General features: G+C 39.8%; 1 protein-coding gene and 1 pseudogene across 1 annotated transcript; both read right to left on the reverse strand.

Annotated features, from left to right (window-relative positions):
• Positions 1-13,153: 13,153 nt before the first annotated feature.
• On the reverse strand, positions 13,154-50,109 carry LOC113886113 (solute carrier family 22 member 10-like). Its single transcript, XM_027532048.1, has 10 exons — positions 49,211-50,109; positions 48,420-48,523; positions 35,439-35,593; positions 35,184-35,352; positions 21,888-22,011; positions 21,286-21,401; positions 17,179-17,393; positions 15,564-15,672; positions 14,908-15,111; positions 13,154-13,394 (listed from the first exon to the last, which is right to left on the reverse strand). Exons 1-10 carry the CDS (start codon positions 49,610-49,612, stop codon positions 13,334-13,336), a joined length of 1,659 nt encoding a protein of 552 aa, XP_027387849.1. The 5' UTR covers positions 49,613-50,109; the 3' UTR covers positions 13,154-13,333.
• A 9,910-nt stretch (positions 50,110-60,019) lies between these two features.
• Positions 60,020-61,637, reverse strand: part of LOC113886437 — a 3,168-nt pseudogene continuing 1,550 nt past the window's right edge.

Below are 61,637 nucleotides of genomic sequence, written 5' to 3' on the forward strand. Positions count from 1 at the left end.
AGTTGCTTTACAGAATTTTGTTGTTTTCTGTCAAACCTCAACATTAATTAGTCATAGGTATACTTATGTCCCCTCCCTCTTGAACCTCCTTCCCATCTCCTTCCCCATGCCACCCCTCTAGGTTGATACAGAGCTGCTGTTTGAATTCTCTGAGACATACAGCAAATTCCCATTGGCTATCTACTTTACATATGGTAACATAAGTTTCCATGTTACTCTCTCCATACATCTCACCCTCTCCTCCCCTCTCCCCATGTCCATAAATCTATTCTCTATGTCTGTTTCTCCATTGCTTCCCTGCAAATAAATTCTTCAGTGCCATCTTATTCCATACATATGCGTTAGAATATGGTATTTATCTTTCTCTTTCTGACTCACTTCACTCTGTATAATAGGCTCTATGTTCGTCCACCCTTTTGCAACTGACTCAAATGTGTTCCTTTTTATGGCTGAGTAATATTCCTTTGTGTGTACGTACCACAACTTCTTTATCCATTCATCTGTCTATGGACATCTAGGTTGCTTCCATGTTCTAGCTATTGTAAATAGTGCTGCAATGAGCACTGGGATACATGTGTCTGCTTCAATTTTGGTTTCCTCAGGGTGTATGCCTAGGAGTAGGATTGCTAGGTCATACGGTGGTTTTGTTCCTAGTTTTTTAAGGAATCTCCATACCATCTTCCATTGTGGCTGTATCAATTTACATTTCCACCAACAGAGCAAGAGGGTTCCCTTTCTCCACACCCTCTACAGCATTTGCTGTTTGTAGACTTTTTGATGATGACCATTCTGACTGGTGTGAGGCGATGTCTCATTGTAGTTTTGATTTGCATTTCTCTAATAATGAGCGATATTGAGTATTTTGTCATGAGTTTGTTAGCCATCTGTATGTCTTCTTTGGAGAAATGTCTGTTTAGGTCTTTTTCCCACTTTTTGATTGGGTTGTTTGCTTTTCTGGCATTGAGTTGTATGAGCTGCTTGCATATTTTGAAAATTATTCCTTTGTCAGTTGATTCATTGGCTATTATTTCCTCCCATTCTGAGGGTTGTCTTTTCACCTTGCTTATAGTTTCCTTTGCTGTGCAAGAGCTTTTATGTTTAATCAGGTCCCACTTGTTTACTTTTGTTTTTATTTCCATTACTCTAGGAGGTGGGTCATAGAAGATCTTGCTTTGATTTATGTCATGGAGTGTTCTGCCTATGTTTTCCTCTAAGAGTTTTATAGTTTCTGGTCTTACATTTAGGTCTTTAATCAATCTGAGTTTATCTTTGTGTATGATATTGGGAAGTGTTCTAATTTCATTATTTCACATGTGGCTAGCTGTCCAGTTTTCCCAGCACCATTTATTGAAGAGGCTGTCTCTTCCCCATTGTATATTCTTGCCTTCTTTAAAAAAAATAAGGTACCCAAAGGTGCATGGGTTTATTTCTGGGCTTTCTATCTTGTTCCATTGGTGTAGATTTCTGTATTTGTGCCAGGGACAAGACAAGCATGTCTGCTCTCACCACTATTATTCAACATAGTTTTGAAAGTCCTAGCTATAGCAATCAGAGAAAAAAAGAGAAAGAAAAGGAATTCAGATTGGAAAAGAAGAAGTAAAGCTCTCACTACTTGAAGATGACATGATACTTTACATAGAAAACCCTACAGATACTATCAGAAAATTACTAGAGCTAATCAGTGAGTTTAGCAAAGTCGCAGGATACAAAAATCAATACCCAGAAATCACTTGCATTCCTATATACTAACAATGAAAAATCAAAAAGAGAAATTAAAGAATCAATCCCATTCACCATTGCAACAAAAAGAATAAAATATCTAGGAATAATAATAATCTGAGACAAAAGAACTGTATACAGAAAATTATAAGACACTGATGAAAGAAATCAAAGATGACATAAACAGATGGAGAGATATTCCATGTTCCCGGGAAGGAAGAATCAATATTGTGAAAATGACTGTACTACCAAATGCAATCTACAGGTTCAATGTGATCCCTATCAAATTACCAATGTCATTTTTCACAGAACTAGAACAAAAAATGTCACAATTCATATGGAAATGGAGAAGACACCAAACCACCAAAGCAGTCTTGAGAAAGAAGGATGGAGCTGGAAGACTCAACCTTCTTGACTTCAGATTATACTACAAAGCTACAGTCATCAAGACAGTATGGTAGTGGCACAATTACTACATTTTGGTAACTGACATTCTGCATCAATTTAAATCGCACCAAGACCTCACAATAAGTTTAAATTCTTCCAAATAAAGATACAGGAGAAAAGTAGTGATAGGTAAGCTCACATAAGGGTTTATTTTCTCAGGTCTATTTATTTATTTAACAGAATATATTAAGGATCTTTTATGTGGTGATGCTAAGAATCCTGATGAATTGATCATTTTCTCATTATGAACTTGGCCTCTTTATCTCTAGTAATACTCCTCAATTTCAACTGTTTATTTTCTTATATTAATATAACCATTCCAGATTTCTTATAATTTACATGCTATAACACTCATAAACATTTTTAATTGGTGTGTTATAGGAGATTATTATAGATTCACACGCAACTGTAGGAAATAATATGATAAACTGCATGCACTTCACCCAGCTTCCCCCAATTATAATATTTGTAAAATTATAGTATAATGTTACTATTAGTTTTTTGAGAGTGATACAATATACTGGTCTTATCCAGATTTCTCAATCAGTTTTACCTGTATTTGTGTGTGTGTGTGTGTGATACTTAGTACCATATAGGTTAATCATCTGTGTAGCTTCCTGTGCCCATCTCCACAGTCCAGATACTAAAGAATTCCTAACTAAAGTATTCTTCTTGTTGTACTGATATAAATATACCATCTGGCCTTGCTCCTATTATTCCCTTTCCAATTTTGGCAACTATTAGTGAGTTTTCCATTTTTTAAACTCTGTCACTTACAGCTGTTTTAGAGGGGAGGGATCAAGATGATGGTGTAAGAGGACATGAAGCTTACCTACCTTCATAATAATATCAAATTCAACAATACTAAGCCTAAACTAAATGAAATGCTGAAGGGTCTTCTCTAAATAGAGAATAAGCAAGAATATAAAGAAAAGAGAGAATCACAGTAGGAAAGGCAAATATATAGGGTTCAGGATGGGGAACACATGTATACCTGTGGTGGATTCATTTTGATATTTGGCAAAAATAATACAATTATGTAAAGTTTAAAAATAAAATAAAATTAAAAAAAAGAAATGATTGAAGATTAGTAAAATAAGCCAGTATGTAGATTAAAAGAGATATAAACTTATAAAGACAATTATAAATACAATACACAGTAAAAAGGATAAGCGTGAAGATATAAATAAGACATCAAAAAATGTAGGGGGAAGTACAAAAATGTAGATCTTTTAGAATGTTGTTGAACTTAAATGAATATAGGTTACAGAAAGAAAACATAGTGGTGAACTTCATGAACTTCATGGTAACCACAAATCAAAAATAAACAACAGATTCACAAAAACTAAAAAGAAAGAAAGCATACTAAAAAGGAAAATCATCAAACTATAAAAGGAAAAACAAAAAGAAGAAGAAATGAAAAGGAAGAACTACAAAAACAATCAGAAAACAAAAATTAAGATGGTCATAAGTACATGCTATCAATAATTACTTTAAATGTCAACATACTAAATAGCCAGATCAAAAGTCAGAGTGGCAAAGCTGGTGCACTGGGACAACCCAGAGGGATGGGATGGGGAGGGAGGTGTGAGGGGGGTTCTGAATGGGGGGACACATGCACACTCGTGGCTGATTCATATCAATGTATGGCAAAAACCTCCACAATATTGTAAAGTAATTAGCCTCCAATTAAAATAAATAAATTAATCTTTTAAAAAAAAGTCAGAGTGGTTAATTGGATTAAAAAAATAAGAACCTGTAGTATGCTGTCCACCAGAGATTCACATCAAGACAAAAGACACAGGCTGAATGTGTGGGAAAAGATATTTTATTCAAATGGAAATAAGAGATCAGGAGTAGCAATCATGTCAGACAAAACAGACTTTAAAACAAAGACATAAAGAAAGACAAAGAAGGGCATAAATAATGATAAAGAGATCAATACAAGAAGAGGCCATTACATTCATTAAAATACACACACCCAATATAGGAGCACTTATATATATATAAATACTAATAGACATAAAGGGAGAAAATGACAATAATACAGAAATTGTAGATACTGTAAACCCCTCTGACATCAGTGGAGAGAATATCCAGAAAGAAAAACAATAAAGCAAAAGAGGTCCTAAATGAAACAATGTTGGACTTAATTGATATCTAATGGATGCTACATTCAAACCAAAAACAAACAAATAAAACAAAATACACATTCTTTTTTTTTTCTTTTTTCTTTATTTTTTTAAATTTTATTTTATTTTTAAACTTTACATAATTGTATTAGTTTTGTCAAATATCAAAATGAATCCGCCACAGGTATACATGTGTTCCCCATCCTGAACCCTCCTCCCTCCTCCCTCCCCATACCATCCCTCTGGGTCGTCCCAGTGCACTAGCCCCAAGCACCCAGTATCGTGCATCGAACCTGGACTGGAGAACATTCTATGCACAATTTAAAGAATGTGTATTTTACGAGACAGCAAAATACACATTCTTTAAATTGTGCATAGAATGTTCTCCAGAACAGACTACATACTAGGTAACCAAACGAGTCTCAACAAATTTAAGAAGATAGAAAATTATATCAAGCATATTTTCTGACCACAATGTTATGAAGCTAGAAATCAATTTCAGGAAAAAAAAATCAGAAAAGAATAAATATATGAGGACTATACAGTTCAGTTCAGTTGCTCAGTCGTGTCCAACTCTTTGCGACCCCATGAATCGCAGCACACCAAGCCTCCCTGTCCATCACCAACCCCCAGAGTTCACTCAGACTCACGTCCATCAACATACTACTAAAAACCCAATAAGTTAATGATCAAATCAAAGAGGAAACCCAATGAGCTAATGACTCAAAAAAGCCAATTCTAAGATGGAAATTTAGAGCTGTACACACCTTCACCAAGGAACAAGAAAAATCTTAGATAAAAGACCTAACGTACTATCTAAAATAATCAGAAAAAAGAAGCCCAAAGTCAGCAGAAGAAGGAAATAATAAAGATCAGTGAGGAGATCAATAAACGAGAGCTTTTAAAAATCAGAGGTAAAGATCAAAGGAACCAAGAGCTAATATTTTGAAAAGATAAACAAAATTGATAAACCTCTAGACTCAGAGGTTTGACAAACTTCCAGACTCACCAAAAGTAAATGATAGAGGACTCAAATAAACAAAATTAGAAAGGAAAGAAGAGAAATAATAACAACTGATGCCATAGAAATACAGAAAAAAAAAAAAACTAGAATTGAATACTATGAACAAATATACACCAACAAATTGGACAACTTAGAAGAAATAAACAAATTTCTAGAAACATACTGCCTGCCAAAAATAAGTCAAGATGAAACAGACAGTTTGAACAGACCAATCACTATGTGTGAAGTAGAGTCTGTATTTTTTTTAAATCCGTGCCAAAAAAAAAGTCCAGGACTGGACAGCTTCACTGAGGAATTCTACCAAACATATAAAGAAGAAATGAAACCTGTTCTTCTCAAAAATTTACCAGAAAATGAAGATGAGGTAACACTCCCAACTTCATTCTACAATGCTGCACTTATTACCCTGATACCAAAATCAGACAACACAAGAAATAAAAGAAAATCACATGCCCGTATCTTTGATGAATATAGATGCAAAAATCCTCAACAAAAAATATTACCAAGCTAAATCCAACAGTATATAAAAAGGATCATTTACCATGATCAAATTGGATTTATTCCAGGGTCACAAGAAAGACCAAAAAATCACATAATTACCTCAATGGACAAAGAAGACACATTTGACAAAATTCAACATCCATTCATTATAAAAACTTTCATCAAAGTGGTTATAGCAGGAACATAACTCAACATAATAAAGGCCTCTTAACAAAACCACCTATGGCCAATGTAATACTCAAAGGCAAAATGTTGAAAGACTTCTGGTAAATTCAGGAACAAAATAAGGATGCCTACTTTCACCACTTCTATTTAACAAAGTACTGAAAGTCCTGTGCACAGCAATCAGACAAGGAAAAGAACTAAAATGTATCCAAATGGTAAGGCTATCACTATTTGTAGATGTCATGATACTCTCTACAGAAAACCCTAAAGTAACGGCCAACAAACTGTTAGAGGTAATGAATGCAGTTAGCAAGGCTATAGGACACAAGATTAATACAGAGACCTATTGCATTTCTATGCACTTATAATGGAATATCTGAAAGAAAAGATTAAAAAAAAAAAAAAACATCGTGTTGAAAATTGTATCAAGATGCAAATAAAATGAAAAGTGAAAGTGTTAGTCACTCAGTCACATCCGATCCTTTGCCACTCCATGGACTGTAGCCTGCCAGGCTCCTCTGTCCATGAAAGTCTCTTGGCAAGAATACTGGAGTGGGTTGCCATGCCCTCCTCCAGGGGATCCTCCCAAACCAGGGATCGAATCCAGGTCTCACACATGGCAGGCGGATTCTTTACCCAGTGAGTCACCTGGACAGCCTATCCTATTGTAAAAGTCAGTCAATCCTGTCCAACTCTTTGCCATCCCATGGAATAGTCTATGGAATTCTCCAGGCCAGAATATTGGAGTGGGTAGCCATTCCCTTCTATAGGGGATCTTCCCAGCCCAGGGACTGAACCCAGGTTTCCTCATTGCAGGTGGATTCTCTACCTGCTGAGCTACCAGGGAAGCCCCATTCTATGTGTTTCTATAGCTTATTTCTTTTCACTGTTGAATACATGAAATGTATATACATTGTTAATTTAACTGGCAAAGCCCAACAGGATTGTTTCAAGTTTTTATTTGTCCATTTGTTCTTTATTGAGATATAATGGACATAAAAAATTGTACAAGGTTAAGATAAGGGGCTTCCCAGGTGGTGCTAGTGGTAAAGAACCCCCCTGCCACTGCAGGAAATGGAGAATATGCAGGTTCGGTCCCTAGGATGGAAAGCTCCCCTAGAGAAGGGCAAGGCAACCCACTCCAGTATTCTTGGTTAGGAAATCCCATGGACAGAGAAGCCTGGTGGGCTATATTCCATGGGGTCGCAAAAAATCAGACATGACTGAAGTGACTTAGCTCATATGCAAAAGATATACAGTGGGGGCTTCCCTGGTGGCTTAGTGGTCAAGAATCTGCTGCCAATGCAAGAAACTGGTGGGTATGATCCCTGGGTAGGGAAGATCCTCTGGAGAAGAAAATGGCAACCAACTCCAGTATTCTTGCCTGGGAAATCCATGACAGAGTGGCCTGGTGGGCTATAGTCCATGGGGTTGCAAAGAGTTGGACATGACTTAGCAACTAAACAACAAGATATACAGCAGTGCTGATTTGATACATTTATATATTTCAATATGATTATTATCATAGTGTTAGCTACAAGCTAACACTCTAATCATGCCACAAAATTATCATTTCTTTTTCGTGTGGAGAATAATTAAGATCCAGACTAACAACATTTGAAATTTGCAATGTAGTATTGTTGACTATGGGCTTTCCTGGTAGCTCAGATGGGAAAGAATTTGCCTGCAATGCAGGAGACCCAAGATTGACCCCTGGTTTGGGAAGATCGCCTGGAGAAGGAAATGGCAACCCACTCCAGCATTCTTGCCAAGAGACTTTCATGGACAGAGGAGCCTGGCAAGCTGTAGTCCATGGGATTGCAAAGTGCCAGATACGACTGAGCAACTAACACACACATACATACACAAACACACACACACACGTACACACACCTACATTGTTGACTATAATCACAAATTATGCATTACACCTTATCTACTAGTTGCAAGTTTGTACCATTAAACTTTTCCCCAATTCCCCGATCTCTCAGCTCCTGATAACCACCATCCTACTTATACCATTTTGCACAAGTTTGACTTTTTTTACATTTGACGTCTAAATTATATACAGTATCTGTTATTCTCTGTCTGATTTATCTTACTTAGCACAGTGCTGTCAAGGTATATTCATGTTTTCACAAATAACACTTCTATTTTTCTCATGACTGATTAATATCCTATTATTTAAACTTACACTATGTTTTTAACCACTCACTTTCAGATGAGCACTTATGTTGCTTCTTTGTTATTGTAAAAAATAATCATGGGAATGCAAATATCTTTTCATTGTCCTGTTTTCATTCCTTTTGCACATAAAACAAGAAACAGGATTGCTGGATTATATGCTATTTTAAAAAAAATTTTTTTGTGGAATCTTTATGCTGTTTTCCATAATGACTGCACTGATTCATATTAGCACCAAGTATAGCCTCTACTCCACATATTAACGTCCCTGGTGGCTCAGTGGTAAAGAATCCGCCTGCAATGCAGGAGAGGGAGGCTTGATCCTTAGGTCAAGAAGATCCCATGGAGAAGGAAATGGCAACCCACTCCAGTATTCTTGCCTGGAAAATTCCAAGGACAGAGGATCCTGGCAAGATATAGCCCATGGCATCGCAGAAGTGTTGGACAAGACTCAGCAACTAAATAACAACCATAACCACATACTCACCAACACTTATTATCTCTTGTCTTCTTGATGCTAGCTGTGAATCAAAAATTAACCAATAGTCAATCCAAAGGAGAAATAGAGAATTTTATTTGAACCAGGCTGAGGATTGTAATCCAGGAGACAGCCTTTCAGAAAACTCTGAGGACTGTTCTATTTGTTAGAAGTTGAAGGCACAGTCATATATATATATTTTGAGACACAGAAATTTATGTCACAAATGACACACTGACATTTTGCATCAAGTTCACCAAAGATACATAGTCCAGTTCTGCACACACCAAGCAAGCAGCAGGTCACCATTACCTGTTACAGTTGAGCAGTCTCATCCTTTAGGAGCTCTGATTAATGTATAACGCAGATACACATTGCATATGAAGGAGGGATCAGTATGGGCAGGGAGTATGTCATGCTTAAAGTTTCTTGTCCTGCTTTAAAGTATAAATTTTATTCCATCACAGCCATTCTAAGAGGTGTGAGGATTTTCTCCATTGTAGTTTTGATTTTCCTTTCCATGATGATCAGTAATGTTGAGCAACTGTCCAAAAACTGATGGCCATTTGTATATCTTCTTTAGGAAAATGTCTATTAGGGTTCTTTGTCTATTTTTAAATTGGGTTACTTGGTATTTTGTTATTGAATTGTAGGAGTTACTTATGAATTTTGGATATTAACCCTTTTTCAGATATCTAACTTGGCAGTATTTTCAAATCCATACTATGTAATACTTCATGGCAATAAAAAGGAATAAAATACTGATACAAACAACAACAGGCATGAATTTCAAGTACAATATACCAAGCAAATGTCAATACAAAAAAAGTATAAATCTGTAATAAACTTACGTGATGTTCTAGGAGAAACAAAGTTAACACCTAGTGAAATACACAGTGGAAGAGGATTGAAGGCTAAGGGACAATTCTGACTGAGGAATGAGCACAAAAGTAATTTCTGGAATGGAAATTAATCTCCCTGTTGATTGGGTTGCATTTGCCCCTGGTATATGAATTTATGCAAATACACTGAATTTTGACCTTGGGATTTGTACTTTTTACCATGTGTAAATTATACCAAAAATAAGGGAACCATAGACAACAACAAGATGAGACAGCACCAGGCAGAGCTCACATGGGGTGGCAGTCAGACATGACTTAGCGACCAAATAACAATAACAACAAGGCCCTCTCAGCCCCTTGCCCTCTGGGCTTTTGAATGGAGTGGCAGCTCTCTGAATTGCCTTCACGGTCATTCTTCCATGACCTTGAACAATAGCTTTGCTTCTGTTGAGATGGCTGATCCATAACAATTTCCTTATTAAGCAGTTACTTGGTCATCCCCTTATAATATTTTAATTTTGTATGCTTACTTTTTAAAAACATGAACATAAAAAATTGCAAAGAAACAGTAATCACTTAAAATTTGACCACTTAAAGTTCACCACTGTTACCATTTCAATGAATGTATTTCCAAAAAAAAACATAATTTTCTAATTGCCAGTGATTTATGACATCAAAAGTATCATGCACTAAGTTTACAGATATATTGATATTTGCTTCTGGATTTCTTTCGATGTCCAGTTGCATATACTATACAGTTCTGACTTTTGCAAATTTGTTTGTTTATTTATTTTAGAATATAAATTTATTTATTTTAATTGGAGGCTAATTACTTTACAATATTGTATTGGTTTTGCCATACATCAACATGAATCCACCACGGGTGTACACATGTTCCCCATCCTGAACCCCCCTCCCACCTCCCTCCCTGTACCATCCCTCTGGGTCATCCCAGTGCACCAGCCCTGAGCATCCTGTATCATGCATCGACCCTGGTCTGGTGACTCGTTTCACATATGATATTATACATGTTTCAATGCCATTCTCCCAAATCATCTCACCCTCGCCCTCTCCCACAGAGTCCAAAAGACTGTTCTATACATCTGTGTCTCTTTTGCTGTCTCACATACAGGGTTATCGTTACCATCTTTCTAAATTCCGTATATATGAGTTAGTATACTGTATTGGTGTTTTTCTTTCTGGCTTACTTCACTCTGTATAATAGGCTCCAGTTTCATCCACCTCATTAGAACTGATTCAAATGTATTCTTTTTAATGGCTGAGTAATACTCCATTGTGTATATGTACCACTGCTTTCTTATCCATTCATCTGCTGATGGACATCTAGGTTGCTTCCATGTCCTGGCTATTATGAACAGTGCTGTGATGAACATTGGGGTACACGTGTCTCTTTCAATTCTGGTTTCCTCAGTGTGTATGCCCAGCAGTGGGATTGCTGGGTCATTTGGCAGTTCTATTCCAGTTTTTTAAGGAATCTCCACACTGTTCTCCATAGTGACTGTACTAGTTTGCATTCCCACGAACAATGTAAGAGAGTTCCCTTTTCTCCACACTGTTTCCAGCATTTATTGTTTGTAGACTTTGGATAGCAGCCATTCTGACTGGCGTGTGATGGTACCTCATGGTGGTTTTGATTTGCATTTTCCTGATAATGAGTGATGTTGAGGATCTTTTCATGTGTTTGTTAGCCATCTATATGTCTTCTTTGGAGAAATGTCTGTTTAGTTCTTTGGCCAATTTTTTGATTGGGTCATTTATTTTTCTGGAATGAGGTGCAGGAGCTGCTTGTATATTTTTGAGATTCATTCTTTGTCAGTTACTTCATTTGCTATTATTTTCTCCCATTCTGAAGGCTCTCTCTTCACCATCCTTATAGTTTCCTTCGTTGTGCAAAAGCCTTTAAGTTTAATTAGGTCCCATTTGTTTATTTTTGCTTTTATTTCCAATATTCTGGGAGGTGGGTCATAGACGATCCTGCTGTGATTTATGCTGGAGAGTGTTTTGCCTATGTTCTCCTCTAGGAGTTTTATAGTTTCTGGTCTTATGCTTAGATTTTTAATCCATTTTGAGTTTATTTTTGTGTACAGAGAAGGCAATGGCACCCCACTCCAGTACTCTTGCCTGGAAAATCCCATGGATGGAGGAGCCTGGAAGGCTGCAGTCCATAGGGTCGATGAGGGTCAGACATGACTGAGCGACTTCACTTTCACTTTTCACTTTCATGCATTGGAGAAGGAAATGGCAACCCACTCCAGTGTTATTGCCTGGAGAATCCCGGGGACGGGGGAGCCTGGTGGGCTGCCGTCTATAGGGTCACACAGAGTCGGACATGACTGAAGTGACTTAGCAGTAGCAGTACATGGTGTTAGAAAGTGTTCTAGTTTCATTCTTTTACAAGTGGTTGACCAGTTTTCCCAGCACCACTTGTTAAAGAGATTGTCTTTTCTCCATTGTATATTCTTGCTTCCTTTGTCAAAGATAAGGTGTCCATAGGTGTGTGGATTTATCTCTGGGCTTTCTATTTTGTTCCATTGATCTATATTTCTGTCTTTGTGCCAGTACCATACTGTCTTGATGACTGTGGCTTTGTAGTAGAGCCTAAAGTCAGGCAGGTTGATTCCTCCAGTTCCATTCTTCTTTCTCAAGATTGCTTTGGCTATTCGAGGTTTTTTGTATTTCCATACAAATTGTGAAATTATTTGTTCTAGCTCTGTGAAAAATACCATTGGGAGCTTGATAGGGATTGCATTGAATCTATAGATTGCTTTGGGTAGCATACTCATTTTCACTATATTGATTCTTCTGATCCATGAACATGGTATATTTCTCCATCTATTAGTGTCCTCTTTGATTTCTTTCACCAATGTTTTATAGTTTTTTATATACAGGTCTTTAGTTTCTTTAGGTAGATATATTCCTAAGTATTTTATTCTTTTCATTGCAATGGTGAATGGAATTGTTTCCTTAATTTCTCTATTTTCTCACTATTAGTGTATAGGAATGCAAGGGATTTCTGTGTGTTGATTTTATATCCTGCAACTTTATTATATTCATTGATTAGCTCTAGTAATTTTCTAGTGGCGTCTTTAGAGTTTTCTATGTAAAGGATCATGTCATCTGCAAACAGAGTTTTACTTCTTCTTTTCCAATTTGGATTCCTTTTATTTCTTTTTCTGCTCTGATTGCTGTAGCCAAAACTTCCAAAACTATGTTGAATAGTAGTGGTGATAGTGGGCACCCTTGCCTTGTTCCTGACTTTAGGGGAAATGCTTTGAATTTTTCACCATTGAGGGTAATATTTGCTGTGGGTTTGTCATATATAGCTTTTATTATGTTGAGGAATGTTCCTTCTATTCCTGCTTTCTGGAGAGTTTTTATCATAAATGGATGTTGAATTTTGTCAAAGGCTTTCTCTGCATCTATTGAGATAATCATATGGCTTTTTATTTTTCAATTTGTTAATGTGGTGTATTACATTGATTGATTTGACTTTTGCAAATTTATTTAGAGTTCATCATATGGTCCTCCTTACATGAACCTGCCATGGTATTCCTCTGTTTCTGAATCACATTGTCTATTAATAATTTATTGACAAATTTGAAACTTTTTTGACTCCTTCCCCCCAAAATGGGACTGTTCATGGAATTACATATTCTCATTTATTACATGTTTAATTGCCAATTAATGCAATAATTATAGATGAGATGTATTTTTCAAGTGTATTTTCTTGCCATTTTGTAGATATAAAGGAGATATCTACTCCTGGAGATATTTTTTCTTCATAATTTTTTCTTCCTCACCAGCAAGACCATGAAGAGCCTTAAAATTTTGTCACTTTTATGTAAGAATCTTTTTCATTTATTTTTCTTGAGAATTTTTGGCTGAAAAACCAAAGGAGAAACAACAAATTAACCAACCAATCAGAAAATAAGAATAGACATTATGAAAGAGAAAAAATAAAAGTAAGTTTGGATGCCCTCCTTGTACAAGTACAAACTGATCCCTAACCATCAGCTTTTTTCATTGTTGCTATTGAGTCACTAAGTCACAGATTCCTTACCACTGAATCAGGATGACTCAATGGTAAAGAACTCTCCTGCCAATGTAAGAGACAGATTTGATCCCTGGGTCAGAAAGATCCCCTGGAGAAGGGCATGGCAGTCCACTCCAATATTCTTGCCTGGTAAATTCCATGGACAAAGGAGCCTCATGGGCTACAGTCCATGGGGTCCCAAAAGAATCAGATGTGACTTAGCGACTAAATGACACCAACTGTGCAGGCACATGAATGCACTTAAAAGTGCTACTCACACTTGGTCTTTTTGGATTCTCACTTTGTCATTTGGATCTCTGGCCAATGACACCTTTGATAAGTCAGGAGGTGGGTTAAAAATCTAAAGGAGTTCCCAACTTGTTATAGGTTCAGTTGTGTACCTTCCAAAGTATATATATTGAAGTCTTAACCATCTACCTCAGAATATGCAATTATCATATTTGAAAACGGGATTGTTGCTGATTAATTAAGATGAGATCAAACTGGAGTAGAAAGAGCCCCTGATCCAATATGATGATGTTCTTATTAAAAGAGGGGAACTTGAGACATAAAGTGATGCCAGGGGGATGCGATGTGAAGACTGGAGCTATTTTCCACTAGCCAAGGAACTACCAGAATCCAGGAGAGACCTGGAACAGACCCTTCTCTAGAGCCTTCAGAAGATGTAGAGTCCTGCCAACAACTTGAGCTCAGACTTTCAGCCTCCTGAAACTTGACACAGTAAATTTATTTTGTTTAAGTCACTCAGTTTATCAGATTCTACTGTAGAAGCCCTATGAAACTAAGATACAATGTTATAGTTTTAAAATGCCTTTTCCAGTTTCTTATTATCCTCAATCTTTGCATAACTTGTGGCAGCAAAACTGAATCTTACAGCCACATGCAAATAAATAACTTTTTTACTGCCTTTCCACAGAAAGTCCTTAAATTGTGGGAAAGTCCTTAAAATGTGATTTTTCTAACAATGCTCCTTCACCAGTCATCCCATTTCTTTCCCCTCTATCCCAAGCTCTTATGGATCTGAGGATCATGATCCCAATATGAATGTGTGTTTCTCATGAGGACAGGTAGGATGTAAAATCATAACAGAGCTAATTACCATCACTTCAGCACTAAAACTACCAATGAGAACAGGGCAGAGGGGATCTCTGCAGTCTAGACTAGAATTCACAATGGATGGAAATGACCTTGCCTCTCATGAAGATAATGGCCCAAGATGGGAGTATCCGAGGCAAGGCTCAGCCTCCCCAGTGATCTGAGGGACTCATGAGGTGTGTTGCCTTTCTCACCCACAGATCCAAAGCACACAGTCCCTCCCAGGGGATGGTAGGTTTACTCACTTATTTTCCACATCCTGGATGGTGTCAGGAATGGGCAGATTTTTGGTTTCAGGTAGGAGAAGAATGAGAAGACCAGCAATGATTGGAAAGACTCCATAGATGATCCAGGGCAGGATGGGTAGATACACTACTAGGGTCATCAAGAGGGGAGCCAGGGTTGCCCCACATCTACTAGCTAGCATATCTAATCCTAAAAAGTTTGCCCTGAAGGAATAAATGACATGATATAGTAATTCAGTAAATATCTGCACACAAAATTCATGAGATATTATTCTGCAATGAAACACAATTACTATATTCATGAGCTTGATGATAAACCCTTGTTATTGAGATTTGCTCCCTGGTTTTCTAGCTGTCTTTGTCAAGTGTATTGATATATTTTCATTATTTTATATGGAATGTTACACATTGGACCTATAGTAATAAGAGATTCAAAAGATTAATGAGAAGATAATTGAATTACTGCTCAGAACAATACACAGAACAAAGTTGGGTTTTTCAATTAACTTTGGCTATAGTTGCTATTGATATAGTATTACCATTACAAATGATTAATTTATAACTTAAAGATCTTATTGTGTTCACTCCTGAAATAAGCATCAGTTAGATGGGAAAGTCATACTTTAGATCCTGGCAGAGCATCCATAAACTCTTACCTGAGGAGAGTGGGGATGAGTTCATTAGAGTGGACAGAAAGAGCAGACACAGAGGCAGCAACACAGCCAATTCCCACACTTGCCAAAGCCACACGCAGGGTCTGCATTTCTGGAGACAGGAAGACCAGCAACACTAAGAAATCTGGGCTGGAGGAAGTGGCATCCACCAAATTTACTCAGGAAAAAAAGAAAACTATGGTTTATTGATAGATTTGAAATATACCATAGAATATATATATATGTTGATAAACTGAGAAATGTAAAATCATCAATATATGTGGTAAAATTACATAAAACTATCTGGAATAATTGCAACAAATCCATCTGCATATCTGAGATTTGCAAGAAAAGAAAAAGGAAACAGTGTGGCAGAAATTTGCTTTCACTAATTTTGTCTGGTATTTGCAATATCCTTATTGCTGAAGTTAAGACATGGACAATTACTGAGTCTAATGTTCAGCTCCAATCTTGAGACGTTTGTAATTAAAGTGCAGGTTTTAAAGTGACCAGTCATCCTGGGAATTTGAAGGTTTTGATAATGTGAGATTTTCATTGATAAAATCAGAAAAGTCCCAGGTAAACCCAAATAAGTCAACCAACCTAGCGTAGATACAGCATTGCCATGGGGTAAGTATGACACCAGAGAGTAACAGGACAGTACTGCTCTATTAGTGAACAGGCTGTGGAGAAGCTAGATCTACATCAATGTTAGACATGAAGAACCTAAAATTGAAGCCTCTAGTTGGGAAAAATTGTCAAAATTAAGGAACAATTGAGAAAATTGAGGGGAATCAGTTTTCTACACAGTATAAAAAGAAATGTAATTATAACTGGATAATATTGGAAAGAACTCCATGGTAAAGAAGTATTATTAATGCATTATTGATGATATTCTGAGAAGCAATAAAAATACCTATCTGTAATGCTGTGTCACATTCCTGCACTGGAGATGCAAATTGCCCACCAAGTTTCTCCTAATTATTACATATCATCATTCTATTAACTTATAAAGTAATCTGATAGGGAATGGACAAGGATTTTTCTCAGCTTCAGTTCTTGTTTCTACTACACCCTCCTTCCCCACTTGAAAAAGAGGATTTTTTTTTTCATTTCCTGGGAGACTTTCTTAAGCAAGAACTATAGTCATAGTGACTTAAGCTCACAGTCATATGTAGATACATAGAAATGGGGAAGTAGACCAGTCATCAAAGCTGGTAATGAAGAGCCCAAATAGAAGGAGTGGCCATAGTATGCTCTCACATGGGATATAATTGCAAGGCCTCATCCCTCTTTACTGGCTATTTAATGTGTGAATGGGAAAACCACAAGTGAATGATTGCTGTCCTAGAGAGACTACCTGGAATAAATGGGACCATTTTCCAGACGTTTCCACTATGTGATGAAAGATAAATATATGTTTGCGCTGCCCCTTACTGACCTTTAGTTCTTTCCTCAAAAACTTATTAGCAGAATTTCTCATCAGTTTGGTTTGGGGGAATACTTAACCTTTCATTAGGACCTCTTTTTACTCCTGGCTTCAGACAAGTATGACCAAACAAACCTTGAAGAATGAGAAAAAGACCCTTCGTTTCCCCAAAGTCCAGTCTTCTCTCACCTTGGGGCACAAATGTGTTGACCAAAATGGATATTCCCACCAGGAACATGAGAAACATCTGGGTTGGTCGACGGCCCATGTGATTCAGTGGTAAAACTGCAAGACTTCGGACTGAGACAGTGAGGGCTCCAAAGATTACCTGGAACAGGAAAATATTGCTCCCAAAGTGCTGTAGATTCATAAAGATGCCAAAATAGGGTATTGTGGTTGCAAATCTGTAGTGGGGGAAAAAAAAGAAGAAAAAAGACATAAGCCATAAGACTTAGAGCAAAGGTACTATAATTGATGATTATATTCACCCAGGCAGCCAGAGATCAATATTAAACAATAAAGGCCCTATCTGACTTGTGTAATTCTTCATTTTAAAGTGAAAAGTTGTCGTAAAAATTACATGGCTGTATATGAAAACAACACTTTTTCTGACATTCTTTTGTCTGATTTATTAAACACAAATATGACAGTAAGAGGAAACATAACGTGACTCAGTCTCCAAACAGGATAGTATATAATACTTGACAACAGAAGCATTAATAGTAAAACTTAGAAATTAGGGAAATAATTTCTTTTTGAGGGTTGTCTATATGCTGTGAGTCCTCCCCCTCCTCGCCCAATCCCAATACTGCAAAGAATTTCTATTTTCTCAACTAGTGGTTGAAGCTGGAAAATACTGTCTGTGTCCCCTTGACTTGACAGCATAGTGCCCTGGGGATTAACACAGTTCTAGGAAATTTAAAGTTCATTCCTGATTTTTTAAGGCTAAGAAACAGTGTAAGAATACAGGAAAGCAAACATATACCAACAGTAACATCAGAAATGGAATCAAAGGATCTCACTTCAGATTTTACCCAGAAAACATTTAAAGAAGCCCACTTTAATGATCTACTATACCTATAGAGAGCTAGACTTAGTACAACTAGACTTAGACATTAAAATAGAAGAAACATCACAGATCACAGTATTCCAAAAAAGGTGTCTGATGACTGTCATCTTTACTTTTTCCTTCCACTCTGATTGTCTAGGATTCAGAAACACAAGTCTATGTCCTAGTGAATATGGAAAAGTTGAAAATGCATGTGCTGTGAACTTAGTCACTTAGTCGTGTCAGATTCTGTGCAACCCAATGGACTGTAGCCCACCAGGCTCCTCTGTCCTGGGGATTCTCCAGGCAAGAACACTGGAGAGGGTTGCCATGCCCTCCTCCAGGGGATCTTCCCAACCCAGGTCTCCCACACTGCAGATGGATTCTTTACTGTCTGAGCCACCAGGGAAGCCCCTCAAAAGAAGGAGGCACTAATTTCCATGTAAGTATTATTAGGTGTCTTTTCCTCATCTTCTATCTCCCAATCAGTGCCTCCCCCTCATTCTTCATTATGAAAAAGCATAATAAAGTTAAATGCATAAATGGTCTACTAGGCTATGCCTGGGAAGAGATCAATTATGCAATGCAATAGTCACTTACTTAAGCTTGTCAGTGGGTCTATGTTGTCCTGTATGTTTCTCGTGCATGAGCATTCAGTATTCAAAAATTAAGAATTATATTTAAAATTTCTCCTCTTGACTCTACCAAAGTGAGTACTTATATCCCCTCAAGAGACAATGACCAAGATTTCCTTACAGAAGCCCTTGTGCTAACACACAAATAAAATGTATCCAAATTGGAAACCAATAAAAGTCCACCAACATTGAAGTACATAATGGGGAGGGAGGAGGGAGGGGGGTTCAGGATGGGGAACACGTGTATACCTGTAGCAGATTCATGTTGATGTATGGCAAAACCAATACAATAGTGTAAAGTAATTAACCTCCAATCAAAATAAATAAATTTATATTAAAAAATAATAAAAAGGTATAATTTGAAAAAAAAAAAAAAGAAATTGTAGTGTATTCATCTAATGAAAACTGAAGCACTAGGGAGGAAAACCACCTAATGTTACGCGCAGCAGAATGGGTGAATCTTCAGGAACGAGCATGAGAAAAGGGGGCCTGTCACAGAATCCTCTTATCATTTACATTAGGTGAAGGTCAGGATCAGGCAAGACTCTTCTGCAGTGAAAGAGATGAGAGCAGCTGGACAGGCGAGGGCAGTGAGGAGAGAACAAGAATGAGGCAGTGGTGGAGGTATTATTATTTATTATTATTATTTATTATTGTACAGGATATGTGAGGGGAATCCTGGGGTATCAGGATTTTCCTGCTTTGATCTGGAGGTTGCTACATTTTTACATGTTGAAATATTCATTAATCTGTATATATTCATAATATCTTCATGTATCAATTGGCAAAAATTGCTTCCATTAAAATTTAAAGAAAAAATAAACCCCCAAATCCACACTGTGACAGAAATTCTCAACATAAACCTTCACTGAAGAGACTGACACAGTGATATACCAACTCTACTTCATATACTAATTTCTGTGGCAGTATTATTTGGTGTGTTTCCCTCATCTTTTATCTTCAAATCAGTGCCTCCCTCTCACAACACTGTTGTAATTAATGAAATAGTTTCATGTCCACTCTTTTATTTTTATTTTATTTTATTTATTTATTTTTTAATTATTATTTTTTTTACTTTACAATATTGTATTGGTTTTGCCATACATCAACATGCATCCGCCATGGGTGTACACGTGTTCCCCATCCTGAACCCCCCTCCCACCTCCCTCCCCATACCATCCCTCCGGGTCATCCCAGTGCACCAGCCCCAAGCTTCCTGTACCCTGCATCGAACCTGGACTGGCGATTCGTTTCTTATATGATATTATACATGTTTTAATGCCATTATTCCAAATCATCCCCCCCCCCACAGAGTCCAAAAGACTGTTCTATACATCTTTGTCTCTTTTGCTGTCTCGCATACAGGGTTGTCGTTACCATTTTTCTAAATTCCATATATATGTGTTAGTATACTGTATTGGTGTTTTTCTTTCTGTCTTGCTTCACTCTGTATAATAGGTTCCAGTTTCATCCACCACATTAGAACTATTCAAATGTATTCTTTTTAATGCCTGAGTAATACTCCATTGTGTATATGTACCACAGCTTTCTTATCCATTCATCTGCTGATGGACATCTAGGTTGCTTCCATGTCCTGGCTATTATAAACAGTGCTGCAATAAACATTGGGATACACGTGTCTCTTTCAATTCTGGTTTCCTCGGTGTGTATGCCCAGCAGTGGGATTGCTGGGTCATATGGCAGTTCTATTTCCAGTTTTTTTTTAAGGAGTCTCCACACTGTTGTCCATAGTGGCTATACTAGTTTGCATTCCCACCAAGAGTGTAAGAGGGTTTCCTTTTCTCCACATCCTCTCCAGCATTTATTGCTTGTAGACTTCTGGATCGCAGCCATTCTGACTGGCGTGAAATGGTACCTCATTGTGGTTTTGATTTGCATTTCTCTGATAATGAGTGATGTTGAGCATCTTTTCATGTGTTTGTTAGCCATCTGTATGTCTTTTTTGGAGAAATGTCTATTTAGTTCTTTGGCCCATTTTTTTGATTGGGTCGTTTATTTTTCTGGAATTGAGCTGCAGGGGTTGCTTGTATATTTTTGAGATTAGTTGTTTGTCAGTTGCTTCATTTGCTATTATTTTCTCCCATTCTGAAGGCTGTCTTTTAACCTTGCTTATAGTTTCTGTTTTCTCCAGTAGTCCTGTATGGATGTGAGAGATGGATCATAAAGAAGACTGAGTGCCAAAGAATTGACGCTTTCAAACTGTGGTGCTGGAGAAGACTTTTGAGAGTTCCTTGTACAGCAAGGAGATCAAATCAGTCTATAATAAAGGAAATCAGTCCCAAATATTCATTGGAAGGATTACTGCTGAAGCTGAAGCTGAAGCTCCAATATTTTGGCCAGCTGATGTGAAGAGCCAGCTTGTTTGAAAAGACTCCAATGTTGGAAAAGATTGAAAGCAAAAGGACAAGGGGCTTCAGAGGATGAGATGGTTAGATAACATCACCAACTCAGTGAACATGAGTTTAAGCAAACTCCAGGAGATAGTGGAGGACAGAAGAAGCTGGCATGCTATAGTCCCTGGGGTCACAAAGAGTTGGACATGACTTAGCAACTGAACAATAGCAACAACTACATGCATTCTGTAAAGCCCACCTCAAAAAGGAGAGAAGACAGATGCTTTTACGCAGATTGGGTGTGCGGAACAAGTCAAACACAGTAGGTTTGGTCTGTGCTGCCTCCAGCTCCTCCTGCATGGTCGCTTTCAATCCCTTCAACAACAACAAACACATATCACTTGCTGACACAGTGCCAGGTATTGTGATGAACACTGGCACCCAATAGGATAGGAGAAATACCTTCCCTTTCTTTGTAGTACAACAGATTACACATGCAATCACATGTGTGAACATGATATGAAGGAGGATGTAGGGAGTTAAGGGAGACTCCAGGAAATTACACAGCAACAATGATTTTTTTTTTTTAATGAGGCCATGGCAGAGGGAAGTGGGCAGGGCATCCATGAGAGCACATAGGCTGCAGGTTCAAATCAGCAGATGAACTAAAGGAAGAAGTCCTTGTATAGTGTTCAAAGCTCCTTTTATAAGAAATGGGCATGAAAGACCAGGAAACTGAGCTTGCATTCTCAACTAGATGGCCTTGTTAGAAAAGCAGTTTGTCTCTCTCAATAAGGAGGAGGCAGGTACTAGTTCATGACTTCCCTCCAACCCAATAACCACCTTCCCTTTCCGGCTTACCTCCATACTCAAGATTTCTTCAGTATTCTTTATTCCATTTCTGTGTGCAACTTTTTTAAGTTCCTTTAAGCCCTCATCTGGTTTATTGGTGACAATCAGCCACCGTGAAGATTCCACCTGCCACCTGATGAAAGAAGAGCAGACGGGTATAGTCAACCCTTCTTTGCTTATTTGCTATTTGATTATTGACAACATGTTTTATGTCTTCCACCTACTATCCACTACATCAACTAGACATTCATGTTGTGCTAGACTAATTCTAGGAAAATATGAGAGTGATAACTCCATGCTGGGATGACAGACTTGGAGACAAATTGCCTTTATGCTTATTCAGCAGGAGTTTTTCCCAGAAGTTTATGAAGGTTAAACTGGAGAGTGCCTCACATACATAATTCCCTCTCGAAGCTTGATATGAAATCTAGCAATTTTGTGCACATAATATATATTCTTTTCAAAAAGTGCCCCAGGCTTCCCTGGTATCTCAGTGGTAAACAATCCACCTGCCAACGCAGGAGACCTAGGTTTAATCCCTGTTCTGGGAAGATCCTATATGCCGGGGAGCAACTAAGCCCATGCACCAAAACTATTGAGCCTGTGCTCTAGACCCCAGAAACCACAGCTATTAAGCCCATGCGCCACAATACTGAAGTCTGTGTGCTTCAGGTCTCCTGCTCCACAACAAGAGAAACCACCCCAGTGAGAACCCATGCCCTACAATGAAGAGTAGCCACTGCTGGCTGAAACTAGAGAAAAGCCCATGTAGCAACGAAGACCCAGAATAGCAAAAATAAACAAATGAATAAAAACTTTTTAGAAAAAAGAAGCCCCAGTTATGTATGGTTCAGTTCAGTTCAGTCGCTCAGTCGTGTCCGACTCTTTGCGACCCCGTGAATCACAACACGCCAGGCCTCCCTGTCCATCACCAACTCCCAGAGTTCACCCAGACTGACGTCCATCGAGTCAGTGATGCCATCCAGCCATCTCATCCTCTGTTGTCCCCTTCTTCTCCTGCCCCCAATCCCTCCCAGCATCAGAGTCTTTTCCAATGAGTCAACTCTTCGAATCAGGTGGCCAAAGTACTGGACTTTCAGCCTTAGCATCATTCCTTCCAAAGAAATCCCAGGGCTGATCTCCTTCAGAATGGGCTGATTGGATCTCCTTGCAGTCCAAGAATCTATTCTTCGGCACTCAGCCTTCTTCACAGTCCAACTCTCACATCCATACATGACCACTGGAAAAACCATAGCCTTGACTAGATGGACCTTTGTTGGCAAAGTAATGTCTCTGCTTTTCAATATGCTATCTAGGTTGGTCATAACTTTCCTTCCAAGGAGTAAGCGTCTTTTAATTTCATGGCTGCAGTCACCATCTGCAGTGATTTTGGAGCCCAAAAAAATAAAGTCTGAACTGTTTCCCCATCTATTTCCCATGAGGTGATGGGACCGGATGCCATGATCTTCGTTTTCTGAATGTTGAGCTTTAAGCCAAATTTTTCACTCTCCACTTTCACTTTCATCAAGAGGCTTTTGAGTTCCTCTTCACTTTCTGCCATAAGGGTGGTGTCATCTGCATATCTGAGGTTATTGATATTTCTCCCGGCAATCTTGATTCCAGCTTGTGCTTCTTCCAGTCCAGCGTTTCTCATGATGTACTCTGCATATAAGTTAAATAAGCAGGGTGACAATATACAGCCTTGATGTACTCCTTTTCCTATTTGGAACCAGTCTGTTGTCCCATGTCCAGTTCTAACTGTTGCTTCCTGACCTGCATACAAATTTCTCAAGAGGCAGATCAGGTGGTCTGGTAGAGGTCAACAAATATTTTAAACACATGTACACCCATGGCTGATTCATGTGAATGTATGGCAAAAACCATGACAATATTGTAAAGTAATTAGCCTCCAATTAAAATAAATAAATAAAATAACTAACCCCCCCAAAAAAACAAATAAATACTCCTGCCACTACCAACAATGTTGATATCTAACTACACATGTGAGTCACGTATTACATGTGCCTCAATTTTCTCATCAGTAAAATGGGAACAAGAGGCCTAGCTTCCTTTTATGGTTTTTAAGAGGACAGAATGACTGAGCATGTGATTCGGACATGGATTACACTGTCCCCTCTCTCTGAACTCATCTCACTGTTAAATATATAGTCATCTTTCTGTGGTCTATTAAATCTGATTCTTCCTAGAATGGTTTTAAGTGTAGGAATGAATTTATTTATTTAAAAACTGTTTGTTGGGGCTTTCCAAGATGGTAGGGGAGTGGGTGGACATGGAGTGCATCTCTGTCCAAGGATGCATCAGGAATACCTCTGCAGATGCAAAAGTTCTCACAGAACACTGGCTGAACACTACTAGCAGGAGAACTCAATCACCAGAAAGGACCATATGGAGCCACACTTAACTGGCTAAGATGAAAGAAAGAAGGGAGAAGAAGGACGAGAGCAAGTAGGACCAGACCTACACCACAGGGTGGGGTAGCTGAAGGAAAGGAGAGATTCCCACATCCAGGGAAATCAATTGAGACAGAAGGGAAGAATTTGGGGCTGTCAGTTATGAACCAGCTGGTCTGTGACAGTCTGGATAGAGTTAGAACCATACGGACAATCTGTGCCACAGTCCTACATACCCTAGACTGGAAGCCACATCCACGGGTATGCAGGGGGTCTGGGAGCTGGAGCCTGGGGATTGGAGAGCAAACCCAGGCGAGGACTGCCGTTGGCTGGGGGGAGACGTCTTAAGGGAATAGGAGGAGAAAATCCACAACAGGGAATGCCTTTGGAGGAAAATTGGACTGCCGTGGAAGCAGGGCACTACTGCTGAGTCACATGCAGGGAGTAGAGTCACCACTGTAGCTTCTCTCTCCCCACACACCAGCCTGGGCTACCTAGCAATAGAGAAGAACCAGCCATGGCTGCCCCTTGCCTGCCTGCCTCTGGAGGTTAGGAAAAGCAATCAATAGAGCCTTATCTCTTGCATCCATGGCCACTGGCTTCCCTGTATGCTGGGCACCACCAGCCTTCCTCAACTCAAGCAGCTATGCTACCTCCATGCCTGGTCCCCACTGCAGCAGACCCAAGTCCTCCAGGGCAGCCTTAGGAGCAGACTCCTGTGAGTGGCCCACATGCAGAGTTGGTGATAAAACCACAAGTGAGCAACAGGGGCCTGGCAATTAAGTAAGAGGATCAAAAACCTTTTCATCAGCTGTTCAAGCTGCAGATTAAATACTCAACATCAACTAAAGACTCTGCATCTATGGAATATACGAGAGTATAACTAGTGCTCCCACAAAAGAAAATGCTCTAGCTCTGGCAGCTGTGGATATTGATGGCAAACACACATGGGAGAAAAGCCAAATTAGAGTCTCAGCTGTCCTCACAGGGTCCACAGCAGGTCTAGAGATTAGCCCTCCCCAGCATTTGTGGGTCTCTTGGGAAAGCAGTGGAGGGAAATGATTCAAGGTAGGGCAAAGGACACCAATGGCTGAGATCCTAGGAAAACTTTTATTATTGTTTTTGTGTTTTGATTTGTGCCATTATCACTGGGTTGGGAAGATCCCCTGGAGAAGGAAATGGCAACCCACTCCAGTATTCTTGCCTGGAAAATCCCATGGACAGAGGAGCCTGATAGGCTACAGTCCATGGGGTCACAAAGAGTCGGACACGACTGAGTGATTTCACTTTCACTTTGGCTATTTTTGAAATTTCTTTATTCTCTGCTGTTGTGATTGCTGTTTTTTTTTTAATTTAAATTTATTGATTTTAATTGGAGGCTAATTATTTTATAATATCGTATTGGTTTTGTCATACATCAACATGAATCCTATTATTATTATTATTTCTATTTAGTTTTGCTGGATTCTTTTTTAACCATACTTTTAATTTTTTAAATCTATCTCTACTTTTACTTTGGTTTTCTGTTCTGTTTTGGGGGGGAGGGGTTGGTTCCTTTTTGTTTTGTGGGGATTTCTTTTATTAAAAAAAAAAAATATATATATATATATCTTTTATATACTTCTGTATTAACTTTGCTTTTCTGTTGTTCTTTTTTTTATCATTTTTCCATTTGTTTTGTTTTCTTTGCTTTATTCCTCAGTTGGCACTCTGCTTTGGTTTTATTTTCTGTTTTGTATTTTTGTTAGTTTTGTTTTTAATTGGTTGATTTCATTTTGGGTTTCCTTTGCTTGTCTGGTTGCTGTCTTTTACTTTGCTCTCTTGGTTTTGTTTTGGTTTCTTGTGTGTGTGTGTGTGTGTGTGTGTGTATGTGTGTGTGTGTGTGCACACACACATGCATACACATGCTTATATTTCCTTTGCTCTTCTGTTTTTTTAGATTTTGCTTTAACATTTGTCTGGGTTTCTTTTTTATCCCTTTTATTACCATGATGAATGGCTTGTGGGGTATTGATTCCCTGACTGGAAGTCTGGCCTGAGCCTCTAGGGTGGAAGCACTGAGTCCAGGATACTGAACAGAGGATTCCTGGCCCCAGGGACTATTAATAAGTGAGCGCTCCCATAAAGGCCTCCATCCAAATCCAAGACCTAGTTCCACCCAACTGCCTGTAGCACCTAGCACTGCATACCTCATGCCAAACAATAAGCAAGATAGGAACACAAACCAAATCATCAGCAGACAAGCTACCTAAAGTCATACTAAGCCCACAGACACCCCAAAACACATCACTTTACACAACCCTCCCATCAGAGTGAAAAGATTCAGCTCCACCCATCAGAATGCAGACACTTGCCCTCTCTACACAAGCCACTAGACCAGCCTCACCCACTTGGGGGAAAGACCAAAAGCAAAAATTATAACCCTGCAGCTTGGGGAAAGGAAAACTTAAACACATAAAGTTAGACAAAATAAAAAAGACAGAGAAATATTGTGCAGATTAAGGAGAAGGTAAAAACCCACAAGACCAAATAAATAAACAGAAAATAGAAAATTTACAAGAAAAAGAATTCAGAGTAAGCCTAAGGATACTGCAGTGGGTAGCCTGTCCCTTCTCCAGGGGAACTTCCCAACCCAGGAATTGAACCAGGGTCTCCTGCATTGCAGGCAGATTCTTTACCAGCTAAGCTACCAGGGAAGCCCAATGATAGTAAAGATGATACAAAATCTCAGAAATGGAATGGAGCAAATGCAAGAAACACTTAGTAAGAACCCAGAAGAAATAAAGAATAATAATATAAAAAATGATGAACAACACAAAAACTGAATTTAAAATACTCTAGAAGGAATCAACAGCAGAATAACTGAATCAGAAGAATGAATAAATGAGATGGAAGATAGATTGCTGGAAATAACTGAAGCACACTAGAATAAAAAAGAGAGCTAAAATAATTGAGGACAGTCTCAGACACCTCTGAGACAATATTAAATGCACACATTCAAATTATAGGGATCCCAGGGGAGAAAAGAGAGCACGCGCGTGAGAGAGAAAGGGGTAAGAAAATATTTGAAGAGATTATAGTTGAAAACTACTCTAACAGGAGAAAGGAAATAGCCAATCAAGTCCAAGAAGCACAGAGAGTTTGATACAGCATACACTCAGTGGAGAAACATGACAGACACATATTAATCAAATTTTTTAAAAAATTAAACACAAAGAAAAATATTAAAAGCAACAAGGGTAAAGCAACAAATACTATACAAAGGAATCCCCATAAGTTTAAATCTGATCTTTCTGCAGAAACTCTGCAGGCCAGAAGATAGTGGCAGAATATAATTAAAGTAATGAAAGGAAGAAAACTACAACCAAAAATACTCTACCCAGCAAAGATCTCATTCAAATTCAATGGAGAAATAAACAATTTTACAGACAAGCGAAGGTTAAGAGAATTCAGCAACATCAAACCAGCTTTACAACATATGATAAAGGAAATCCTCTAGGCAGGAAATATAAGAGAAGGAAAAGACCTACAAAAACATACCCAAAACAATTAAGAAAATGGTAATAAGAACATAAATATTAATAATTACCTTAAATGTACATAGATTAAAAGCTCCAACCAAAAAATACAGATTGACTGAATGAATAAAAAAATAAGACCCATATATAAGCTGTCTACAAGAGACCCACTTTAGACCTAGGGACATGTATAGACTGAAAGTAAGGGGATCAAAATAGACTTTAGAATAAGAACTGTTATACGAGGCAAGGAAGGACAGTACATAATGACCAAGGGATAAATCCAAGAAGATACAAGAATTGTGAATATTTATGCATCCTACGAAGGAGCACCTCAATATATAAAGTAAATGCTAACAGCCATAAAAGGGGAAATCAACAGTAACACAATAACAGTGGGGATTTTGACACCCTACTTACACCAATGAACAAATTATACAGAAAGAAAATTTATAAGGAAATGCAAGCCTTAGGTGACACATGAGAACAGATGGACTTAATTGATATTTACATGACATTCCATCCCAAATCAGCAGAATACACTTTCTTCTCAACTGCACATGACTCTCCAGGATAGATCAGATCTTGGGTCACAAATCAAACCTCCATAAACTTAAGAATATTAAAATCATATTGAGCACCTTTTCTGACCGCAATGCTGAGATTAGATATCAATTACAGGGAAAAACTGTAAAAAACACAATCACACGGAGACTAAGCAATACACTTCTAACCAATGAAAAGATCACTAAAGGAACCAAAAAGAAAATAAAAAATACCTAGAAACAAATGACAACAAAAACACACTGACCCAAAACCTATTGGGTGGTTTTGTTCAGTTGCTCAGTCATGTCTGACTCTCTGCGACCCCATGGACTGTAGCTTGCCAGGCTTCCCTGTCCTTCACTGTCTCCCAGATCTTGCTCAAACTCATGTCCATTGAGTCAGTGATGCCATCCAACCATCTCATCCTCTGTCCTCTGCTTTCAATCTTTCTCAGCATCAGGGCCTTTTCTAATGAGTCAGCCCTTTGCACCAAGTTGCCAAAGTATTAGAGCTTCAGCTTCAGCATCAGTCCTTCAATGAATATTCAGCACTGATTTCCTTTAGGATTGACTGACTTGATCTCCTTGCAGTCCAAGGGACCCTCAAGAGTCTTCTCCAGCACCACAATGTAAAGGCATCAATTCCTTGGTGCTCAGCCTTTTATGGTCCAACTCTCACACCCATAAGTTACTGCTGGAAAAACCATAGCTTTGACTAGATGGACCTTTGTTGGCAAAGTGCTGTCTCTGCTTTTTAATACACTCTCCATCACCTATCCATCACCATCTCCTGGAGTTCACTCAAACTCACGTCCATTGAGTCGGTGATGCCGTCCAGCCACCTCATCCTCTGTCGTCCCCTTTTCCTCCTGCCCCCAATCCCTCCAAGCATCAGAGTCTTTTCCAGTGAGTCAACTCTTCGCATGAGGTGGCCAAAGTATTGGAGCTTCAGCTTTAGCATCATTCCTTCCAAAGAAATCCCAGGGCTGATCTCCTTCAGAATGGACTGGTGGGATCTCCTTGCAGTCCAAGGCACTCTCAAGAGTCTTCTCCAACACCACAGTTCAAAAGCATCAATCCTTCGGCACTCAGCTTCCTTGACAGTCCAACTCTCACATCCATACATGACCACTGGAAAAACCATAGCCTTGACTAGATGGACCTTTATTGGCAAAGTAATGTCTCTGCTTTTCAATATGCTGTCTAGGTTGGTCATAACTTTTCTTCCAAGGAGTAAGCATCTTTTAATTTCATGACTGCAGTCACCATCTGCAGTGATTTTGGAGCCCCCAAAAATGAAGTCTGACACTGTTTCCACTGTTTCCCCATCTATTTCCCATGAAGTGATGGGACCGCATGCCATGATCTTAGTTTTCTGAATGTTGAGCTTTAAGCCAACTTTTTCACTCGCCTCTGTCTAGTAATTCTCAAATTATAGTGAGCAGACATTTCATAAGGCAAGCTTGTTAAAAACGCAGATTTCTAGGCTCATCACTCTTAATCTAACTTGTCAGCTATAGTGTAGGCCCTAAGAATGTTGAGTTTTAAACCAGCTTTTATCTCTCCTCTTTCAAGAGGTTCTTTAGTACCTCTTCACTTTCTGCCATTAGAGTGGTGTCTTCTGAATATCTGAGGTACTTGATATTTCTCCTGGCAATCTTGATTCTAGCTTGAGCTTCATCCAACCCAGCACTTTGGATGATGTCCTCTGCATAGAAGTAAAATAAGCAGGGTGACAATACATAGTCTTGATGTACTTCACAATTTGGAACCAGTCTGGTCTGGTTCTAACTGTTGCTTCTTGACCTGCAAACAGGTTTCTCAGGCGGTAGATAAGGTGGTCTGGTATTCCCATTTCTTTAAGTATTTTCCACAGTATATTATGATCCACACAGTCAAAGGGTTTAGCCTTTGAAGTCAATGAAGCAGAAGTAGACGCTTTTCTGGAATTATATTGCTTTTTCTATGATCCAATGGATGTTGGCAATTTAATCTCTGGTTCCTCTGCCTTTTCTAAATCCAACTTGGACATCTGGAAGTTCTTGGTTCATGTACTGCTGCAGCCTAACTTGGAGAATTTTGAGCATTACTTTGCTACCATGTGAGATGAGTGCAATTGTGCAGTAGTTTGAACATTCTTTAGCATTGCCTTTCTTTGGGATTGGAATGAAAACTGACCTTTTCCAGTCCTGTGGCCACTGCAGAGTTTTCAAAATTTGCTGGCATGCTGAGTGCAGCACTTTCACAGCATCATCTTTTAGGATTTGAAACAGCTCAACTGGAATTCCATCACCTCCACTAACTTTGTTTATAGTCATGTGTTGTAAGGCCTGCTTGACTTTGGACTCCAGGATGTCTGGCTGGAGAGACACTCATTCCAGGATGTGAGCAATCACATCATGGTTATCTGGGTCAATAAGATCTTTTTTGTACAGTTCTTCTATGTATTCTTGTCATCTCTTTTTAATATCTTCTTCTTTTTTTAGGTCCATACTCTTTCTGTCCTTTTCTGTGCTCATCTTTGCATGAAATGGTCCCCTGATGTCTCTAATTTTCTTGAAGTGTCTCTAGTTTTTCCCATTCTATTATTTTCCTCTATTTCTTTGCACTGATCATTTAGAAAGGCTTTCTTACCTCTCCTTGCTATTCTTTGGTACTCTGCATTCAGATGGATATATCTTTCCTTTTCTCCTTTGCTTTTGCATCTCTTCTTTTCTCAGCTATTTGTAAGGCCTCCTCAGATAACCATTTTGCACTATTGCATTTCTTTTTCTTGGGGATGGTTTTGATCGGTGCCTCCCTACAATGTTACGAACCTCTGTCCATAGATCTTCTGGAACTCTGTCTATCAGATCTAATCCCTGTAATCTATTTGTCACTTCCACTGTATAATTGTAAGCGATTTGATTTAGGTCATACCTAAATGGCCTAGGAGTTTTCCCTACTTTCTTCTATTTAAATCTGAATTTTGCAATAAGGAGTTCATGATCTGAGCCACAGTCAGCTCCCAGTCTTGTTTTTGCTGACGTTATAGAGCTTCTCCATCTTTGCCTACAAAGAATATAATCAATCTGATTTTGGTATTAACCATTGTGATGTCCATGTGTAGAGTCATCTCTTGTGTTGTTGGAAGAGGGTGTTTGCTGTGACCAGTTCATTCTCTTGGTCAAACTCTGTTAGCCTTTGCTCTGCTTCATTATGTACTCCAAGGCCAAACTTGCATGTTATTCCAGGTATATCTTGACTTCCTATTTTTGCATTCTAGTCCCATATGATGAAAAGGACATCTTTTTTGGTGTTAGTTCTAGAAGGTCTTGTAGATCTTCATAGAATTATTCAACCTCAACTTCTTCAGCCTTAGTGGTTGAGACATAGACTTGGATTACTGTGATATTAAACGGTTTGCCTTGGAAATGAACAGAGATCATTCTGTCATTTTTGAAATTGCACCCAAGTACTGCATTTTGGACTCTTGTTGACTATGAGGGTTACTCCATTTTTTCTAAGAGATTCTTGCCCTCATTCTGGTCCATTTTGGTTCACTGATTCCTATAATTTTGATGTTCACCCTTGCCATCTCTTGTTTGACCACTTCCAATTTACCTTGATTCATGGACCTAACATTCCAGGTTCCTATGCAATATTGTACTTTATAGCATTGGACTTTACTTTCACCACCAGACACATCCACAGCTAGGCGTTGTTTCCACTTTGGCTCAATCTCTTCATTCTTTCTGGAGCTATTTCTCCACTCTTCTCCAGCAGCATATTGTTCACCTACTGAGTTGTGGAGTTCAACTTTCAATGTCATATCTTTTTGCCTTTTCATACTGTTCATGGGGTTCTCAAGGCAAGAATGCTGAAGTACTTTGCCATTCCCTTCTCAGTGGACCACATTTTGTCAGAACTCTCCACCATGACTTGCCCATCTTATGTGACCCTACATGGCATGACTCATAGTTTCATTGAGTTAGACAAGGCTGTGATCCATGTGATCAGTTTTGGTTAGTTTTCTGACACTGTGGTTTTCATTCTGTCTGCGCTCTGATGGATGAGGATAAGAGGCTTGTGGAAGCTTCCTGATGGGAGGGACTGACTGTGGGGAAATCTGGGTCTTGCATTCAAAACCAATAGAATGCAGCAAAAGCAGTTGTGAGAGTAAAGTTTATAGCAGTACAATTCTACTTCAAGAAACAAGAAAAATCTCAAATAAAGAACCTAAACTTACACCTAAAGCAATTAGAAAAACAAGAATAAAAAGGGGCCAAAGTTAGTAGAAGGAAAGAAATCATAAAAATCAGAGCATAAATAAATGAAGAAAATAATAGTGATGATCAATAAAACTAAAAGCTGCATTAGTATACTGTATTGGTGTTTTTCTTTCTGGTTCACTTCACTCTGTATAATAGGCTCGTTTCATGTTGATGTATGGCAAAACCAATACAATATTGTACAGTAATTAACCTCCAATTAAAATAAATAAATTTATATATTTTTTAAAAAGCTGCTTTTTGAGAAAAATGGATAAACAATTATCCAGACTCATCAAGAAAACAGGAAGAAGACTAAAATCAATAAAACTAGAAATGAAAAAGGAGAAGTTACAAGAGATACCACAAATATACAAAGGATCAAAAGAGACTACTATGAGCAACTATATGCCAATAAAACAGACAATGTGGAAGATGTGGAAAAACTCTTAGAAAAGTACAACTTTCCAAGACTGAACCACAAAGAAATAGAAAATATGAACAGATAAATCACAAGCACTGAAATTGAAACTGTGATCAAAAACCTTCCAACAAACCAAAGTCCAGAGCCAGATGGTTTCACTAGTGATTTCTATTATATCATATGTCTAGAGAAAAGCTAATGTCTATCCTTCTCAAACACTTTCAAAAAAATTGCAGAGAGAGGAACACTCCCAAACTCATTCTACAAGGCCATCATCACCCAGATACCAAAACCAGACAAAGACATCACACAAAAAAAGAAAATTACAGGGCAATATCATTGGTGAACATAGATGCAAAAATCCTCAACAGAATACTAGCAAAATGAATCTAACAGCACATTAAAAGGATCATACACTATGATCAAGTGGGGTTTATCCCAGGGATACAAGAATGCTTACACAAAAATCAATCAATGTGATACACCATAGTCACAAATTAAAAGATAAAAGCCATAAGACAATTTCCATAGAAGCAGAAAAGTTTTTGACAAAATTCAACACCCGTTTATGATTAACTTCCCAGAAAGTGAGCATAGAAGGAACCTACCTCAATATAATAAAAGCCATATAGGAAAAATACACAGCACACTTTATTTTCAATGGTGAAAAACTGAAAGCCTTTCCTCTAAGACCAGGAACAAAATATGGACGTTCACTCTAGACACTGTTCAACATAGTTTTGGAAGTCCTAGCCACAGCAAGGACATCATGTGAAAAGCCTGGCTAGATGAATCACAAGCTGGAATCAAGATTGCCAGGAGAAATATCAATACCTCAGATATGCAGATGACACCACCCTAATGGCAAAAAGTGAAGAGGAACTAAACAGCCTCTTGATGAAGGTGAAAGAAGAGAGTGAAAAAGCTGGCTTAAAACTCAACATTTAAAAAACAAAGATCATAGCATCTGGTCCCATCACCAGTCCCATTCTAAGGGAATAGAAAAAAAATATTGTAAATAGGTCAGGTAGTTAATTAAATTAAAAAATGTTTTGCTTAGGCCTCACATGATGCCTGCCTTACTTTAAAGCTATTTACCACAGTTCGGTTAAATAGTGTGGAAGTCCTTTTGCAGTCTGATGCGCATGTCTTATGATCAGGATAGTTTTTCCATCCTATCTCGTTACCTATAAGCAGGTAGGAAATACAGTGAATTTACCCTAAAATGTCCAATCTGTATTGACATATCTTGTCAGTGTTTTGACGTTGGTTTTCTAAAACAATCCAATCAATAAATCTTATCTAGGTCTTTAAACAACACTAAAATCATGGCATCTTGTCCCATCACTTCATGACAAATAGAAAGGGAAAAAGTGGAAGCAGTGACAGATTTTATTTTCTTGGGGTCCAAAATCACTGTGGACCTTTGACTGCAACCATGAAATTAAAAGATACTAGCTACTTGAAAGGAAAGCTATGACAAGCCTAGACAGCTTATTAAAAAGCAGAAACATCACTTTGCTGATAGAGGTCCATATAGTCAAAGTTATAGGTTTTCCAGTAATCACGGGCGCATGTGAGAATTGGACCATAAAGAAGGCTGAGCACCAAAGGAATTGATGCTTTTGAACTGTGGTGCTGGCGAAGACTCTTGAGAGACCCTTGGACAGCAAGATCAAACCAGTCAATCCTAAAGGAAATCAACCCAAAATATTCACTGAAAGGACTGATGCTGAAGCTGAAGCTCCAATACTTTGGTTACCTGATGTGGAGAAATGATTCATTGGAAAAGACTTGGTACTCAGAAAGATTGAAGGCAAAAGGAGAAGGAGGAGGCAGAGGATAAGATGGTTAGATAGCACCACTGACTCAATAGACATGAATTGGAGGAAACCCCAGAAGACAGTGGAAGGCAAAGGAGCCTAGCATGCTACAGTCTTTGAGGTTGCAAAGAGTCAGAGATGACTTAGCAAATGAATGACAACAACAAATCTGCTCCTGGAATCTCAAATTGTATAGAATGAACAGATGAGAAATATGAGTTTTATATCCTAACAATAAGAAAGGGCCCAGGGAATAAGGCAGTCAATATATTCCAATTCAATATGTATTTTCACCCCAGTTCCCTTAAGTCAGAGTGAGAGAGAAGACTTTTACCTTGAGAAGAGAAAGAAGGCAAAGAAAGGTACAGACACCACCAGCTGCAGGGTGCGCCACTCTCGAAAGACAAAAGCCAGTCCTCCCAGCATCATCTGTCCAATACTAAGGGCACAGGATAACAGTGTTATTACCATGGCTTTTGACTGGGATCTGGTCCACTCTGTAACTGAAAGAAACAAAATTGAGGTAGTAATGTTAGATGAAGAAATTTCAAGGTTTGGAAAATGGAGGAGATCAAAATTGTCAACTTACCGAGCATACCGCTATTTGATAAGATGACCACAGCAGAACAACCTGACCAGAAGCGTAGGGAGCAGTAAATGAGGAAGGTGGGAGCAAAGGCTGCACAGGTCCCAGAGATGGCCAGCTGGAGCAAACAGCACCTGAGAATCAACTTCCGCCCAAACCTAAGAAACAGAAGGCAGTTAGAATATGAAAGCAATGATAATTTGGGGCAAAACATTAAGAAAGCGAAAGCATACACTGAAATGTAAAGAATGCTTTAACAAATGATTCTTTGTACCTGAATGCTTGAAAAATCAAGAGCTAAATCAGCAATGGAAATCTCCTCAAATAACATTCCTTGCTACAAATGTACACTAGCAATACCATAATTTCATCCTCCAATCACCAATGGACTCTGTCATCTAGCATATAAAGAGAACTACAGTGTTGGAAATTGTAACATACTGTAAGCACATATTGTACTAACTTACATATTTAACAAACTAGATAGACTATCCAGTGTGTAGACCACAGGAGAGCTAAAGGTGTACTTGGGTCTCTAGGATCAGCCAGATTAAGGCTAACTGATACAAAAGACTGGTGGGAAATGCAACAAAGTTGTAAGAGGTTTATGTAAGGACCACTCTTTGTTGAATTTGGATTTATTAGTCTCAAGCAATATTTTTTTTTCTAGAACAGAATGTAAAAGCACTACAACACAGATAGAGGATATTATATAAATCTCTCAGAGAAAAGAACTATGTAAGATGGAGAATGAACAGGAAAAGATAAAGAACAAAGAAGGGAAAATAAATTTTCTGTTTCATTGAGAGTCATGAAAACAGAGTCCTAGTGGAGACATCTAGGACTAAATAGGATATGCAAATCTATATATCCAGTAATAAAAACAGATAAACACATTTGGGATCAGGAATTCCTCTGCAATATTTAAATGGAATTCTTAAGTTATTCAAACAGCCCCTCCAAAAACAGAAAATGTACAACATAGGAACAAACACATCAAATAATCATATATGTAATCATTATCATAAAGAAAATAATTTAGAAAACACAAAATGACTTGATAGACAAAAATTGTAGCAATCATATCAAACTAATTTCAACTGATAGAAATTACCAGAATGCATTCTTTGAAAACTTAATTTTTTGCTTTTCCTGCATCATAGGCATATTCTTTACCATCTGAGCCACCAGGGAAGTCCATGCTTCCCACAATAGTACTTAAATTATTATAGATTAAAACTAAATTGACAAAAAATATATACAACACAAATAGTAATAATAATAAGCTGGAATATTTATACTAACATCAAATAAATTTCAAAGCAAAATACATTTCCAGAAATAATAATGCTAAAGATGTCAAATGTATCTCTTTTTTTAATTTAAATCTATTTATTTTAATTAGAGGCTAATTACTTTACAATATTGTGTTGATTTTGCCATACATCAACATGAATCCGCCACGGGTGTACATGTGTTCCCAATCCTGAACCCCCCTCCCACCTTCCTCCCCATATTTTCTTTGATATGGACCATCTTTTAAAGTCTTTTATTAAATATTGCTTCTGTTTTATGTTTTGGTTTTTAGTCCTCAAAGCATATGGGATCTTAATTTCCTGACCAGGGATCAAACTGACAGTCCTTGCACTGGAAGGTAAAGTCTTAACCACTGGGCTGCCAGGGAAGTCCTTATGCTACTTTCCCAATAGCGCTTGCTGAGGATCGTTCCATACATGGATGTGGTTTTTTATGTGTTCAGGTGGGAGGGTGAATTACATATCCTCTTGAACTACCATCTCACTCTTATTTCTGATTTTTACTGTTTGTTATTCTAGTCATCCTAGTGTGTTTGAACTGGTTTCAATTTAGATTTTTTAAATATAAATTTATTTATTTTAATTGGAGGCTAATTATTTTACAACATTGTATTGGTTTTGCCATACAATTTAGATTTTTTAAGTTGGAGTATAGTTGACTTACAATGTTGTGCTAGTTTCTGCTGTACAGCAATGTGAGTCAGTTATACATAAACATGTTGTTGTTCAGTTACTAAGTCGAATTCAACTCTTTGTGACCCCAAGGACTGCAACAAAACAGGCTTTCCTGTCCTTTGTTATCCCCCAGAATTTGCTCAGACTCATGTCCATTGAGTCACTGATGCCATCCAACCATCTCATCCTCTGTTACTCCCTTCTCCTGCCTTCAATCTTTTCCAGTATGAAGGTCTTTTCCAAAGAATCAGCTCTTTGCATCAGGTGGCCAGTGTTGGAGCTTCAGCCTCAGCATCAGTCCTTCCAATGAATATTCAGGGTTGATTTCCTTTAGGGTTGACTGGTTTGATCTCCTTGCTGTCCAAGGTACTCTACTCTTTTCTAGATTCTTTTCCCATATAGGTTATTACAGAGGGCGGAGTAGAGTTCCCTCTGCTGTGTGTGTACATGTGTGTTAGTCACTCAGTTGTGTCCAACTCTTTGCAACCCAATGGATTGTAGCCCACCAAGCTCCTCTGTCCATCGGATTCTCCAGGCAAAAATCCTGGAGTGGGTTGCCATTCCCTTCTCCAACTCCCTCTGCTATACAGTAGGTCTTTCAGCTCAGTTCAGTTCAGTTACTCAGTCGTGTCCGACTCCCCTGGCCCAGAGCACGCCAGGCTTCCCTGTCCATCACCAACTCCCAGAGTTTACTCAAACTCATGTCCATTGAGTCAGTGATGCCATCCAACCATCTCATCCTCTGTCGTCCCCTTCTCCTCCTACCTTCAATCTTTTCCAGCATCAGGGTCTTTTCAAATGAGTCAACTCTTCGCATCACATGGCCAAAGTATTGGAGTTTCAGCTTCAACATCAGTCCTTCCAATGAACCCTCAGGACTGATCTCCTTTAGGATGGACTGGTTGGATCTCTTTGCAGACCAAGGGATCCTCAAGAGTCTTCTCCAACACCACAGTTCCAAAGCATCAATTCTTTGGCGCTCAGCTTTCTTTATAGTCCAACTCTCACATCCATACATGACTACTGGAAAAGCGATAGCCTTGACGAGACAGACCTTTGTTGACAAGGTAATGTCTCTGCTTTTTAATATGCTGTCTAGGTTGGTCACAGCTTACCTTCCAAGGAGTAAGCATCTTTTAATTTCATGGCTGCAGTCACCATCTGCAGTGATTTTGGAGCCCAGAAAAATAAAGTCAGCCACTGTTTCCCCATCTATTTGCCATGAAGTGGTGGGACCGGATGCCATGATGTCAGTTTTCTGAATGTTGAGCTTTAAGCCAACTTTTTCACTCTCCTTTTTCACTTTCATCAAGAGGCTTTTTAATTCTTCTTCACTTTCTGCCATAACGGTAGTGTCACCTGCATATCTGAGGTTACTGATATTTCTCCCGGAAATCTTGATTCCATCTTGTGCTTCACCCAGCCCAGCATTTCTCACAATGTACTCTGTATATAAGCTAAATAAGCAGGGTGACAATATACAGCCTTGACGAACTCCTTTTCTTATTTGGAGCCAATTTGTTGTTCCATGTCAAGTTCTAACTGTTGCTTCCTGACCTGCATACAGATTTCTTTTTTTTTTTTTAATTTTATTTTATTTTTAAACTTTACATAATTGTATTAGTTTTGCCAAATATCAAAATGAATCCATCACAGGTATACATGTGCTCCCCATCCTGAACCCTCCTCCCTCCTCCCTCCCCATACCATCCCTCTGGGTCATCCCAGTGCACTAGCCCCATGCATCAAGTATCGTGTATCAAACCTGGACTGGCATCTCGTTTCATACATGATATTTTACATGTTTCAATGCCATTCTCCCAAATCTTCCCACCCTCTCCCTCTCCCACAGAGTCCATAAGACTGTTCCATACAGATTTCTCAAGAGGCAGGTCAAGTAGTCTAGTATTCCCATCTCTTTCAGAACTTTCCACAGTTTATTGTGATCCACACAGTCAAAGGCTTTGGCATAGTCAATAAAGAAGAAATAGATGTTTTTCTGGAACTCTCTTGCTTTTTTTATGAGTAGGTTTTTATTAGTTACCTATATTATATGTTGGGGTTTCAATAGTTTTTATTGGTATGGCTTAATAAGTGATGCTGTTGTGCTTCTTTTCATGTGCTTCTTACAAGTTGTATATCTTCTTTGTAAAGAAATGTATCTATTCAAATCCATTGGTAATTTGTCCACTTAATTGAGGTATAATTGACAAAAGCAAATAAAATTGCATATATGTACCTCATGCGAAGAGTTAACTCATTGGAAAAGACTCTGATGCTGGGAGGGATTGGGGGCAGGAGGAGAAGGGGACAACAGAGGATGAGATGGCTGGATGGCATCACCAACTCGATGGACATGAGGTTGGGTGAACTCCGGGAGTTGGTGATGGACAGGGAGGCCTGGCGTGCTGCAATTCATGGGGTCACAAAGAGTCGGACATGACTGAGTGACTGAACTGAACTGAACTGAACTGAAGATGTTCAGTGTGATGATTTGATATATGTATATTGTGAAGCAATCACTTCAGCCAAGCTTATTAACACACCCATCATGTCAGATACAATTTTTGTGTGTGAGAGAGCACTTATGACCTAGTCTCTTGCAAGTTTTGAGTATACAGTAAATTATTAACTATACCTACTCATGAAAAATACCTGTGGCGGATTCATGTTGATGTATGGCAAAACCAATACAATATTGTAAAGTAATTAACCTCCAATTAAAATAAATAAATTTACATTTAAAAAGAAAAAGACCCTGATGCTGAGAAAGATTGAAGGCAAAAGGAAAGAGAGAGGCAAAGGATGAGATGGTTAGATAGCATCATCTACTCAGTAGACATGAATCTGAGCAAACTCCGGGAGACAGGGAAGGACATGGGAGCCAGGCATGGTGTAGTCCATGAGGTCACAAAGAGTTGGACACAACTTAGCGACTGGAAAACAACTGTGCCATACATGACCAGGATATATTCATCTTGCAAGACTGAAACTTTATACCCTTTGACCAACATCTCCCCATTTCTCTCACCTCCAAAATCTTGACAATCACTTCTCTACATTATCTTCCTCTGATTCAAGTATTTCATAATCGACATATAAGTTAGTCATGCAGTATGTGTCTTGTGTCATGTTTATTCATGTAGTGTGATAATACATTCATAGTATAATTATTTATTCGTATTACTGCAATTGATAAGATTTCCGATGAATCACAGCCTTGTTATGGTGAAGGTGTTTGTGTAACTCATTGAAACTAGGAGCCATGTCATGCAGGGCCACCAAAGGCTGATGAGTCATAGTAAAGAGTTCTGGCAAAACATGGTCCACTGGAGGAGGAAATGGCAAACCACTCCAGTATTCTTGCCACAAGAACCCCACGAGCATTATGAAAACATAAAAAGATATGACACCAGAAGATGAGCCCCCAGGTCAGAAGATGTCCAATATGCTACTAGGAAAGAACGAAGGGTAATAACAAAGAACTCCAGAAAGAATTAAACAACTGGGCCAAAGCTCAAACGAAACTCAGTTGTGGATGTGTCTGGTGCTAAAAACAAAGTCTGATGCTCTAAAGAACAACAAAATATAAGAACCTGGAATTTTAGGTCCATGAATCAAGGTAAATTGGACATGGTAAAACAGGAGATGGCATCAGTGAACTAAAATGGATGGAAGTGGGAGAATTGAATTCAGATGGCAATTATATCTACTACTGTGGACAAGAATCCCTTAGAAGGTACAGAGGAGCCCTCATAGTTAAATAGTCCAAAATGCAGTACATGTGTGCAATTTCAAAAGCGATGAAATGACCTCAGTTGTTGCCAAGGCAAACCATTCAACATCACAGTAATCCAAGTCTATGCCCCAACTGCTGATGCTGAAGAAACTGAAGTTGACTGGTTCTATGAAAACTTACAGCATCTTCTAGAACAAACACAGAAAAAGATGTCCTTTCCATCATAGGGGATCGGAATGCAAGGAAGTCAAGAGATACCTGGAGTAACAGGCAAGTTTGGTCTTGGAGTACAAAACGAAGCAAGTAAAAGGCTAACAGAGTTTTGTCAAGAGAATACACTGGTCATAGCAAATATCTCATCATGCAAGATGCTGAATATTTTCAATTTTTTAACCATCCATTAATATGACCCTGTATTCTGTTAATATGCTATATCATGTTGAATGATTTGCATGTTTTGAACCATTCTTGCATCTTTGGGGTAAAAACCACTTGTTCATGGTATAAAATGTTTTTACTGTGTCATTGAATTTGGTTTATCAGTATTTTAATGAGGATTTTTGCATCTATGTTTACCATTGATATTGTCCTATAGCTTTACTTCCCTGTTTTTTTCATTATAGTATCAGTAGGATGCTGGCCTAGTAAATGAATTTTAAAATATTATCCCACCTTCTATTTGTATGGATAAATTTAAGATGGGTTGGTATTGATTCTACTTTAAATGTTTGGTAGGACCACAGGACAGGAAAAGATCAGTTTTCATTTCAATCCCAAAGAAGAGGAGTGCCAAAGAATGTTCAATGTGCATGCTAAATCACTTCAGTCATGTCCAACTCTTTGCAACCCTGTGGACTGTAGCCCACCATGATCCTCTCTCCAGGCCTGTGATTCTCAAGGCAAGAATACTAGAGTGAGTTGCCATGCCCTCAATCTTTCCAACACAGAAATCGAACCAGCATATCCTGTGGCTCCTGATTTGCAGGTGAATTCTTTACCACTGAGCTACCAGGGAAGCCCAATAATGTTCAGACTATTGGACAATTGTGTTCTTTTCTCATGCTAGTAAGACTATGCTCAAAATCCTTCAAGTTAGGCTTCAGCAATATGTAACCAAGAACTTCCAGATGTACAAGCTGAGTTTAGAAAAGGCAGAAGAATCAGAGATCAAATTGCCAACATCCATTGGATCATAGAGAAAGCACGGGAGTTCTAGAAAAACATATACTTCTGCTCCACTGACTATTCTAAAGCCTCTGACTATATGGATCACAACAAACTGCAGGAAAATGTTAAAGAGATGGGAACACCAGACCACTCTACCTGTCTCCTGAGAAATCTATGTGCAAGTTAAGAAGCAACAGTTAGAACAAGACATGGAACAATGAACTGGTTCAAAATTGAGAAAGGATTCCATCAAGGCTGTATATTGTCACCCTGTCTATTTAAGTTTATGCAGAGTATATCATGTGAAAGGCCAGGTTGGATGAATCACAACCTGGAATCAAGACTGCCAGGAGAAATATCAACAACCTCAGATATGCAGATGATAGCACTCTAATGGCAGAAAGTGAAGAGGAACTAAGGAGCTTCTTGATGAGAGTGAAAGAGGAGAGTGAAAAAGGTGGCTTAAAACTCAGCATTCACAAAACCAAGATCATGGCATCTGGTCCTATCACTTCATAGCAAATAGACGGGTAAGAAGTAGAAACAGTGACCAATTTTATGATCTTGGGCTCCCAAATCACAGCAGATGGTCCCTGAAGCCATGAAATTAAAAGAAGGTTGCACCTTTTAAAGAAAGTTATGACAAACTTACAGAGCATATTAAAAGGCAGAAATTTCACTTTGCTGACAAAGGTCCATATAGTCAAAGCTATGGTTTTTGCGGTAGTCATGTATGTATGTGACAGTTGAGCCATTAAGAAGACTGAGAGCCAAAGAATGGGTGCTTTCTAAATGCGGTGCTAGAGAAGACTCTTGAGAGTCCCTTGGATAGCAAGATCAAACCAGTCAATCCTAAAGGAAATCAGTCCTAAATATTCATTGGAAGGACTGATGCTAAAACTGAAGATCCAGTACTTTGACCACCTGACACGAAGAGCCAACTCATTGGGAAAGACCCCAATGCTGGGAAAGATTGAGGATAGGAGAAGAGGGCGACAGAATATGAGATTGTTGGATGGCATCATTGACATAATGGACACAGGTTTGTGCAACCCCAGAAAATAGTGAAGGACATGGAAGCCTGGCATGCTGCAATCCATGGGGTCACAGTCAGATATGACTTAGTGACTGAACAACATACAACAACATATATGAAGGGAGAAATAGACAATACAATGACAAGAGGGAAATTCTATACCACGTTTTTGACAATGGAAAGAGATGATCCAGACTGCAAGTCAATAAAAACACAATAAACTTGTATTATACTTTAGAGCAAACAGCCCTAACAGATACAAAGTACATTTCATCCAACAGCAGCAGAATACACATGCTTAAGTGCACAGCGAACATTTTCTGAAATAGATTATATACCATGTCACAAAAAAAGTCTTAGTTAAGAAGGTTTGAAATTTTGTTTAGTATCTTTGTAACTAACTACAATAAAATGAAGCTAGAGATAAATAATGGATGGAAAGTTTGAAATTTTAAAATATATAAAAATTAACTAAAAAACCAATGGGACATAAAATAATTCAAAAGAGAAATCCTCAACATCTTGAAACAAACAAAAATGATAATGCAACACATCAAGACTTGTGGAATGCTACAAAACCAGCTCTAAGAATGAACTTTATAGCAATAGATAAGGCAGTTATGAAAAAGAAACCTCTCAAATTACATTACTTTAACCTCAAGGAACAGAAAAAAGAGAGAGAAACAATCCCACAGTTAGCAGAAAGAATTAAATAACAAAGGGAAGATCAGAAATGAAATAAATGGAAACCAGAAAATCAATAACAATATCAAAAAACCCAAGAGATTATTTTTTAAGAAAGTGAACAAAATTGACAAACTTTATCTAAACTAAAAAAATGAAAGAAGACTCAAAATTTTTTAAAAAAGGAGACATTTCAGCTAATACCACAGAAATACAGAGGATTGTAAGAGACTGCTACTGACATTTATAAAGAATAAAGTTGATAAGCTAGAATAAACATAAATTCCTATTTATCTGTCATAAAAAAAAAAATCTGAACTACCAACAGTTACTAATACCTTACCCCATACAAAATGTAGTTACTATCAAAAATATTTAAACAGATCATGTAATTCAGTATCAAAAAGTAAATAACTCAATTTTTAAAAAGATCAGAAGATCTAAATAGACATTTTTCCAGTGAGGACATACCGATGGCCCATGGGAAGATGAAAAATGCTCAACATCATTAGTTGCTGCTGCTGCTGCTAAGTCACTTCAGTTGTGTCCGACTCTGTGCGACCCCATAGACGGCAGCCCACCAGGCTCCCCCGTCCCCGGGATTCTCCAGGCAAGAACACTGGAGTGGGTTGCCATTTCCTTCTCCAATGCATGAAAGTGAAAAGTGAAAGTGAAGCTGTTCAGTCGTGTCTGACTCTTAGTGACCCCATGGACTGCTGCCTACCAGGCTCCTCTGTCCATGGGATTTTCCAGGCAAGAGTACTGGAGTGGGGTGCCATTGCCTTCTCCTTCATTAGTTGCTAGAAAAATGAAAATCAAAAGCACCCTGAGACATCACCTTATACATATCAGGATTACTATCAAGGAAAAGACAAAAATAACATCTGTTGGCAGAAGTATGGAGAAAAGGGAACTTTCATGAAATATTGGTGGGAATGTAAATTGATGCAAAAACTGTATAAAACAATATGGAGGCACCTCAAAAAATTAAAATAGAACTACCATATGATCCAGCAATACCACTCCTGGGTACTTACCAGAATAAATAATAATAATAATAATTCAAAAAGATACATGCATCCCAGTGTTCACTGAAACATTATTTATAATAGCCAAGACATGGAAGCAACCTAAGTGGCCATTAACAGATGAATGAACAAACAAGATACAGTGCATATATACAATGGAATATCATTCGGCTTTAGAGAAGAAGGAAATTCTGTCATTTGCAACAATGTGGATGAACCTATGTGCTTAGTGAAATGAGGGAGACAGAGAAAAACAAGTACTCTATTACTTATATGTGAAATCAAAAACTAATAGAAAAGAATGGATGTAACAATAAAGAAACAGCCTCACAGATACAGAAGACAAACTAGGATGGGATTAAAAGATACAAATGTATCTCTTATGTATAAATGTGCCTTTATGTATAAAATAAATAAACCACAGGATCTACTGTACAGCACAGAAAAATGTAACCATTAGTTCATAATAACTTTAAATGGAGCATAATCTATAAAATATTGAAATATAATTTAGTGTACCTGAAGCTAATATAATGCTACAAATCAACTATATTTAAATTTTAAAAGATAGGGCCAGATGGTTTCACAGGTGAATATTACCACACATTCAAATGACAATTAACACCAATTCTTCTCAAACATTTCCAAAAAATTAAAGAGGCAAGTACACTCTCAAACTCACAGGAAAAGACCACCATTTTCATGCTAGATAAGGACATTACAAGAAAATGAAAGACCAACATCTCTGCTGAATATAGACGCAAAAATTTCTTAACAAGATATTAGAAACCGAATTCAACAGCACACTAAAAGGATTATACACTAGGATCAAGTGGGATTTAGCCCTAGGATGCCTGGAGTTCAACATACACAATTCAATGTATGTGATATACATTAATAGAACAAAAAATAAAAATAATATGATCATCTCAAAAGATGCAGGAAAAGCCATTTGACATAATACAATATCTTTTCGTGATAAAAATACTCAATCAATTGGGGATAGAAGCAATGCACATCAACATTATGATGAGTCTTCAGATAATAGCATACTTCGTATGGACAGGTTGAAAGATTTTCCTCTCAGTTTAGGAGGGGAAAGGAGGTGCCAGCTCACACCCCTCCTATCAACATAATCCTGGAAGCCCTAGTCAGACCTATAAGGCAAGAAAAAAGCAAAAAGCATCCACTGGAAAGGAGGAATTATATTGACTTTGCATATGATATGAAATTATATATATAAAATTCTGAAAACTTACAAAAAATTTTTCAACTCACTAAAAGTGGACTAAAGACTTAAACATTACCCCAAAACAGTAAAACTCCTGGAAGAAAGAAAAGGAAAATCTCCTTGGCAATAGTATCTTAGATATAATAGCCATCAGAACCAGCATGAGGATATATCTCACTGTTCTTTTGATTTCTCTTTCTCTGGTTATTAGTGATGTTAAGAGTCTTCTCATATACTGATTGACTATTTCTATATGTTCTTTGGAGAAATATCGACTGAGGTCCTATGCCATTTTAAATATCAGGATATTTGAGAGCTTTTCTTATTTGTTGTAATAGTTTCTTTGGATATTAATTCTTTATCAGACATATGTCTTTCAAATATTTTCTCTTATTCTGTAGGTTTCCATTTCATTTTGCTGGTCATTTTCTTTGCAATGGAGAAGTTTCTGGTTTGACATAACCCCACTTGTCTATTTTTGCTTTTGATACCAATGTCCAGAGCTTTTTATCTATTTTTAGTTCAAAATCTTTGACTGAGCTATAAGTTTCCTGCTTCTTCACGGAATTTTCTTCTCTCATTTTCTGTCATAACATACTAACAAACACATATCTATAAGCATCACCACACATCAGTATTATCTAACACATGTACACCTGTGGTGGATGCATGTTGATGTATGGCAAAACCAATACAATATTGTAAAGTAAAAAAAAAATAATAATAATAAAATAAATTGATCAATCAGCATTGGTTTTGAATCATCATAAAAGGCTCAGTCAGAAGACTGGCCAATATGAGCACTTCAGCTCTGAAATCTTTTTTTTTTTTTTTAATTTTATTTTATTTTTAAACTTTACAATATTGTATTAGTTTTGCCAAATATCAAAATGAATCCACCACAGGTATACCCGTGTTCCCCATCCTGAACCCTCCACCCTCCTCCCTCCCCTACCCTCCCTCTGGGTCGTCCCAGTGCACCAGCCCCAAGCATCCAGTACCGTGCATTGAACCTGGACTGGTGACTCGTTTCATACATGATATTATACATGTTTCAATGCTATTCTCCCAAATCTCCCCACCCTCTCCCTCTCCCACAGAGTCCATAAGACTGATCTATACATCGGTGTCTCTTTTGCTGTCTCGTACACAGGGTTATTGTTACCATCTTTCTAAATTCCATATATATGCGTTAGTATACTGTATTGGTGTTTTTCTTTCTGGCTTACTTCACTCTGTATAATAGGTTCCAGTTTCATCCATCTCATTAGAACTGATTCAAATGTATTCTTTTATGAATTACACAGAGGTGATACATTCAGAGTTCACAATTTTCAGATGTAAGAAGAAATGATATTAGGCTTACAGACAAGGGATATTTTAAGCTTCCCACTTCTCCTACAGAGGACTTGATGTGTGGCTGCCACAGTTGTTCTCTTACTTTTGGATGACCACTGCCAGGTACAAGATAACCCAAACGTCTCACAACACAAATTATATCACCTGAGGTTTACAGATTAGTTAACTCATCTGGAAGTATTACCTCTAATGAGGTTTTTAAGCAAAACCAAACATCCAGGTTATAGTCACAATTATTTCTTAATTCAGCTTCAGAACCGTCTCACTAAACACTAGTTTTCTAGAAATGAATATGGGGGGTACTATGACAGCAGGACCAATATGAGAACCCACAGGCGTTTAGCTCACAGAGTCAAGGAGTGAACTAACATAGAGTCATAACATATAAACCCACAATATTGTTTCTCTAAAAAGATTGAACCTCCTGTCTTGAAGCACCTTACTCTCACTTCTCATTGGTAATTTCTGCTCATCTTTACAAATGAAGTTTATGTAACCCTCCTCTACTGTTCTGAAATGCCCCCCGACCTAAGAAAGATGTTATTTCTGTGTCCAGTACAATGAGCTCTGTGACCCCCCAAAATTGCATTTGTAACAATGAGTCTAATTCTCCATTTCTGTCTATAGTCCCTAGAAACCAACAGTATAAACTGCCTATTGGAACTCAATAAAGACTTCTTTATGAAAGAGTTAATAGAAAACTGTGAAACTACCCAGAGGAAGGGCAGCAGTGATGTGGAGACACTCACCTGTCTGAGAGAAGGCCGTATATGAGGCCTCCCACCAGCATTCCAGCCATGTATAGGGATTGACCCACTGATTTCTGTGACAGATGGTCACAAATGAGGTCCCACTGGAAGAGAAGGAAACCAGCACAGAGGAGCTTCACAGCTTCTTATATCCCTCAACGAACATTCACTCACTCTAACAACCCTCAGAGAACACAGCTTCTGATTTCCTTTGAACATTTACTCACATATATTACTCAAGTCTCAGCTTAAGCACGGAATTCTCTAAATCCTCAACTAAATCCTCTAAGTTCTATCATGGCAAATCATACTCACGTAGCACTGTGTGCCTCACTGGTTCTCAAACTTTGCCACACACTGAAAATATTGAGGGGATTTTTGTTTCATTACTGATGCCTAGATTTTACACATGGAATAAAATGTATTTGGTTTGTTTCTTTCATAAGAATCCAGGACATGGAATTTTTTTAATAAATATAAGTATTTCCGACTTGCACAGAGGCTAAGAACACGTGACCAAGAATAATTTTCCACAATTTATATCAAGTACTAACTTGGCTAAATATAAAAATTCACACAAAACTTAAGTTTTGTGATAGTAAAATCCATAATCAGTTTGTTAATTTCAGTGTCCTCAAATTGTAAGTAATTGACAATTTAAAAAAATCAGCAATCACTATTTGCTAAAAGAATGAATAAAAGCTGGCTACCTGAATAATGAACCTGTGTTTATTTTACATTATTCTAAACACAGAGAACAAGTACTCACAAGAGGTAAATGAGGCCTTTACCTCAGTCACGATGGTGGAGGAGAACAAGCTGTGGTCATATACCCAGCCATCCACACAGGGCTCCGTGTCCAGGTCAGTCATGTTGGGGAAGGTCCCATTCAGGTGAAGGAGTTGCCACTGAGCGTGGAGGAAACGATGACACTTCTCTGGCTTCAAGTTCGAATCCAGTGGGATGGAAATTCTTAGGAGGACATCAGGGCTGAGGATCCCTGTGTCATTGCCAGAGACAGTGGCATTATCAAGAATGTGGACCCAGCAGCGATGACCAGGAATGGCTGCTGTGAAGTTCTCCAACAGTGAGTGACAGACTACTATCATGTAAGTGGGGAGAACAAAAACCACCTGGACAATCTGGAATTTCCCCAGGCCACCAACTTTATCCAGGAGCTCCTCAAAGGCCATTGTGAACAGGTGATCCTCAAGAAGAGTTACAATGACATCAAAGCTGCAACTTCAAAGGGAGAAAACAGCATCCTTTCATTAATTCACATTAAATCTATGTGACCTCATGTCAGGTTCTCCTCACTACCGAGTGGATCCAACTCACCTCACTACTACAATAGAGAAATGAAAACAGTTTCCCTAGTCCTTTTGGAAGCATAGGATGTTCGCTTTTTAATAGTCATAGGGAAAATTATTTACCAAAGATACTTGTGTCTGATGAACATTAAATCTGTTTAAAGATTTACTCTCTGATGTGCTTGTCCTCAGTGATTCTGTATCATCAACACTGAACTTTGGCATGTACATGGTCTCCAAACAAGTTAAAATAAACCTGCTGTAAGTATTCAGTCATTTTCAGAAGATGGAATGGACAGAATTGAACTGCTTCATGGTTTTTCTGTGGAAAGAACAAAAAAGGAAGGGTTTTACTTGTTTATATGGACTTTGCTGCTGCTGTTCACTTGCCAAGCCATGTCCAACTCTTTGTGACCACATGGACTGCAGCACACCAGGCTCTATCCTCCACTAATTCCCAGAGTTTGCTGAAACTCATGTCCACTCAGTCAGTGGTGCTATCTAACCTCTCATCCTCTGCCACCCTCTTCTCCTTTTGCCTTCAATCTTTCCCAGCATCAGGGTCTTTTCCAATGAGTCAGCTTTTGCCATCAGGTGTTCATAGTAGTGGAGCTTCAGCTTCAGCATCAGTCCTTCTAATGAATATTCAGGGTTGATTTCCATTAGGATTTACTGGTTTGATCTTATTACTGTCCAAGGGACTATCATCACTCTTCTCCAGCACCATGATTCAAAAGCATAAATTCTTTGGTGCTCAGCCTCCTTTATAGTTCAACTATCACATCCATACATGACTACTGGAAAAAGCATAGCTTTTACTAAATGGACCTTTGTCAGCAAAGTGATGTCTCTGCTTTTTAATACACTGTCTAAATTTGTCATGGCTTTCCTTCCAAGAAGCAAATGTCTTTTAATTTCATGCCTGCCTTTCTTGTCTGCAGTGATTTTGAAGCCTAAGAAAATAAAATCTCTCACTGCTTCCACTTTTTGCCTCCATTTGCTATGAAGTGATGGGACAAGATGCCATGATCTTAGTTTTTGAATGCTGAGTTTCAAGCCAGCTTTTTCACTCTTTCACTGCCATCAAGACACTCTTTAGTTCTCTTTACTTTCTGCCATTAGAATGTTATCATCTGCATATCTGATGTTGATATTTTTCCTGACAATCTTGATTTCAGCTTGTAATTCATCCAGCCCAGCAGTTCACATGATGTATTCTGCACAGAGGTTAAATAAGCAGGGTGACAATGTGCAGCCTTGTCGTACTCTTCTCTCAATTTTGAACTAGTCAGTTTTTCCATGTAAGGTTCTAACTGTTGCTTCTTGACCTGCAAACAAGTTTCTCAGGAGACAGGTAAGGTGGTCTGATACTCCCATCTCTTTAGGAATTTTCCACAGTTTGTTGTGGTCCACACAGTTAAAGGCTTTAGCTTAGTCAGTGAAGCAGAAATAGATGTTTCTTTGGAACTCCCTTGCTTTCTCCAAGATAAAACAAATCTTGGCAATTTGATCTCTGGTTCCTCTGCCTTTTCTAAATCCAGCTTGTACATCTCTAAGTTCTCAATTCATACACCGTTGAAGTCTAACTTGAAGGATTTTGAGCCTGCTAGCATGTGAAATGAGTACAGTTGTGTGGTGTTTGAGCATTCTTACTTTGCCAACAAAGGTCCGTCTAGTCAAGACTATGGTTTTTCCAGTAGTCATGTATGGATGTGAGAGTTGGACTGTGAAGAAAGCTGAGAGCTGAAGAATTGATGCTTTTGAACTGTGGTGTTGGAGAAGACTCTTGAGAGTCCCTTGGACTGCAAGGAGACCCAACCAGTCCATTCTAAAGGAGATCAGTCCTGGGTGTTCTTTGGAAGGAATGATGCTAAAGCTGAAACTCCAGTACTTTGGCCACCTCATGCAAAGAGTTGACTCATTGGAAAAGACTCTGATGCTGGGAGGGATTGGGGGCAGGAGGAAAAGGGAACGACAGAGGATGAGATGGCTGGATGGCATCACTGACTCAATGGACTTGAGTTTGGGTCAACTCCAGGAGTTGGTGATGGACAGGGAGGCCTGACGTGCTGCAATTCATGGGGTCGCAAAGAGTCGGACACGACTGAGCAACTGAACTGAACTGAACTGAGCATTCTTTGACATTGCCTTTCTATGGGACCAGAATGAAAACTGACCTTTTCCCTGTGGCCATTGCTGAGTTTTCCAAATTTACTGACATATTGAGTGCAGCATTAACAGCATCATCTTTTAGGATTTGAAATAGCTCAGCTGGAATTCCATCACCTCCACTAGCTTTGTTTGTAGTAATGCTTCCTAAGACACACTTGACTTCAAACTCCAGGATGTCCAGCTCTAGTTAAGTGGTGGCACCATCATGGTTATCCAGGTCATTAAGACCTTTCTTGTATAGTTCTTCTGTGTATTCTTGCCACCTCTTTTCAATATCTTCTGCTTCTGTTAGGTCCTCACCATTTCTATCCTTTTTCGTGCCCATCCTTGCATGAAATGTTCCCTTGATATCTACAATTTTCTTGGAGAGATCTCGTCTTTCCCATTCTATTGTTTTCCTCAATTTCTTTGCATTGTGAGATGTGGCTTCAATCCCTGGTTCAGGAAGATCGCTTAGAGGAGGAAAATAGCAAAGATCCCTTAGAGGAGGAAAATAGAAAACCACTCCAATATTCTTGCCTGAAAAATTCCATGGACAGAGGAACCTGGGAGGCTACAGTCCAAAGTGCCCCAAAGAGTCAGACACCACTCAGCAGCTAAGCACTTGTACTATTACTGCTTCTTGCTATTCTCTGGAATGCTACATTCAGTTGAGTATATCTTTTTGTTTCTCCTTTGCCTTTCACGTCTCTTCTGTCCTCAGATAACCACTGAGGCTATCTGAGACAACCACTTTGCCTACTTGTATTGCTTTTCCTTAGGGATAGCTGCCTCCTGCATAGTGTTACAAATCTCTGTCCATAATTCTACAGGCACTCTGTCTACCAGATCTAATCCCTTGAATCTATTCATCACTTCTACTGTATAATCATAAGCTATTTAAGTAATACCTGAGTAGTCCAGTGATTTTCCCTACTTTCTTCAATTTAAGCCTGAATTTTGTAATAAGAAGTTCATGATCTGAGCCACAGTCTTGTTTTTGCTGACTGTATAGAGCTTCTCCATATTTGGCTGCAAAGAACATAATCAGTCTGATTTTGGTATTGAGCATCTGGTGATGTCCATGTGTAGAGTCACCTCTTGGGTTGTTGGGAAAATGTGTTTGCTATGACTAGCATGTTCTCTTGACCAAACTCTGTTAGCCTTTGACCTGCTTCATTTTTTACTCCAAGGCCAAACTTTCCTGTTATTCCAGGTATCTCTTGATTTTCTACTTTCACATTCCAATCCTATATGATGAAAATGATATCTTTTTCTTTTCTTTCTTTTTTTTTTTTTTGGTGTTAGTTTTAGAAGGTGTTGTAGAACCAGTCAACGTCAGCTTTTTTGGCATCAGTGGTTGGGACATAGACTTGGATTACTATGATGTTGAGGTGGTTTGCTTTGAAAATGAACTGAGATCATTCTGTGTTTTTTGAGATTGCACCCAGGTACTGCATTTCAGACTGTTTTGTTGACTATGAGGGCTACTCCATTTCTTCTAAGGCATTCTCGTTCACAGTAGTAGATACAGTGGTCATCTAAATTAAAATCACCCACTCCCATCCATTTTAGTTCACTGATTTCTAAAATTTTGATGTTCACTCTTGCCATTTCCTGCTTGCCTACATCCAACTTATCTTGATTCATGGACCTAATGTTCCAGGTTCCTACACAACATTGTTTTTTACAGCATTGGATTTACTTTCACCACCAGACACACCCACAACTGAGCATTGTTTCTGCTTTGGCCCAGCCACTTCATTCTTTCTGCAGCTATTTATAACTGCCCTCCACTCTTCCCCAGTAACACATGGGACACCTTCTAACATGCAGTGGAGGGTATGGAGGGGGAAGAGAAGAGGCAGCATTGTAAGTTGGAGAACAGAGTACAGGGTGCATAAACTGGGAGACTGATCCCCCTTTGAAGTCAGAGTTAAATGAACTTGGACGGCCAGGAAATTCCAAGGATTCGCTTGGTAGTTACAGTCTCACATTTCCTGGAAAAGTGACTAACCACATTCAGTGACTTGAGTCCAAAGTGCAAAACAGAGAGAAGTTACTCCCAACCACACATCTAAGTGCACAGAGTTGTGTAGGTGACACATGGCAGTTTCAAGGAGCACGGATGGGATGGGATTGGCTCTTGTTCAGCATCTTCGTCTCCTGCCTATCCAACTCCATGCACTTCCCAGTCTCACAGAGAAGGACCTTGTATAGGGAAAGGCCAGTCTATTCAGAATACTTTTTCATGGAGGAAGGCTATTTAAGAAGTCTTTGGGTGATCCTTGGCCTTAGAGTTGGTGTGCCCAGAGGGTCTCCATGGCAGGATAAGGTGTGGGAGCTTGATTCAAGGAGGGCTCTGATGAGCCCCTAAGGAAGAAGGTCTGGGGTTAGGAGGGGCTGCTGGGCCTCCACAAGCTGAAGTGAGGAGCCCTTGGGAGGAATGGACCTTGCCAACTTGGCTAGGTCTTACTGTAAACTGGGACCTAGAAGGTCCCAGCTTTAGCTTCATGGAGATAGGAAGGGGTAGTGAGATGAGGTTCCTGTAAGTCCCACTTCCCTAAAGCCATTGCCATGGAAAACTACTTCTACCTTCCTGGCAGGACAAGGAAATTTGCAAATGTATACAAATATTTTCTCCTATAGAGAAATAGTTCTCCTCACTATAGAATATTTTATGTTTTATGTATCCTAGCTAACTTATTCTTCTTCTTCCTTTTTTTTTTTTTTTTTTGACTCTCTGATTTATTTTATTATCCTAAGTATTTGTTTGAGCATTCTTTGGCATTGCCTTTCTTTGGGATTGGAATGAAAACTGACCTTTTCCAGTCCTGTGGCCACTGCTGACTTTTCCAAATTTGCTGGCATATTGAGTGCAGCACTTTCACAGCATCATCTTTGAGGATTCGAAATAGCTCAACTGGTATTCTGTCACCTCCACTAGCTTTGTTTGTAGTGATGCTTTCTAAGGCCTACTTGACTTCACATTCCAGGATGTCTGGCTCTAGGTGAGTGATCACACCATTGTGATTATCTTGGTTGTGAAGCTCTTTTTTGTACAGTTCTCCTGTGTACTCTTGCCACTTCTTCTTAATATCTTCTGCTTCTGTTAGGTAAATACCATTTATGTCCTTTATCAAGCCCATCATTGCATGAAATATTCCCTTGGTATCTCTAATTTTCTTGAAGAGATCTCTAGTCTTTCCCATTCTGTTGTTTTCCTCTATTTCTTTGCACTGATCACTGAGGAAGGCTTTCTTATCTCTTCTTGCTATTCTTTGGAATTCTGCATTCAGATGCTCATATCTTTCCTTTTCTCCTTTGCTTTTCACTTCCCTTCTTTTCACAGCTATTTGTAATACCTCCTCAAACAGCCGCACAATTGCATTCATCTCACATGCTAGTAAAGTAATGCTCAAAATTCTCCAAGCCAGGCTTCAGAAATACATGAACTGTGAACTTCCAGATGTTCAAGCTGCTTTTAGAAAAGGCAGAGGAACCAGAGATCACATTGCCAACATCCACTGGATCATGGAAAAAGCAAGAGAGTTCCAGAAAAACATCTATTTCTGCTCTATTGACTATGCCAAAGCCTTTGACTGTGTGGATCACAATAAACTGTGGAAAATTCTTCAAAAGATGGGAATACCAGACCATCTGGTATTGAAAAAATACCTTGAAAAACCTATATGCAGGTCAGGAAGCAACAGTTAGAACTGGACATGGAACAACAGACTGGTTCCAAATAGGAGAAGGAGTATGTCAAGGCTGTATATTGTCACCCTGCTTATTTAACTTGTATGCAGAGTACATCATGAGAAACACTGGGCTGGAAGAAGCACAAGCTGGAACCAAGATTGCTGGGAGAAATATCAATAACCTCAGATACGCATATGACACCACCCTTATGGCAGAAAGTGAAGAGGAACTAAAAAGCCTCTTGATGAAAGTGAAAGAGGAGAGTGGAAAAGTTGGCTTAAAAGTATACAAGCAATAAATTCTGGAGAGGGTGTGGAGAAAAGGGAACTCTCTTACACTGTTGGTGGGAATGCAAACTAGTACAGCCACTGTGGAGAATAGTGTGGAGATTCCTTAAAAAACTGGCAATAGAACTGCCTTATCACCCAGCAATCCTACTGCTGAGCATACACACCAAGGAAGCCAGAATTGAAAGAGACACATGTTCATACCCAAATGTTCATCACAGCACTGTTTATAATAGCCAGGACATGGAAGCAACCTAGATGTCCATCAGCAGATGAAGGATAAGAAAGCTGTGGTACATATACACAATGGAGTATTACTCAGCCATTATAAGAATCCATTTGAATCAGTTCTAATGAGGTGGATGAAACTGGAGCCTATTATACAGAGTGAAGTAAGCCAGAAAGAAAAACACCAATACAGTATACTAATGCATATATATGTGCCGGGAGCCGGCATATTGCATATTGAGTGCATATTGCATATTGAGTGCAGCACTTTTCAGGATCTGGAATAGCTCAACTGGAATTCTATCACTGCCGGTAGCCAGCGTGAGGAACTCCGCCCATGACAAAGGTCATGAGGAAGGAGGCTTGGCATACGCAAAGGCGGGATCAAGCCTCAGGAGTCTCCCTGGAAATTCTCGAGCAATCTACCCCCAAAACCAGAGTCTGCCTACTTTCTGCTTTGTGCTTTCACCTACACCTCTGACTTTACGGGGGGCTGTCCCCCACTACCTCTCTGAAAAAAGTTAGCTTACAGCTCCAGTTAATAATTCCTGGGTGTGACAGTGTTTAACCTACAAACTCCTTTGGAAATCCTCTAGCCTGCCTGAATAGGTTTTTCCGGCCACATGTGATTGTTCAGAGCCTCCCAACTGTGAGAGGCAGGAGATGTTCTAAACTGTGTAAACACAGATTCTTTTGAATAGTTAAAAGATTGATTAGAAATTGTATTGGTGAAGGGATTTTCACTTGTTGGGCCAATGTTTGCTGCTAAGTTTCCATATCCCTTACCTGCTGTGTCCCTGGCAGTGTATTGATTAATATAATTGGTGTAAGTAGTAGCTTTAATGTTTGTAACCTGGGACCCTTGAGTTAATTCTTTTTCTTGTTGTAGCCCACCACACCTTTGCTCTGTAGGAATGCAACTTTATCTAATGCTTCTGGAGGGTGGCTCCTGACCAATCACCTTTAGAGAAAAATAAGTTTTCTGAAGAAAAGGTCTTAAAATGTTAACAGGCCTCTGGGCCAGAAGATGATGCAAATCACCTAAGCTTTTGCATATGATAAGTTTGCAGGAAGAAAGCCTGGTTTGCTGCAAGACTCTACCCCTTCCCCCATTATCCTCTGTGCATAACTTAAGGTATAAAAACTACTTTGAAAAATAAAGTGCGGGCCTTGTTCACCGAAACTTGGTCTCACCATGTCGTTCTTTCTCTTACCTTCTGGCTGAATTATTCAGCCTCTTTTCTGCACTAAATTTCCTCACTGAGCTATCCTTATTTCAGCCTCTTTTCTCCACTGAATTTCCTCACTGAGCTATCCTTATTTCAGCCTCTTTTCTTCACTGAATTTTACTGAGCTATCCTCATTCTATTACTCTTTATATCCTTAATTAACATTTAATTAAGCAATTGTTTCCTGATCTTCGCCTACGCCGTCTCTCCTTCGAATACCCTGGTTCAACCGGGGCTGGTCCCCGGCATATATGGAATTTAGAAAGATGGTAACAATAACCCTGTATGGGAGACAGCAAAAGAGACACAGATGTATAGAACAGTCTTTTGGACTCTGTGGGAGAGGGCGAGGGTGGGATGATTTGGGAGAATGGCATTGAAACATGTATAATATCATATAAGAAAAGAATCACCAGTCCAGGTTCGATTCATGATACTGGATGCTTGGGGCTGGTGCACTGAGACGACCCAGAGGGATGGTATGGGGAGGGAGGAAGGAGAGGGGTTCAGGATGGGGAACATGGGTATACCTGTGGAGGATTCATGTTGATGTATGGCAAAAACAATACAATACTATAAAGTAATTAACCTCCAATTAAAATAAATAAATTTATATTTTTAAAAAGTTGGCTTAAAGCTCAACATTCAGAAAACTAAGATCATGGCATCTGGTCCCATCACTTCATGGGAAATAGATGGGGAGACAGTGGAAACAGTGTCAGACTTTATTTTTTGGGGCTCCAAAATCACTGAAGATGGTGACTGCAGCCATGAAATTAAAAGACGCTTACTCCTTGGAAGGAAAGTTATCACCAACCTAGATAGCATATTCAAAAGCAGAGACATTACTTTGCCAACAAAGGTCCATATAGTCAAGGCTATGGTTTTTCCAAGGGTCATGTATGGATGTGAGAGTTGGACTGTGAAGAAGGTTGAGCACCAAAGAATTGATGTTTTTGAACTGTGGTGTTGGAGAAGACTCTTGAGAGTCCCTTGGACTGCAAGGAGATCCAACCAGTCCATTCTAAAGGAGATCAGTCCTGGGTGTTCATTGGAAGGACTGATGCTGAAGCTGAAACTCCAGTACTTTGGCCACCTCATGTGGGAGGGATTGGGGGCAGGAGGAAAAGGGGATGACAGAGGATGAGATGGCTGGATGGCATCACTGACTCGATGGACATGAGTTTGAGTAAACTCCAGGAGTTGGTGATGGACAGGGAGGCCTGGCATGCTGCGATTCATGGGGTTGCAAAAATCGGACACGACTGAGTGACTGAACTGAACTGAACCGAAAGCAATTTCATTTTGGGAGGTCTGTTTTTAAAAACCCAGTGGCCCAATGGCCCTTAAAAAGTTGATCTGGTTTTATTCAGGATTTAAAACTACAGTACCAAAGAACAGGGGTGTGTGTGTGTGTGTGTGTGTGTGTGCGCTCCGTCATGTCCAACATTTTGCAACCCCATGTAGCCCACCAGGCTCCTCTGTCCATGGAATTTTCCAGGCAAGAATACTGCAGTGGATTGCCATTTCTTTCTTCAAGAGTTCTTCCCGACCCAGAGATCAATCCCGTCTCCTGCATTGACAGGCAGATTTTTTTGCCACTGAGCCACCTGGAAAAGAGATATCAACATTAAAAAGTATTGAGAGACAGACAGACAGACAAAAGAAGGACTTTCTCCAGGCTCCAGGAGAAAGACTGGGAGACTGAAGAGTTAATTCTGTCCTGTAACTAGAGCGAACACAAGTCATAGCAGCGTTCACTTAGTTTTATAAGATACTCAAAGGAGAAAAGGCTTCAATACTTTGGCCACCTGATGTAAAGAGTCAGCTCATTGGAAAAGACCTTGATCCTGGGAAATATTGAGGGCAGGAAGAAGAGGGGGAGACAGGGGATGAGATGGCTGGATGACATCACCGACTCAATGGACATAAGTCTGAGCAAACTGCGGGAGATAGTGAAGGACAGGGAAGCCTGGTGTACTGCATGTAGTCCATGGGGTAGAAAAGAGCTGAACACAACTTAGCAACTGAACAGCAACAACAAATGAGAAAACACAGAAGGGGAAAGATGTGCTCACTGAAACCTCTCTGATGACCTTCCATCAAAATGCAGCACGTGTAAATTCCAGAAGCTCCAGCATTCTTCCAGAGACTGTCACCTTCTGTGACAGGAGCATCTGCGGGTGACCCCAGAGGATGACTTTAAGCGGAACAGCCATGAGCGGGAAGGAGGGGCGGGTCGGCCATTCTCAGAAGTCTGTCCTGGAGGCCAGAGCGGAGGGCGGATGCTCTTTGCTTCCGTAAGGGATGGAGCCCCTTCCCCAGGTCCGCTGGACTGGCGTCCTTCAACGGAAGGGAGGCCTTTTCCTCGGTCTATCTCTATCGGTCTATCGGTCCTTTCCCGGGATCTCTGTGCAGCACCGGGGCCCCAGGCCGACTCCAGCCCCTACTGGGGAATGAAGACGCCACTTTCCTTGGGGAGTGGAGTCTCTGGGCCACCCTTCACCCTCAGCTGCCGCTGAGACACGGTCTGGCTGAGGCCGGGGGCTCTGCCCACAGTGGTGAGAGTTGGTCCTCTGGTGTTGCGAGCGAACCTGAGGACACGGCCGGCCCGAGAACGCCCCCCTCACCCTGCCCCCCGACTCCTCACCCCTCACCCCGCACTTCTGCCGCCTGACGTTGCCGGCAGGGGAAGGGGGCAGGGGGCGCGGAGTTTGGAGCCGAGCTTCCTGAAGGTGTCCTGGGTGGCGCGCGGGGCTCCCTCCCCGCCAGGCCGCTGTCCAGGGCCTCCTCGGAAGTTTGTCGGAGGCCCCCTCACCACCTGCGGCTCAACAGGGGCGCGGGCGGGTCCCAGCCGCCAGCCCTTGCGAAGGGAGCCCTCTGCAGCGGGAAGAGCAGGGGGAGGAGGTTGTGGAGGGGAGCGCACCCGCTCTCGCTCTCCCAGCACATCAGCGCCAGCCCGGGCCCCGCGACGCTCTGGGCAACAGTGACCGCGGAAGCCGCAGCAGACGCCGACGCCTCTTTGAGGGAGTTCCTCTTCGGGGGGCCATCACCTCCTTCCCTCTGGCCGGCCTGTCCTTGGGCAGGTCCCCGTGGCAGCCAGCCGGGCTCTCGGCTGCAGTGGGAGCCTCCCCAGGTGGGATGCAGGTGTGGTTAGAGGAGACCTGGCTGCCTCCGGTCTCCCTGGCTCCGGAGGACACGGAGCCCTCCCCCATCGCCCTGATCCTGCGGATCCCCCGCTTCGGGTCTGGAGTCGGTTCCCTCCTCTCAGTCCAGGGGCAGCGAGCAGTCAGTGGTGTCTGAGACTTAGAACCGAGAGCCAGGATCTTGGTTCTCAGGGTCACTGCTGCCCTCAAATATCAGACCCTCGCTCCTGGGCTCCTCGGGGCCGGCCCGCCATTCCCCCGCCCCCGCCCTGGGCACCTCTGCCCGCACGGGCGTCAGGCTGTCTTTTCAGGCGCTCGGAGACTAAGTCTCTCATCCCCCTACAGACGCCAGCTCTACAGGGCTGAAGTCATTCACCGTCAGGGGCCCGGCTCTTCCGGGGCCGTGGGGGCCTGGCGGTAGAAGTGAGCCAGTCCGGTCACCAGCTCATGCCCCCTAATCCTTAGAGCAGACGGCGAGAGTAGGGGGTACCGCTCGGGACCCAGACCCCGGCTCGCTACTCGAGCCCACTGCGCTGAACCTCGGGTAAGACGGAGGAGGGTCCTCTGGCCGGGGGTGGGGGGAGAGCTGGGACTGGCTCGGCCAAGCCAAGGCAGGTTCGGGGGCTTCCTCCTGGCTCTCCGAGGCCAGAGGTCTGAACGCTGGGCTGGGGTCCTGGTCCCTAGGCTCTCCAGGCTCCGCTGGGCGGGTCCCGCTGGGGGTAGCTCCCGGCCGAGCTGTTGAACTTGAGCTCCTCCTCGGGGCTGCCAGTGGAGCTCTCTCCGCGAAAACTAGAAGCTCAGGGTCCGAGGCGCCCAGGGAGAGGCTGGAGCGGCGGGCGTTGAGGGTCTGGTAGGAAGGGCTAATGGGCGCGGGGTGGTGGGGTGGAGGAAAGCGGGCGGGTCCTTCGCGCTCCTCTCCGTCAACAGCCCAGAGTCATTCTCTGCTGCTCCAGCCAGATCCCCAGCTCCCCAGCCGCTACTTCAGCTCCTGCGCCTCGTGGTCTCGGTTGTCCTTCACCGCTTCGTTGAATCTGACACAAAGTCACTGACTATCTGGAGGCATTTGTCCAGTTGCGCGGTGTCTTTGTCTTCACAAAAGAAGTCCGTGAAGGCATTGCGGCTTGTCTTCGAGCCCTTGCTTCCAGCGCCCCAGCTTTTCCAGGGC

Source organism: Bos indicus x Bos taurus, chromosome 29, assembly GCF_003369695.1.
Source record: "Bos indicus x Bos taurus breed Angus x Brahman F1 hybrid chromosome 29, Bos_hybrid_MaternalHap_v2.0, whole genome shotgun sequence".
NCBI classification, from domain to species: Eukaryota; Metazoa; Chordata; class Mammalia; order Artiodactyla; family Bovidae; genus Bos; species Bos indicus x Bos taurus.

What these genes read in the sequence shown, in the direction of transcription:
- LOC113886113 (XM_027532048.1), bottom strand. Translation starts at nt 49,612, where the DNA reads ATGGCCTTTGAGGAGCTCCTGGATAAAGTTGGTGGCCTGGGGAAATTC. An exon ending in CCTCCACCATCGTGACTGAG is followed by an intron (nt 48,524 to 49,210) that starts GTAAAGGCCTCA and finishes CTTCTCTTCCAG; the next exon opens with TGGGACCTCATTTGTGACCA. An exon ending in TACGGCCTTCTCTCAGACAG is followed by an intron (nt 35,594 to 48,419) that starts GTGAGTGTCTCC and finishes TCTGTTTCTTAG; the next exon opens with GTTTGGGCGGAAGTTGATTC.